The sequence below is a fragment of the Nothobranchius furzeri genome, chromosome 1, assembly GCF_043380555.1.
Source record: "Nothobranchius furzeri strain GRZ-AD chromosome 1, NfurGRZ-RIMD1, whole genome shotgun sequence".
NCBI lineage: Eukaryota > Metazoa > Chordata > Actinopteri > Cyprinodontiformes > Nothobranchiidae > Nothobranchius > Nothobranchius furzeri.
The window spans coordinates 73,396,662-73,457,609 of record NC_091741.1 but is presented as its reverse complement, the minus strand read 5'-3'; the positions used below and the strand labels follow the sequence as shown (position 1 = coordinate 73,457,609).

The 60,948-nt window shown below is 41.3% G+C and overlaps 1 protein-coding gene across 5 annotated transcripts; it reads right to left on the bottom strand.

Annotated features, from left to right (window-relative positions):
- Window positions 1-3,881: 3,881 nt before the first annotated feature.
- On the bottom strand, window positions 3,882-18,750 carry tlx2 (T cell leukemia homeobox 2). Of its 5 annotated transcripts, none has more exons than XM_054739357.2 (5): window positions 17,573-18,748; window positions 12,039-12,251; window positions 11,234-11,468; window positions 6,645-6,825; window positions 3,883-6,230 (listed from the first exon to the last, which is right to left on the bottom strand). In XM_054739357.2, exons 1-5 carry the CDS (start codon window positions 18,087-18,089, stop codon window positions 6,219-6,221), a joined length of 1,158 nt encoding a protein of 385 aa, XP_054595332.1. In that variant the 5' UTR covers window positions 18,090-18,748; the 3' UTR covers window positions 3,883-6,218. The 5 variants fall into 5 exon arrangements, with proteins under 5 accessions (XP_070410948.1, XP_054595332.1, XP_054595331.1 ...); XM_054739356.2 differs by having other exon boundaries at window positions 3,884-6,230; window positions 11,234-11,471; window positions 17,573-18,747; XM_070554847.1 differs by lacking the exon at window positions 12,039-12,251 and having other exon boundaries at window positions 3,882-6,230; window positions 17,573-18,747.
- Between the last annotated feature and the right edge of the window lie 42,198 nt (window positions 18,751-60,948).

Sequence of the window (60,948 nt, the reverse complement as noted above, 5' to 3'; positions counted from 1 at the left end):
TTCCCAGGGTCGCATCGCATCCATGTCCAGCGGTGGTCCCAGGGTCCGCACCACTTCCATGTCCAGCAGGGGTCCCACCTCCGTCTGTCCGAGAGGCTCCGTCTGTCCTGCTCCAGCAGTGGTCCCGAGGGTCGCTTCGCATCCTGTCCCAGTGGTGGTCCCGAGGGTCGCTTCGCATCCTGTCCCAGTGGTGGTCCCGGAGGTCGCAGCGCATCCTGTCCCAGCGGTGGTCCCAGAGGTCGCAGCGCATCCTGTCCCGGCGGTGGTCTCGGAGGTCGCAGCGCATCCTGTCCCGGCGGTGGTCCCGGAGGTCGCATCGCATCCTGCTTTGGCGGTGGTCCCGGAGGTCGCATCGCATCCTGCTTCGGCGGTGGTTCCGGAGGACGCATCGCATCCTGCTCTGGCGGTGGTCCAAGAGGACGCATCGTATCCTGCTTCGGCAGTGGTCCAAGAGGACGCATCGCATCCTGCTTCAGCGGCGGTCCCGGAGGACGCACAGACTCTGGTCCAGCCCGTCCAAGAGGCTCCGGTCCTTCCTGTTCCCAAGTCGGAGGTTCCTGTTCCAGAGTCGACGTCCACATCTCAAGTCTCGACGTCCCCAGTGTTCCTGTCTCCAGAGTCCCCACAAGTGCTCCAGTCTCAAGAGTCTCAAGTGTTCCAGTCTCAAGAGTTCCGGCCTCAAGTGTCTACGTCCCCAGCGTTCCAGTCTCAACAGTCCCCACCAGTCACAGAGTCTACGTCCCCTCAGTCTCTAGTGTCCCCTATTAGTCGTTGTCCTTTAGTGTCCCCTATTAGTCTAAGCCCAGAGTACCCTCTTAGTCAGACCTGGGCATTTTACGGCCCGCGGGCCACATACGGCCCTTTGGTTGACTTTGACCGGCCCGTAAGGTTAATTGGAAATTACAAAATAAATGTATTTTCTCATTTTACCTCATGCATGGGCTAAGGCTGCATTGCTTTTATTTTGAAGTTGTTTTTACGTGCACAATGACGCAATACGTATAGCAACAAGTGCCTGCAGTTGACATGGTGATTGTAGCCCCAGAAATGTCCGCTCATGCAAAAAAAAAAAAAAGAAAGAAAGAAAGATGCCAAATACAGGATTTTCAACAAAAATTGGACTGCTAAGTTTTTTTTTTTTACTGAAGTCGGAGGCAAAGCCGTGTGTTTGGTTTGCGGGGAGGAGATTGCCGTGTTTAAGGACTACAATTTGAGTCGGCATTACGACAAGAAACACTCGGAAAAATACAAGAACGTCTGATGCTGAGAGGGCACGGACATCCGAAGCTTTGCTAGCAAAGTTGCAAAAGCAGCAAGGCTGTTTTACTAAGCTTCACACATCCAGGGATGCAGCAACCAGGACCAGCTTTGTGATATCCCACAAAATAGCTAAAAACAGCAAGCCGTTTTCGGAGGGAGAGTTTGTCAAAGAGTGCATGGTGGACTCTGCCACACTAATATGCCCTGAAAAAAAAGGCGCATTTGAGCAAATCCCGCTGTCCAGGCGAACCGTGGGGAACCTGGAGCTTCAGCTGCAACGTGAAGTGGCAAGTTTTGACTTTTTCTCATTGGCCTTAGACGAGAGCTGTGATGTCCGGGGGATAACGGAGCTCACAGAGGAGCTGGCAGCAATGCGGTCGATGAAAGGGACAACGACAAGGAGTGATCTTTTTACAGAGGTAAATGTGTGCATGGACACTCTGGGATTGAAATGGGAGAGACTGTCAGGTGGCACAACAGACGGTTGTCCAAATCTTACAGGGAAAAATGTCGGACTTTTGAAACGCATGCAAGATAAAGTGACAGAAATCGATGCAGATCAAAAATAGGTGTTTTTGCATTGAATTATACACCAACATGTGTTGTGCACGTCAGTGCTAAAAATCAACCATGTTACTGATGTTGTTACTAAAATAATTAACTTCATCAGGGCACGGGCCATGAATCACAGACAGTTTGTGGCTCTTTTGGAGGACTCCACACAGCTGTCAGATGGCTCAGCCTGGGGAAAGTGCTGAAGAGGGTTTGGGACTTGAAAGCAGAGATTCAGGATCTCTGCTGGATTTCTACTCTTCTCTTAAGGAGGACTTTCCAAACCTGAGGAGACATGCTCAGAAGATGTTGGTTTTCTTCGGCTCTACCTACATTTGTGAACAAACATTTTCAATGATGAAGTTTACAAAATCCAGGTATAGATCCTCTCTCGCTGATGATCATTTGTCAGCTGTGCTTCGCATCTCCACCTCAGACATTCAACCTGACTTTGATGCACTTGTTAAAGCCCAGCAGAGACTAGATTTCTCTCATTGAATAAGAAAAAAATCGCTTAAAAACACAAAATAAGGTGTTTGGACCACAAATGTAGGCAACTAGCAGTGAACTGGGACACTTTTTTTTGAAACCTCTTTCTCAACCAGCTCAGTGACCTAGTGGTAGAGTGTCCGCCCTGAGACTGGGAGATCAGGATTCGATTCCTGGTCGGGTCATACCAAAGACTTTGAAAAAATGGGACCCAATGCCTCCCTGCTTGACTCTCAGCATTAAGGGGTTGGATTGGGGGGTTAAACCACCAAATGGTTCCCGAGCGCGGCTGTGTCTGCAGCTCACCGCTCCCCCAGGGGATGGGTCAAATGCGGAGAACAAATTTCGCGCACACACCAGTGTGTGTGACAACTAATGGGACTTTAACTTTAACTTTAACAAGATCACAGTTCAGTGATTTTATTTTACAGACAATACTGTGTGTCTGTAGAATGCTAAGGACCTCTTTCCAACAATATTTGAAACTCAAAATGTGTTTTGGAGTGAATGTGACTAAAACTGTTAACTAATATAAATCACAAATGTTTAACAAAAACCAAATGCGCACTTTGTTTACCATTGCCTTGGGAAATTTGAATAAATCACATTTTTGTAAGCCAACCTCACTTTTTCCTTTTTGCTCATTTATAACATATAGTCTACTCTTACCAGCTTGAAAAAACAATGGTATTTACTACTTTTTATAAAGAAATACCATTAATATTATGCATAATTGACTTCAGCCTTTTGGCCTGGCCCTCCACAATATTTTCTATTTCTCATGTGGCCCCATGGAAAAAATAATTGCCCACCCCTGCTCTTAGTCCTTGTCCTTTGGTGGTAACTCCACCAAAAATAAAGACTTTTTTTATATACTTTCATTGTGTTTGACGTCTTCACGGGTCTTCCTAGTTCAGCTCATGACAGAGTGATGTACTTTTTGACAGAGCCTTTCAATGTCTGTTTTTTCCTTTTGACGCCTAATGCAGGTATTAGAGGTAGAAGACTAATTTCACATTCAGCCTGCATGCAAAACTCAAAGTGAATGATCATATTTTAAAAATGACAAGTAAAAAGCAGTTTCTCAGTGAACATAATCTTTAAGGAGCCAATTAAGAACTTGTAAAGCAACATTCTGTGGAAATCAAATAATTATGTTGCCTGTTGTAGATATGAATGGCCTAAGTTAGGAGAAAACAAGATTGTTTCTGATCAAACAAGCTCTGAGCTAGCCACAAGAAGCCTTTTGTATTTTATTCAGAACTACATAATAGGATTTACATTTCATGATTATGTCTGCAGAATAATTTTAGTTTACCAGGCAGGCTAGCCCCAAGCTAATTACCTCTGCTTAGAACTGCAGACATGTATGTACATAACCATGAAATGTGAAACACCCATTTTTCAAAAATGAATGATCTGAAGTCTGCATGTACTGCTATGAATTTATTGTGATATGACTTTTTTTTTAATCCAGCCCAGTTAATCTCTGTTTCTCCAAACAATTCATAAAACTATCTATAACACAAACAGTATTAACAGACCTTTTCACAGAACCCACGCTCTAAGAAATGAAATGTTAAATTTAGTAAACCAAATTATATCAACTGATTCTGCAAAACCTAGTTTCTTAAATTTAAAGAGTAATATACATTGTAATGTGGTAAAGTAAAAGTAAATGTATACAACTCTTTACATGTAAAGTAGCTTTCCGGAGTTTTCCCCTTTCAGAAATGATGTATGATTTTTCAGAAATCCTTAAAGTCATTGTCTCATCATGTATTGTGATATAATGTGAGCAATACGCCCATTTTTTTTTTTGTTTGTTTGTTTTTTTGCTAAGCATGCCCCCTGCCCCGCATAGTTCTGTGCAATGGGAAACTGAACGCCGACCAGAACTAACCAATAGCTTTGGATTACCACCAGGGGTGGACTAGTCTATCTGGCATTCTGGCACTGTCCCGGTGGGCCGCTTAGCCAAATGGGTCACTTGCCCAGCTTTGTCCGACACAACCCCCACCCCACTCCACCCCCTGTTATCACATTCGGCCGCATAAAGACAAGTCCGCGAACAACACACACAACATTCGACAACCTCACCCCACCCCTCACTCTGATGGCCAACGGTTCGTAAAAATGCCAGGGCTGAATTTTGGTCCCAGTCCATCCCTGACTACCGTGTATGTGCTTCAAATTTAAGGAAGTATCTAGTTGATGCAGAGTTAATAAACTTTTCACAGACAAGTAATGATTTAAAATGTAAATATATGAAAACACAACATAACAGGAAAATAAAACTTGTAAAACAAGATGTTTTAGCTCTGTTTGCCGGCTACAGAAGCGCATTCATAAGCAAGAAACGTGACGTTTCCATCTTAATAAAATGGATTGAGACTATTTGTGTGATATGCTTGTGTGACTAGGTGGTGCCATCGGATAAGAGAAATACTCCGGAAAGACACTTTAAAGTAACACTAAATTGATCTCAGAGATTGTTGGGTTAGAAATTTCACCAGTTTCATTCGACACCACTCTGAAGTCGAGAGGTCCAGACTTCCCTCTCCCCAGCCACTTGGGCCAGCTCCTCCGGGGGAATCCCAAGGCGTTCCCTGGCCAGGTGAGAGACATAGTCCCTCCAACATGTCATGGGTCTACCTTTAGGCCTCCTCCTGGTTGGACGTGCCTGGAAAACCTCACCAAAGAGGCGTCCAGGAGGCATCCTGACCAGATGCACGAGCCACCTCAACTGGCTCCTCTCGATGTGGAGGAGCAGCGGGTCTACTCCAAGCCCCTCCCCGATGGCCGAGCTTCTCATCCTATCTCTAAGGGAGAGCCCAGCCACTCTACGGAGAAAACTCATTTATCTGCGATCTTGTTCTTTCTGTCACCACCCAAAGTTCATGACCATAGGTGAGGGTAGGAACGTAGATCGACCGGTAAATTGAGAGCTTCGTCTTCTGACTCAGCTCTCGTCACCACGACAGACTGGTACAACGCCCGCATCACTGCAGATGCAGCACCAATCCGCCTATCGATCTCACGCTCCAGTTTTCCCTCACTCGTGAACAGGACCCCGAGATACTTAAACTCCTCCACTTGGGGCAGGACCTCACCCCTTACCCGGAGAAGGCATTCTACTCTTTTCCGAATCAAGATAATATATAATATAATTTTATTTCCTGACCTGTTTCCTGAAAGTGTTATCATCCAACTACACACAAAAAGCAGAACAAAAATATAAAACCTGTTTTTCCCCATCTCTTTTCTTTCGGTTTGATTTAGAACCGATTTCTACCATCTGAGTGTGTTACCCGCTGCTCCACTCACATGGGAGCTGTAGTCATCAGTTTTTATGGTTAAAAAAGGTATTGCTGTCATCTTTTGATGCAGTTGCATTGCATCATACCTTTGGGTGGTTTGAAACTTTAATGTGTAATTATAGCTATGTCCCATGAGGATAACTCCGCCCTAAAAATCATAAACCATTATTGCACTGTTTCGTAATGATGACACAAAACAAACGGAGTCAGCACAGGAACCCGACAAAACAGAGACAAGGAAAAGGAGAGAGGTTTGTCATCTTCTCAAAAAGTCACAATATCTTTTAATATAAAACACTTCTGATTTTAACATAAGGAGGCATCCGTGATGGCTGCAGCTATAGGGAGGAGATCCGCCTCGACAGCAGCTGATTTCTGTGGTTCCTCCAAGTGCACACAGAAAAGGACTGAAACATGCATTTACTACATTGTACAAATTCAGAAGCAAAGTATTTTTTGTTATTAGCAGAAAGTCTCTGCCACCTTGCGAGTGGGATCCAGAGGCAAATGGGGGGGAGGGGGGGAGGGACAGTCTTGAGCATGTACAGAAGAGTCCATGTGTTTCCCGGCACTTAGGGGGAAGTGCCCTCTTCTCTTTTAGACCGACAGCTGAAGGGAAAGCGAAAACTTGGTGTAAGGCAGGATATGACTGAACAGACTTTAGATTTCTATGATAACACTCATAGACTTGATTAATTTTCATAAACAGAAAACTAAATGCAGCCCCTGTGACTGGAAGTCCGACTACTGATAGCTGTCTCTGTGTCTGTTGCTGGTAACGGTCAATGAGAGAGGAAACACAATGTCCATTCACGTTATTTCATCCAAAGCACAAAACCTCCTGAGTCTGTCCTAACATCAGATACTTGAGAAGATGTTAGAAAATGAGGAAATTCCTCTTTTCTTCTATTCAGTCTCACAAAATTCTAATCAAGGCTTTTTTTCACTTTCCCTCCCTGTCACCTTTAGACACATTCACACACACTATCACACTACAGATGCCATGGAGGTGACGGAGGTCACCTTATTGTCTTCTGCCCATGGCTGCAGGTTCTGCAGGGCGTAGAGGGAGGAGTTGTGCAGGCAGAGGGGGTCTGGCTGCAGCGGCTGGCTCAACGTCTTCTGGAAAGCCTCCTGCTGAAGCTGCAACATCAGCCGATTGGCCTGCTGCCTCTCAGCTTCTCGTTCCTCTGCAGTCTGTCTCCTGCAGGAAGAGAGAAAAAGAGAGCACAGGAGAATTTCAATGAATGTTAGGTTTTATATGAGCTCATACAACATGACCTCACTCGGTTTGCACACCTTTCACAAAGTCTAATTCAAGCATTTACATAAACGTTTGTTCTTTTTATGCAGCATGAGATGATATGTAACATATTCTGAAATCAGATTTAGTGCAAAGAAACAACCTTATATTTAATTATATTGAAGTGATGTTGCGATATGATTGGCAGCTGGTGGAGGTGATTGACAAGTGGTGTTGGTGATGGAATAAGGTGGTAGAGGTGATTGGCAGCTGGTGGAGGTGAATGGCAGCTGGTGGAGGGGATTGACAAGTGGTGTTGGTGATGGAATAAGGTGGTAGAGGTGATTGGCAGCTGGTGGAGGTGAATGGCAGCTGGTGGAGGGGATTGACAGGCAGTGTTGGTGATGGGAGAAGGTGGTGGAGGTGACTGGTAGCAGGTGGAGGTAACTGGCAGCTGGTGGTGGTGATGGAAGAAGGTGGTAGAGGTGATTGACAGCTGGTGGAGGTGAATAGCAGCTGGTGGTAGTGGTGATTGACAGGTATTGGTGGTGGTGGGAGAAGGTGGTGGAGGTAAGTGGTAGCTGATGGAGATGATTGGCAGGGAGAGTGAGAGAAGGTGATGGATGTGATTGGCAGCTGGTGGAGGTGATTGACAGGTGGTGGTGGTGACTGGCAGGGGGTGGAGGAAGAAGGTGGTGGAGGTGATTGGCAGCTGGTGGAGGTGATTGGAGGTGATTGACGTGATTGAACTTCCTTATATAGGAAACTTTTTTCTGATTGGCTTAATGAACTGACCTGTATTGGAATTTTAATTGTGTGAAGTGCCTTGAGACGACTCTTGTTGTGATTTGGCGCTATATAAATAAACTTGTATTAAATTGATTTAAACTGACTGCTGATGGAGCTGATTGGGCACTGGTGGAGGTGACTGGAAGTGATTGACTGTTGATGGAGATGATTGACAGCAGGTGGAGGTGATTGGAGGTGATTGATAGCGGATGGAGAGGATTGACAGCTGGTGGAGGTGATTGACTGCTGGTGGAGATGATTGGGCGCTGGTGGAGGTGATTGACTGCTGATGGAGCTGATTGGGCGCTGGTGGAGGTGATTTGAAGTGATTGACTGCTGATGGAGATGATTGACAGCAGGTGGAGGTGATTGGAGGTGATTGATAGCTGATGGAGATGATTGACAGCTGGTGGAGGTGATTGGAGGTGACTGACAGCTGATGGAGAGGACTGACAGCAGGTGGAGGTGATTGGAAGTGATTGACTGCTGATGGAGATGATTGATAGCTGGTGGAAGTGATTGGAGGTGACTGACAGCTGATGGAGAGGATTGACAGCTGGTGGAGGTGATTGGAAGTGAATGACTGCTGATGGAGATGATTGATAGCTGGTGGAAGTGATTGGAGGTGACTGACAGCTGATGGAGAGGATTGACAGCTGGTGGAAGTGATTGACAGCTGGTGGAGATGATTGACAGCTGATGGAGGTGATTGACAGCTGGTGGAAGTGATTGACAGCTGGTGGAAGTGATTGACAGCTGATGGAGATGATTGACAGCTGATGGAGGTGACTGACAGCTGATGGAGATGATTGACAGCTGAGGGAGGTGATTGACAGCTGGTGGAAGTGATTGACAGCTGATGGAGATGATTGACAGCTGATGGAGGTGATTGACAGCTGGTGAAGTGACTGACAGCTGATGGAGACGATTGACAGCTGAGGGAGGTGATTGACAGCTGATGGAGATGATTGACAGCTGGTGGAAGTGATTGACAGCTGATGGAGATTATTGACAGCTGATGGAGGTGACTGACAGCTGATGGAGATGATTGACAGCTGGTGGAAGTGATTGACAGCTGATGGAGATGATTGACAGCTGATGGAGGTGATTGACAGCTGGTGGAAGTGATTGGCAGCTGGTGGAGGTGACTGACAGCTGATGGAGATGATTGACAGCTGAGGGAGGTGATTGACAGCTGGTGGAAGTGATTGACAGCTGATGGAGTTGATTGACAGCTGATGGAGGTGATTGACAGCTGGTGGAAGTGATTGGCAGCTGATGGAGGTGACTGACAGTTGATGGAGATGATTGACAGCTGAGGGAGGTGATTGACAGCTGATGGAGATGATTGACAGCTGATGGAGATGATTGACAGCTGGTGGAAGTGATTGACAGCTGGTGGAAGTTATTGACAGCTGATGGAGATGACTGACAGCTGGTGGAAGTGATTGGCAGCTGGTGGAGGTGACTGACAGCTGATGGAGATGATTGACAGCTGAGGGAGGTGATTGACAGCTGGTGGAAGTGATTGACAGCTGATGGAGTTGATTGACAGCTGATGGAGGTGATTGACAGCTGGTGGAAGTGATTGGCAGCTGATGGAGGTGACTGACAGCTGATGGAGATGATTGACAGCTGGGGGAGGTGATTGACAGCTGATGTAGTTGATTGACAGCTGGTAGAGGTGATTGGAGGTGATTGACAGCTGGTAGAGATGACTGGAGGTGATTGACAGCTGGGGGAGGTGATTGACAGCTGATGTAGTTGATTGACAGCTGGTAGAGGTGATTGGAGGTGATTGACAGCTGGTAGAGATGATTGGAGGTGATTGACAGCTGATTGAGGTGATTGGAGGTGATTGACAGCTGATTGAGGTGATTGGAGGTGGTTGACAGCAGATGGAGGTGATTGGCAGGTGTTGGTAGGTGAAGGTGGTGGTTAGAGGGGATGAAGGGCCTCCTGCCTTAAAGTCAAATCTGTTTTTATTTTCTGTTTTTAGACTGCGAGCTGTTTAAAAACCTCACATCTGTGCAGCTTTAACAGTCATCTAACACGCAGATGTGTTTCTGGAAAAGTCAAATAAATTATTATTTTTGCGTTTATGTATCCAGTTGGTAAAATTTTGATGATAAGGTCATGCTCTATGTTCTTTATGTGTGTGCAAATCTTACCAGAACATGTTCTAAAAGTCCGGTATCACTTTACAGAAACACACACATTAAGCAACTGGCCTTCATTTTAGCATAAAATCCTAGCTTTTAAAAAGCTATAATATCATAGCCTTTAACAAACAAGCAACTAAAGCCAGCAGCCAGATCCGAATGGCAGCTATAGCAGAAACACACCTCTAGCCCTCTGTCATGCACACCAAGCTCCATCCATTAGCCACACATTATTGTTAACAGCATTATCATAATCTGATTCCCTGGCTGTTGATTTGATCATCCTCTTGTTACTAGCGTAGTCGTCACGCAAAGACATCCCTCACGCTCATCCTATCGGATGCACACAACAGGAGAACAGCATAAATCTTGGCAAAAGTAGGAAATCAGAATAACCAGTTAAAGCAATTCCCCCATTACTCGTGACGTGCCACTCAGGCAGGACACGGTTTGGTGGGTTTTATTAGAAACACCCCCATGATGTCACAAACAGCCAGAGAGCTGGGTGGAATCAGAAAACCTCATTTTTATTTATTCATTCATCGTTTCAAATTTGAAATAATGAGCTTTAGAATAGAATAGACAATTATTTTATTGTCCCTGAGTGTAGACATCTTGGTGTCACAGCAGCAGTTACAGTCACAAAAAAGTAAACAACAAGGAAACATAAATGCACAAACAATTAAAAAATTCAAAATACTCAAGAATTGAAATAGTTCTGGAATATTTCCAGAAGCCAGTAAATTTATTCCAACATGAAACAAAAAAGCTTAAAGCCTTTAACTGTTTCTGTGAGCAAGAAGAAAACATTTTAAAAAGCATTAGGGTCATTTAAACGTAAAAGCCCTTAAGGTAATGACTTCAGGTAATTTGCCTGCTTGTAATGTGCTTTTGAAATATACGTCCTGTCCCTTTAACAATGGGAAGGGCATCTTAATTTGGTTTCCTGCTCATTTACTTCCAAATGGCTATAAACAACAGTTAGAATGAAGTGAAGGAGTGTGTGTGTGCGTGTGTGTGTCCTCCTGTGAGTGAGTCAGTATTGCTTTGGACAGCAGGTTTCTAAAAGGCCTTTCAGGAGACTCAGGAGTAATTGTGCTTGGTCAAGTGAACTGGCCTGGACTGGCAGCTAAGCTAAGCAAAATAGGTGTTGTGTTTTACAACTCCTGGAACGCTCCAGCTGTGGGCAGCCAAGACACCGGTAAGCATTTTGGACAGGAGTAAAACAAAGACACAGTCAAGGCTGTCGGTTAGAGGGAAAAATATAAACTAAACTTGAGGAGGATCAATCACAGTCGGTCTGTTTTGCTCCAGGGGATCACGTTTAAATGAAAAAGGGGGTAAAAACAGACGTGTGTGAGATGTGTGGAGGAGGAATTCATCATGCTTTAGGGGAGATGAAACAGCAGCTCTCTTACCGCCATTTTGTCCTCCTGTTCTGGAACCAGGTCTTAACCTGGGCATCCGTCATCTTTAGGGCCTTTGCCAAAGTGGCACGCTCAGCTGATGCCAGGTACTTCTGTCGGTGAAAACGTTTTTCCAGCTCACAGATCTGCACTCGGCTGAAGGAAGTGCGAGGCTTTTTCCTTTTGGGCGGTGTCCGGTTCTGGTACGGGTGACCAATGCGACGGGTCACGGAGAAGGGTGAGAGGGCTGCTGAAGAAAGAGAAAATCTGTGAAGGTTTCTTATTTACATTTATATTCTTAATTATTCTTATTTTAAAGGTTTTTTTAGGTTTGAACTGACATTTCTGTAGGCTTTGCTTTGAAGACAGAAATTTACCAACATTCAAACACTCTAAAAAATGAACTGTCATGTCAACTGGTTCCACTAAACCTAGTTACTTAAATCTAAAGTGTAGCATACACTTACTTTCAAGATAACACTCTTCACTAAAGCAATTCGGTTTAATGGGCCCATTTGACATACTTTATTTGAGTTCTTCAATAATTTGTTTTTAGAGTGTAGATTCCATTGTTGTTTTTTTGGAGAGAAATTCATTTCGGATTCCATCTCAACTCTTTTAAAAACAAGTGGCTTGAAACTATTAAATTCAGGAGATAAAACGCAAACGGCGTTAAACAGAAGGCATGTCATTTCAAAACAGAGGAAGAGAATATTGTTAAATTTAGCTTTGCCTTTACGTCAGATCATCTCTAAAGGTCAGGTGTAACAGATGCAGGTGAAGTATCGGGTGGTTTAGTGGTGGAGCAGTGACTCACCTGGACAGGCCCCCTTTGGAAACGGATAGTCTGCTAGAAGGCCATTGCTGTCTCGCAGGTGAGCCAGCTCGGGGTAATAGCATTTGGCTAATGTCTCCACAGTGCTCCAGACAGGGACCCTGCCGATGTCTCCCTTGGGGAGAGGGCAGAGGGGCGCAGCAGCCTCTGGCCCCCCTGCGGCCTCCTCGGCCCGGCTCTCCTCTGCCTCCTCCCCTAAAGGAAAGGGAGACACAGTAAGGTCCCACTTCTGGAGGACAGCAGCAGGCACCGGCGGACAGTAACCATAATCACATGAAGGAGGCCTGAATGATGACCAGAGTCTGCTCTAACATTATTTGCTGCTGCTCTTTGGACATGATTCACCATCAAATGAGATATTTGCCATTCAAGAAAACTAAGTGACAGTTTACTGGGTTAGAGGGATTAATCAAATGTCTGCAGAAAATCTGAATAAGGTTCTGTAGAGGTACATAAGATTTTACAACATCAGAGCTGACAATTGTCTGTAAAATGGCACAAAAACAGAAGAATTTATCACACATTTAAACACTTTTGTAATATTTAAGTCACCTTAACACAGTAAAAAAAAGGCTTTGATTTAGAGGTTTTTTGTCCCTTGTATTAAACTGAAAAATCACGGTTTTCTTCAGTTCTTTGCCTCAGAGCCTCTTGCTTCCCTCCCCATGTTGGGTATTAATAACAACTTATCCTTCACATCATAAAATATCTATGATTCCTGTCTATTTTGTCAGCCACGAGTAAACAGATGATCAATAATGAAATGAGATCTTTGGTCATAGATCCACTCTGCAGCCACATTCTCATTTAGAAGCTGAATGAAAATCAACAGCTTTAAAACAGCAAAATCTTCCTGTCTCCCTCTCTCTGCCTGTGTCACTCCACCCCAGCAGGCTGTTTTGCCTGCTGTCTAACAGGGTGTTTATTTGTTTTTGTTTTGTCAGGAAAGCTCACCAGGAGCACAAATGAATATGAAAACATCTGCGTGTGCCCCTTGGGGCTCTGTGCTGCTGCTGCTCTACAGAGTTTCAGCCACCTGAAAATTCATTTGCTGCACACATGATGACAATTTGGATGGAAAATGGAACATGAAGCTATTATGAATCTGCCAGAGTCCCCCGATGGTGCTGAACGCGAGCGGCAAATTGAAGGCGAGGCAAATGATTTGTAAAGAAAAGAGATGATTCTGCTGTAGCAGGTCACATAAAGTTTATGTCACCTCTGTGTAGCAACACAGATTCATGGTGTGTCGTGAGAACCTGTCCATCTCAACATCCATTCCTCTGGATTTTGCAGTAAGCTCAACTTTGACCTTTTATTTTCTCCTCTTATTGTTATTTTTAATCGTCACTGATATTTTTACAGCATTATAATACTACCTTGTGTTATGTGTTTGCTCTGATGCTCAATAAAAGGGTAATTATACGCCGCTAACGCTCCTACTGGGGCTCTGACTGCCGTCTCTATGAGCTGTGATTTTACACAAACAAACATTACTGTGCTGTTGCAATAATTGTAAAAAATGAACACTTTTGTGTTATTTATTGCTGAATTACGGCGGAATTGTCAGACTTTGTAAATGATCTGTGATTTAAAGACGTATAATACTGATTTTTGTTACTATTTGTTTAAAAGTGTTATATGAAGCCACACAGATCACAAAGATTGAGGAGGGTGTGTGTGTGTGTGTGTGTGTGTGTGTGTGTGTGTGTGTGTGTGTGTGTGTGTGTGTGTGTGTGTGTGTGTGTGTGTGTGTGTGTGTGTGTGTGTGTGTGTGTGTGTGTGTGTGTGTGTGTGTGTGTGCGTGTGTGTGCGTGTGTGTGAGTGTGTGTGTGTGCGCGCGCTCCTGCAGCGGCAGGCCTGGCTAAATAATACTGCATTAGAAGGCTATTTCAAACCATCTGTGACCCGATGGGCCAGGCACACATGAGCACGTTCAGAGGCAACAAGGAGCAGCAGAATCTTCTGGAGAAGCATTGGCTTACAGAGCTCGAAATGCAGAGGGATACATTAATTATCCATCTGTGCTAGCAGATCCTGCACAAGTCACCATGATAGAAAAGGTGTAAAATAATATTTAAAATGAGCCCTGGTGCTATTTTGTGTCAGAAATTAATATTGTCAGTTATCTAAATATTACACACTTACTCTAGCTGATCTAATGAAAATGTAGATGTGATCATTCTCTGTTGTGTCTTTAATTGGGCATTTATTTGGCTGATTTGGGCTGCAGTGGAACGTTAGTTTTTATTTAAGCTTGCAGGGTGTAATAATTAAAAACAAATCAAGAAAGTAAAAGAAAAGCATAGGAATGATCAGGATATATTTGTACTGCTAATAAAAATAATCTCAAGTTTCAGTTATTAATGAAAATAGCATATATATATTTTTTCTAATAACAGTTTTTCTCCTGAACAAAAGTCACCAAATAAAGCTTAAGAAGAGAATGAAATCATAAAAATGCACCTTGTTTTCTCATGAAGAAAAATATTATTTGATAATATTTTATCACATATTTGATAAATGTATAAAAATAAAAGTTTTTTTCCTTAAAAATAAAATTAGAAACTATTTGACTTTCATCTCCTTTTTCAGCAAATAAAAAAAAGAAACGGGTGAAAGTATAAAATCTGCTGCCTCGATAACACAATTTAGCATAAGCATTATCAGAAAATAAAATGCCACCGTGGAGAATATGTTTCCCATAATAAAACCACTTATACTTAATAACACTTCTCGGTGACAGCGCCTCCCTTCCCCACTGCGGATATTACCTCGGTAGCAATCTAATAAATATATCCGTGAAGGATTCTAAAGGGGATATTGAAATATAACGTGAACATACATTGCTATTTATTACACAACACGGAACAAAAGGAGGGGACTGTTTTCTGTCGCAATGACACGAGCGGGGAGGAAGTGATTTGTGTCTGCAGCCAAAGAGAAAAGAGCCTAATTATAGTTTTTATTGGTGCTGGGCTCTGATGTATTATCACGCCGGTAATTGTCTAATTATTATCATTACATGTAATCATTTTTACTTCATACAAATTATTATTATTATTATTATTATTATTATTATTATTATTATTATTATTATTATTATTATTATTATTATTACTTTTTAAAGCTTTTAAAAATATTTTATGTTAGATACTGTTTAATATTCCTAAGTATATATTTTGTGATCAAAACTGAGCTGTGAACATGGGAGTTACCAATACCGATAACATTTAAAACCCGTGTTAAAAGTGAATTCTTTTAATCTTTCTTTGTAGATTTTCTTCTTTGGGACATTAAGGATTATAAAGTAAAAAGGTAACATGTAAAAATGATAATATTAACAAATATTTGATTCGCTAATTATTATTGGAGCTTTCTGATTTCCTGCTGGAATGAATAAAGGGTTTTGAACAGAATTGAAATAACCCTGGTGTTAGTTTTGTTGAAACATCCTGTTTGTGATTTACTTTTTAATCATTTTGTTTTGTTTATTTATTTATTTATTTGTTATGACATTTTTGCCTGCTTGAGTGAGCTAAATGGGGAACCGAAACGCTGTAAACAGAGCTTCAGATGGTGGAACTGATCTGAGTTTTGACATTTAAACCATGCGCGCATTAGGATAAAATAAAGCCACGTCTCCACAGGCTCTGATTTAATGCAGACCGGTTTAATAGCCAGTGAATGAATTAGAATCCACTGCATGGTTCTTTTGTTCTGATTCTGAGCTGCAGCCGTGATGCATGATCGTGAATTTGCACCTGCAGCGTAAAAAACGAGAATCTGCAGAGCAATTTCGCAGGTTTTTGTTTACAATTTGTGTTCGTGTGAGAGCTGGAAGCCTTCGGCTCCGTGTGCAGACAGGAGCTGAACACCTCCGGTTTCATGTTGGAGGACGAGCAGAAAAACAAGAAACAGGGAGAAACATTCAAACTGGGAGCTCTGCCAGAAGGATCGAGTTTATAAGATAGCTGATAGAGCCTTTTAAGCGCGTGCGTGTGCGTGTGCGTGTGTGTGTGTGCGTGCGTGTGTGTGTGTGTGTGTGTGTGTGTGTGTGTGTGTGTGTGTGTGTGTGTGTGTGTGTGTGTGTGTGTGTGTGTGTGTGTGTGTGTGTGTGTGTGCCTGCTTTGGATCTTTGGCTGATCAATACATGGGAAAGAAATAAGCAGCGAAATAATTACAGAAAGCTGGGAGAAATTAAACGAGAGGCCCTCGGTGACTATGAGTAAAATTGATAAGTCTATTTACACTGTATCTTTTTGCAGATGACATATCGTCCCCCAGTAATTAATAATTAATCATGTAGAGAAAGAACTGAAATATGAATATTTAATGTGTGGAGAGGGAGCGTGTCCGAGGAGCTTCAGGATGTCTGGTTCTTTTTTATTCTTAAAGAGAGAGAAACGAGTATGGGTGCTCCTTAAACAGTTTAGTCCTTCAAACGAGCGTTATCTAATCTATAATAATTATAATAATAATAATAATAATAATTATTATTATTATTATTATTAAGTATTTATCAAAATAACTCAGAAATATTTATTTATTTATGTATTTATTGCTTTTTACAAAAAGTCAACATTTCTGTAAAATATTGAATCTTTTTTTAAGTGCCACACGTTTTTTTGTTTTGTTTGTTTTTCTTTTCTTTTTTTCTGTTTTTTATGTTGGTTGTTATTGAAATAAAAACCACAGCGAGCGAAAATGAATGTCTTACCTCAAGATGCAAATAACTGCAGGGACTTGGATAAATGCGCAATTTTTCACTTTTGTGCTTTTTATGTGCAATCATGGATTAAAAGATGTAGAGCTCAATTATAAATAAATGCACATCAAGGCAGACGTTTGTTTTCAGTGGAAATCGATAAAAAATATCTTTTGTGATTTTTGTGTGCTGCTTTTGACATGGAAATAAGTTTATTGTAGACAAAATAGTTTCAAATTTTCAAATAGAAACGAAAAAGATTAACATAATCTGCCTGAACCCTGGCTTCTAAGTTAATCTTGATGCATTTTTATTAGGCTATTTTATTTCATTATTATTATTATTATTATTATTATTATTATTATTATTATTATTATTATTACTACTACTACTACTACTTCATTGTTTCATTGCAACCCTGACTCATCATCCAACTTTCATCAACTGGCTCAAGGAAGAGAAAGAAATCATTCATCCTCATGAAGGACCCGGGAACGTGGTTATCCGTCATCTGCTGTAAATGGAGAGTGATTGTCCAATACTGATTCATCAGCATGTCCGCGTCAATTTCTCCGCTCGTTTATCAGGCTGCCCTTCCAGCATAATAAAAGCCACTCAGCGCGCGCCTATATGACTCGTTATAGATTACAACCAAAATATTAAACCATCATCCGCACTTTGGTGATAAAGGCCCAGAGCTCTACACCGTCCAGAACCGGTTAAACACACACACACACACACACACACACACACACACACACACACACACACGAGTGAACTATTCTCAATCTGTGAATTTGTTCTTTACCTGTCAGTCTGTCCTTTGCGAACCTCCTACTGCTCTCCATCCATGGAAAGGTGAAGTTCGCGGGGTTCCCCATCCCCATCCCGGCCACCGAGGGGATTCCGGGTCCGATCCCCGGCGGATGCGTAGAAGGGGGCGGGTGAGGAGCGGCGGCGGCGGGCGGCGGTGGCGGAGGCGGCATGGGTCTGTGCGCAGGTACCCGAATCACCCCGCTGGAACTCCCGGAGTTCACGTTAACGTTCATGTTCATGTTCATGCTGACATTCATGTTCATGTTGACGTTGTAGGAGCCGGCCAAGCCCGCCGCCGCCGCCATGGAGCAGGCTGGGTTGTACACGCTGTTGTAGCCGTTGCTGTAGACGTTGGAGGCCAGCGCGTAATCCGGGTCGCTGGTCCGGTTGGGCAGCATGCAGCCGCTAGACTGATCCGAGCTGTTCAGGATCTGGTCGATCCCAAAGCTGATGGGTTCATGCTGCTGCTGGTGTGTCTGGCTGACTTCCTCGATCCCAGTGTGCTCCATGATTTACTGACGATGCTCACTGCGTTTTATGAGAATATGGATTAATTATCTTCATATATCTAATCTAAAGAAAGGGAGATATTTGAGTTTGTGCTGCAGAACGGAGCTATTTTCTGGTGTTCAAGCATCGACACATGCAGCCAACTCCCAGGGAACCAATAACGTGTCGGGTGCGATCCAAAATCATGCCATTGCTTCAGTTTTCTCCAGCGGTGGATGCTTCCTAAATTAAACCACTATCCGCTTGGCGAAGAAAAAGCTTAGCCTATCCATCTTTAATAGAGCGATCTGTGATCCAAGCGAATTAGACACGAGGTAGCCTATAGGATGCCCCGCCGACGATGCCAAACGATTATCCTGCGAAGTTTACTTACAGTCAAAAATCCGTGGTTTAGAGAGAAGGCAGCTCTGTGGAGAGACTTGATGCGCTTTGTTCGCCCACTCTGGCAGAGGCGACCCATACGCGGGGGACAGAGCAAAAACAACCTAGCCCTCTGGATCAAAACAAAAGCAAAGCCGAGAAAAAAATGGAAGCGCTGACCTCGCAGGCTCGGATATTAATTGGAGGTGAGCGCGAGAGAATGGCTCTGTTGTGCTGAATGGTGAAGTGCGTTTCAGCAGGTGAGACTGCCCTCTGCGTAAAAGCTGCCATTCGGTCCTCCAGCCCTCACCCCCTCCCATTTCTCACTCTCATCCTCCCTCCTCCACGAGAGGACAGTTGTTTTGCTTGGATGTCTTAAAGAGGCCGCAGCCTTTTGTCTTTTGCACGGATTTTCTGGTCTTTAAGGGACGTTTTGCGCATTTTAGCGCGTTATTTCTTTCATATTTCATAAAATAGTTATAAAAAATTCAAACTTAAAAAAAATTAAGAAATATTTAACATTTTCAACAGTTTCATTTAATGCTAAGGATTTCCATAAATGGAATAAGGAGACGACGTGTTCTATAAAGGCGCGTTTGTCCGCGCGCCAAACAGACGCACCTAATTAAAAAGCCTTATAATGTAGCAAATAACGTTTAACTCAGCAATGATGCATTTGCTTTGGATATTTTATTGCAGTTTGTTGTTAATCATTCCTCATTATGTGTATTATTATTATTGTGTTTTGCATCAACGAACCCCTGCAAGAGGAGATTTGGACACCTGAGAGGTCATTTGGACTATTTGGCAACTCCTCAGCAAAACAGTCTTTGGTTGTCTGCACCAAGCAGGTCACGTGCTGTATTGCAACATTCACAACACTCCTCAGATAACTATTTGTTTAAACAACATTCATTTTTATTCTGACCCGTGAACTCTCATTGAGAAGAAACAGGATCTGCATAAGCTTTGATGGTGTTAAAAAGCGGGTTGCGTCATCAGATATGTGAAAATGCCACCGTCAGATATCAGGAAGGACAGATCTGCAGAATGAAGCCTGTGCAGGAAAGGAGTAAAACATGGGTAAAAAGGCGATAGATAGATAGATAGATAGATAGATGGATAGATAGATAGATAGATAGATAGATAGATAGATAGATAGATAGATAGATAGATAGATAGATAGATAGATAGATAGATAGATAGATAGATAGATAGATAGATAGATAGATAGATAGATGATAGATAGATAATTAAACAAATAAATAACAAGGGAAGCTCGATTGGAGAGTGGCGCGCGGCTGATTTGCACAAATTATTTAACCTTTCTCCGCCCGGAGCGACGTTGATCGCCGAGGTCTCAATTCAATAAAAATGAAAAATGACTCATAATAAAAGCGCGACACGGGGAAAAACGAATTTAATATATCACCGTTTTATTACGCACTTATTTCACTTTCCGTGCGAATAAAGATATCTCTCCACTACACAAGGTGGCTAGAGGGAAGCATAAAAATCAATTGTGTGAATTCAAGGCCATATCAATAACGGAGCGGGGACGGGATCGGCGCGAGCGCATCTGCCATTAGGCCTGTTTATGTTTGCGCGTCACATTCAAATGAATTGGGACGAGATCGGGCCGAGCCTCAGATCGGTGGTAGTTGTGCGTTTATGCAAAATGAGCATGAAAGTGGAAAACAATGTTGAGAAGCCTCACTGGACTGGAAGACAGCTCATGGAGCAGCTGCAGAGATGATTGTGCGTCACTGTCAGTGCACTAATTGTTGACGAGTGCACGGCACGAGTGGTTTTTATTTAAAATTCTAAAAGCTGTTGTAAATGTTAAGTTTTGATATTTAAATAGGTTTCATTTGCACTCTGCATGTGACAGGGTACTCTGCTGTTTGGGTTTGCGTCAAATTGTGCAACCATGAAGTTCTGCGCATTTGTTCACAAATCAGTTAAAATTCCGACATCTCTTTTCAGAGACTGACAGTCCAGCCCCACTCCTCACGACACCAAGTGCCTCTTTTCATTATTCTCACCTCTTCAGGCTGCTCGCCTGATTGGCTCCCAGGCTGCTGTTAGAGTCAAACACCAGGGAATTATGGGGGATTTTTAAAAAACGTCTCATTTCTAATGTGCAATTTGGGACTCCTGGTGAAAGATGGAGGAGATATTGTCAATGTGTTTGTATTGATTTGACATTTTTAATTTGGATTTTTATTTAATCATTTCCAAATAAACTGGTTCAATAGGGAACTCTCCAAAACCAGCAGCAGAGTCCAAAAGCTCTGGTTGTCAAACTGGTGAGCGGTGGTCTCTGATCTTTGGGCCACCATCCTGCATGTTTAGGTGTTTGTCTGCTCCAGTGAATCAGAAGTGCGAGTCATTGTGATCAGGTGTTTCTGCAGAAGAAAAACAATTTGGATCGACTGCATCCTAACATCAAAAACATGCATCAAAATGGCCAAATAAACAAACAAATAAATGCATTTTAACATTATTGTCATATTTTTTTCTTTTGACCCAAACGAATAAAGAAAATGAAAAGAAAATATCATTTCATTTGATATGTGAACCCCAGATAGTTCAGTTAAAACGTTTTGTACATCACTAATGCATTTGAGGAAATCACATTTTTGAGTGTTTTCTGTTCAGAAGCGATTTTGCGCAAAACCATCATCGAGCTGCTTGCACCACATTTTGTCCCTTGCTGCTGCATAGATTTTCCACATGATCACCAAATGACCGTTTAATAATCCATATTGGCCGAACATACGGGGACTTCACACTGTTTGAATAAACACTAACAGGCCAATCATGATTGTTTATGGTGGTAAAGAGTAACGCGGTGCAAAAGAAACGATCCCCAATAAAACCCTGTAGCCTATTAAGATATAACACCCCCACCCCCTCACGCACACGCGTATGCACTCCTGTAGCCAGGCGCGCGTGCATGCCCTCTCCAAATGAAAACCCCTCGCTGGCGTAGCCCAGAGGCGCTGTCTATGGTTGCCGGCTGTGCGTGATGAATCGTTATCTCCAGGCGCTGCTGCTCGCCTGGGTAATAAAGTACCAGCAAAGCGGAGACAAAAGGAATTTGTCACAGTTGGCCCCCACCAGCCCGATATATTAGTGACCTGCCGGTACATTTAGCTTTTATTTGGTCCTTTTTGGGTGGTGAGGTTGGTGGAGCTGAGCGCGCGCCAAATGAATATGAAAGCATAGAAATGAGAAGAAGTTATTGGCAAACCCAAAGAAGTCCCTCCTCCAGCTGTTAATTAATGAAATAAGCACCTCCATCTGGTCCAAAACCGCCACAGAGCACCACGTGACCTGCGCTCAAAGAATCCGCGCTGAGTGACGCAAATTCGCAGGTGTCCGCGCGCTTCTGAAAGACACCTCAATTAAAATTTTAACAGCCTGATGAGGATTTACTCATTTATGTTTGTGCCTGCTCATAACAGAGAGACTAACGGGAAAAAGTGCAAAGCATGACGATTTGGCGTAAAATTAAAGTCGAAGCGCAGTTCATGTATTTTATAAATTGGTTTATTCTGAAATGCATCCAGTTATTGGTCAAATATAAGGGGTTTAAAAAGTAGATGAAAGCCTCGCTTACTTCACAAAACAAACTTTCTAAGACCATAAATAAAACGGTTGTTTTGCAGCAACTTTTAACAACAATTTCAATGTTTTTTATTGTGTGAAATTAATTGTTTGATAAAACCCTTTAGAAAATTAAACGATATGTTCACAGTTCACTGATCAACAAACACCACCTGCTATGAGGAAACCTTTCATTACATTTTATTTTAAGACTATTCAATGGGCCAAGCCTCTTCCTCTGAAACAGACCATTTATTGTAAGCATTGTTTTCCTTTGAACCAGAAATAAACTCTGACTGGAGCTTCACTCATTTGGGTAAATAATTGGACACATAATTAAAACTCGTGTTAAGACAAGAATCTGGACATTCTAGAAGTCCAAAGATCTAAAGATAGCCAAAGAAAGTCAAGCTGGCCCAGACAGACAGAAGACACGTCCCGGTAATGGATGTCCACTTACTGAGTTGTCCGATAACGGACTCATTTAAATTGACAGCTGAAATGATCCCAGACCTGAGAAAAAAGGCTCTGCAGTCGAGGATGTCAGAGATTAGTGAGACGAAGGCTGTCATCCTCTTCTCTCCCCGGTCCTATTGCTGCTGCTTGGATTTCACAGCAGGAGGACGAGAAAGGTCCAGAAAGAGAAAAAAAACACGTTTGACTAACTAACTAACTAACTAACTAACTAACTAACTAACTAACTAACTAACTAACATGAATTATAATCATGTTGTTTCAAAAATAATTGTAGGGATCCTATTCTAGAGTGATCACGTGGGTGATTTGCAGTATCAATAAATCAAATCCTCTCTTTTTTCTGGATAAAAATGAACTTTTTTGGCTTTCATTTCATTTTTGGCTCAGGTTTTTTTTAAATTAACCATGTTGAAGCTGTCGTTGAACAGAGAACTTATGGAGGCAGAAGAACAGCAAGATGCTTTTAGAACAACAATAAAAGTTTTTAAATATCACGTTTTTGTTTAAAATCAGAGTAAATACCCTTTTCTTACATGTCTGAATGGATTTAACTGAAATGCAAAATCAAGTTTGAGAGGAAAGTTCATAGAAAAATGTTTAAATCTGTGATCAAATGACAGGTAACCTGCATGCTAATCATTAACTATTCCATAAAATCTCTATAGCCCATTGTCATTCTATTGAATTATGCAACAGTTTAACTTGGACCAAAGTAGTTGTTTTATATTTTTTTCATAAATTTTTTTTATTCTGATCTTTTTCTGTCTTGCAGCAAATAAACAAACTTTAAAATGAAACTTTAGCTACTCATTTTATGATTACAGTTATTTTCACACCATTGCAAGTCGTGATCAAGGTCATGCTTTCATATTTTAACCCTCAATCAAGACATTTCAGCATGGTTTATTTTTGAGGGGTGCAACGATGTTTACGTCCATCTATAATCCACTAACGATGCCAACTTCTCACTTTGACTTTGAAATCAGTGTTGTTTCTGTTGTTTAGTGACATGACATCACTCATTATTGCTGCACGTGCAGCTGTTTTGAGATTTTACACTGTTGTGTGATTCAGGATGATTCGCTAATATGCAGCTCTCAGAGCCGCCAGAGTCCTGCAACAAATTATGAAACCCATAAAGAACCATCCTGCGCCGTGAAACCCTTTTTATTGAGAGTGTAGAATTACATTATTCTGCATTTGGAGGGTTCAGTCCTTGACTCTTCGCCTCCCTCAGGGGAAAACCTGGCGCCTCCTGCCCGTATCAGACGACTCGAAACTGGACAGGGGGGGGGGGGGGGGGGGGGGGGGGGGGGCTGTGAAAAAAAGAGAACAGAAAGCGCTGAAATGCAGCCTTGGGACTAAGAGGATGCAGGGATGTCTCTGGGCTGAACGTCACGAGGTCCTAAAAGTCAGGTTATAATTATTATTAATATTAATTATTATTATTATTATTATTATTATTACTATGCTTCTTTTCGTGTTTTTCTCGTAAGTTATGCAAAAAAAAAGCGACTCCAAAGCCAAACTTAAGTCCTCATTTCATTACGGCACGTCAGATTTTTGCTCTTTATCTTTTCTTCTTTTCTTTTAAATTCAACCCGATTCATTTGGCGCTTCTCGGCTGTTTGCTTCGGATAAACGTATCGATTAGACATCAGTTAGATTCCTAGCCGGGCTTTATTGAGTAAGTTGGTGAACCTTAAAGTGGATTACAGGAACTGCTCTGCCCCTCCGGTGAACTATTTAGGTGAATCCAATTTACTTTGATAAAGACCATCTATTTTATTTACTCTGATCGCCATTTTCATCGCAGCTTTGCTCTGAAAGTCTGTGTGTGTGTGTGTGTGTGTGTGTGTGTGTGTGTGGGGGGGGGGGGGGTTGGGGGGGGCGCTCTTGTTTAATTTAGTCCTTTTTATTGTCTTTAATTTATTGACTTTAGTTATCGACTTCTTCTTAAATAATAATAATAATAATAATAATAATTTTTGTTTTATTGATGAAAATGTTGTGGATAAATAAACACATGGTTTTGAAAACAAAGTTTCTTTTCAGCTAGCAGGTTATTATACTTATTATTTGTTTTGTTTTGATTTTGTTTTGTTTGTGCATAAATCTGAATCTTTTTCTAAAACAGCTTCAGACAAAACGTCCAGCACCAGAGCACCTCTAGCTTGGCTGATATTGATGTTTTTAAATTATTTGAACACAACATAATCTATTGCAAAGGGTGATATGTAATTTATTATACAAAACACATAAAATGAAAACATTAAGAAAACATTAATTAACATTTTAATATTTAAAAACAGGTATTTGATCAATTCATCAATTAAATGACCTAAATATTTTTGATTTATCAGTTTATTTATCATTAGTAATATTTTTTTTACATTTTTCTACATTATTTGTTTTACCTATCTTTTAAATGTTTAATTCTTTTTTAAATATTTATGTTTATGTTTTTATACAATCCATAATCACACCATGATCGCAAACATCTCTTCCTTGATCCTGCCCTAATCCTGCTGCCTGACTGAGCTGGACACCTGATGTACGCAGGAGTTGTATCTAAGTGTAATTGGCCGTATCATTGGCTTTGTCTTGTTTACAGAGAAGAACAACAGGAGCGGTAATTTAATTTCCTCTGCTGCAGTGAAGCACCACCAGCAGACTCGCTTACCCCGGGCAGAGGGCAGGAGAGGCCCGGGGCCCTTCTGCAGGAGGAGGGGTGTGGGCGGAGGAGAGTGACATCTGCCTCCAAATAAAAGCCAACTACACCAACTTACAACGGGTCAGGCTTCAGTAAAACCAGTAAGCAAGTGGACTGATTTTAAATGTGCATTTAAAAAAATTAAACATAAACTGAGCATTTGTCCAAAATCCATCCAAATATCTGCTTTGTTTTCTATTGAACTCTATTATTAAATTAACAAACCGGTTCATTTATTGGGACAATTGTAAATTTGATCTACATTTTCATTAAGAGATGCTTATTATAAACAAAACAAAATATTACTATGAAGAAAGTGAGTTGCCCATGAAGAAAATGTGATAAAAAATAAAAATATATCATGTTGAAAGCCTTGGGAACAAAAAAACACAAGATTTATGAGATTCATTTCAACACAAATGTTTGGATTTTCCCTGTTTTTGATCATCCTCACCTTTGTCTCTCTCTCTCTCTCTCTCTCTCTCTCTCTCTCTCTCTCTCTCTCTCTCTCTCTCTCTCTCTCTCTCTCTCTCTCTCTCTCTGTGTGTGTTTATTTTATGTTAAAATCAGCAAATAAACAACACAAAAAAGAAATATGTCTAGTCTAAAGGGTCAGAGCACTAATGGGCTTACAGATTTCTCCTGTTCTGTTGCTGAATCCATTCTACTTCAGAAAGCCAATAACAGATAAAAAGACCATTTATTTATATTTATTTGTAAAAGGCTTTTATGAATTAACTACTTGTTCAGATCAAAATGGACTGAGGAAGCGTGAATATTTGTGTACTTGTGGTGTGTGCTTGTTTTTGAGAGAGAGAGAGAGAGAGAGAGAGAGAGAGAGAGAGAGAGAGAGAGAGAGAGAGAGAGAGAGAGAGAGAGAGAGAGAGAGAGAGAGAGAGAGAGCACATTAGGCCTGAGGGCACATCATTATTAGAGATCCTGGCTCCCCTCCCTCCTTTCTCTCTGACTCCACCTTTACCCCCCCCCCCCCCCCCCCACACACACACACACATACACACGCAAACACACACACACACACTCATGGGGCGGTCAAAGGCCAGCCAGAGTCGGCCACCACGCAGAAGCTTCCGTACGGTGCAGCACTCTTCCTGTTCTCTAATTACGCCATGATACAATGCAATATTCCTCTGCAACTATTCCCACATAAATTCATTTCATGAGCCATTAGAATACAGCGGGTGAGATCATTTACATCACAGTGTCCCAGCACAATACAGCATGATGCCGGCTTCTGCATCGCCGCCAAGTGTGCCAAGTCCCCCCGGTTGAGCAGCAACCTGGTAGGCATTAACTCAACATAATGTCTCACAAATTAAAGTATTGCTGGGGCTACCACCACGGCGTCAGATAAATGTGCTCTATTAGGAGGCCCCAAGCTGTGAGCAAAACAATTGATTGCTTGTTTGTGTTTTCATATGGCAACAGCGCACACGCAGAGTGATGGATGGGATGCCGCCATCTCAGGTTGCTGTTAGTCGATTGCTGCTTGTGTTTTTCTTCTCCTCTAACTGGAGACTTGGCCAGACCCTTGCACATGCACCTTAAATTTGTTTTATTAATGCTAGGAAGGAGAGACCGTGCATGACGGTGGAAAGCTGAACCTAGGCCGGTGACGGTATGCAGCTGCAGAGCAATCACTGTAATCACTTCAGTAAACACTTCAGGTTTCTGATTGCTGCTTGAGCCAGATTTTATTTTTACTTTGCTGTTTCTTAACACATTGCATTTATTTTGGGATGCAATTTGACTCTGTCCCTAATTCTAGCTGGCAGGAGGTCTAAAGGTCAACATGTCAAATTTAGTTTAGCTACAGAAGCATTTCTTAGACTGATACAGTGAGCAGTTTGAATCAAGCATCTTCCCAACAACAGTATGTGTTCGATATCAAACAGGTGACACACAAATGCTTTCCCCACTGAGGGACAATAAAGACATTTTCTATTTATTTTATTTTTCTGAATGACATGACTGCAAATGAAACACAAATAATGGCAGCATCATAATAAAGTGAATTTTTGCATTTTGTAGAGCATTTTTCATTGTTGTGTGCAGAGCTCCAAGTGTCTGGTGTAGGGCATGCATGCAGGACTCATAGCCCACTCCTAAACTGACACAGATATTCCTGTAAAATGTGTGTGTGTGGTTTTTAAACTGATGCAGGTTTAAAGATTGTTTATGTGTAAAAGTTATAGCAAAAATATTATCACATCATCGGTGTAGCTTTGTAAATTCACCAGAATTTCATAAAAATTGAATGATGACACCTATTGATTTTATCTCATGTAAATATGTATGGGTGAGTGCAGGTACCATACCAGAGGCTGAAGGTTTTTTTTTTATGTTTTTTCAGGTATTTTTACCTTCTTCAGCTGGTTCACCCAAATACATTTTAGTCATTTGCTACTGTGTGGCTGCAAGGCAGCTCCTAAAGCTGTTGCTGTTGTTTCAAGCTTAAATAGCGATTCATGCGAACTTTATTTGATAGACCTTTACATCAAAATTGATTTTACAGCCAAGTAAACCCATTGGTACATCCGAGGATCCAGCATAAACCTCTTTACATTTGGCTGAAACAATCATGTCATGAATAGTATTTTTAACATGGTAGCAAAACACTTAGGTATTGTCTGCAAACAAACTAGTGGTTAGCTCCTCAGTCCTTCAAAATGGCAGACTTTTTTAAAAGTTAATTCCTTGAATTTTTTTTATTTGATTAAATTTTGTTTCTTAAGTTATAATAGTTCTGTGGTTGACATAAAACATGTTGATGACATTGTCTGGACAAAATTTCCTATCACATAAAGCAGTTACAGCAGTTTTTTTCTTGTCAATTTCAGTACCTTCCAGAATGAGCCGTTTCAGGGCTCTGTCACTTTAAGAAAAGAAGCTGGCCATGCCGATCCATCCCCGCTCAGGCTGCTTTAGGCTGAGAAGCTCCAATATCTGAGAAGAACTGAGTCAAGCCGTTGCTCCTCCAGCCCCTCTTGCATTTGAGAGGTGATTCTATTCAAAATTTCCTGTTTGTGGGGCCTTTTTGAAACAACATATTTTTGGAAAATACATTAAAAAATCAACAGAAAATTGACGTATTTGTTTTTTTCTCCACATCTGAAGTGTTTATAGAGGCAGTATGGCAGCACAAGGATGCAAAAAGTCTGTTTTGCATAATAATAGGTCCCCTTTAAAGCATCTTCATTATACGTCAACCAATCAGATCAACAGCGAGAAGCCAGGTGATACAGTTCTGACAGCGTTTAAAACAAAATAAATACAGAAACCTTTTCCCCGGTAAAACCCGTCCTGCTGCAGTTAGTGAACTTTGACTCTAACACTATCTAGCTAAAGTGTCGACGGCACCAGTCACTGGTCCACTTGTGTTGATGGTGAGATGTAAAAATTCTATAAAATCTGTTAAATAGAGCTCGTGTCAACACTGAGTCAAGTAACTCATAGAAGGACAAAAAAAAAAAAAAAAAAAAGATTTTCCTGAAAAGTGATGTTTTTGTAAATTTGTCTAAAATAAAATTTGCATTTTAATTTCTGTTTTTGAACAAATAGATGAGTTGTTGGCATATTTGTTTAACAGATAAATGTCCTTTTACTGCAGCTGCAGCTTTGATGTATTGAAAACAGCTGGATTCTGTCTGAATAAGAGCAAAAACACCCTCTATCAGCATTGTACTGCAGCCAGGAGTCCCTTCTGTGAGTCCAGGTGAATGTGGGTCTCTAAGTGAATATTGCTGCATTAATTGATGTTTAGCACAACCAGTCTCTCAGATGCTGACAGCAGCTGCACTGACTGAGACAACGAGCCAAGCTGCTTCCACCAGATCCAGTTTTCACTCACATAAAGGAAAATCAATAAAACAATGCACTGCTTCTTTAAAGGATACTTTTAGGAGATGCATTGCCTAATAGAATAAAAGATAAACATCCTAAACGCGCGTATTAATGACAGGCAGAAATTCATCAAGCATTTAAACTCATAAGATGCTCTGTGAGCACGCACCCTACTGATGTGATGCATGAGTAGCTGCAGGTTTTCATGCAGGAAAAGGTGAATCTGGTTGTGTAAACAAGGTGTTTTACCTTCTGAGAGGTAGCAGGCCAGAGGAGGCCAAGCTGCAGCAGTAGCCAAGGCAGCTAATTACATTTTCCATCTCGACAAGAATGGAGGATACCTTCTTTGTTATTAATCATAATGAGGGGAATATTATAAGCTACCATAAATCATGCTGTTGACAGTCACAGTTTGCCATTTGCAAGCCCAAGCACTCTTTTGCTTTTAATGGCTGTAAATGAAATTAATGTATGCTGCAATCAATTGTGGAGGAGATTTAGGACCTTTTAGCTTCCTCCTTCTACATGTTGGATTCAAATCCATAATTAGACTTTTCAGGGAACCACTTTTTGCACCACCATCTCAAGGGGATGCAAGCTTCAGTTTTCTAAATTTACCATCATGTCTACTTATTTATTTTCATTTGGAGAAAAAAAGAATTCCATTGTTTAGTTCAGCGACGTCGAGTTCATTACAGCACAAATGATGCTTTAAGAACGCCTGCCTCACCATTAGACTTGTACCATGGTAAAGAAAACATATTAATGTGTGACTGTTAAAGGTGTAAACATTTGGAATTGTTGTCCAGGAAATATTAGATCTCATTAGTTGGTTTTACGAGAGTTTATAAAAAAGTATATATTTTTTGTATCTGGAGTGTGTGTCGCTCTAGTGTTTTTTATCGTGGTGTAGAAATAATTTAAGTTCACCGACTGAAACTGGTAGATGTGCTTTAAAAGTTTACTTCTACTTAGTAAGTAAATGTAACTTACATAGCACTCATCACAGACAGAGAAATCACAAAGTGCTTCACATAGATAAAAAAAATTACTAAATCATACAATCGTAATGATCTTGAAGCAGAAATAAATAAAAATCTGAAAAACAAAGTCATGCAATTATAAAACATTATAAAACGAATGAAAGATGGTTACAACTTGAGTTAAAAATAAGAAAACTAACAATTTAATTAAAAGCAGCTTTAAGTAAAACGGTCTTCAGCTGCTTTTTAAAAGTGTCCAGACTGTCATTCCTGCATAAGGATAAAGGAAGATCATTGCAAAGTCCGGGTGCAACAGTCTCTCAACACCCTTTCAGATACATACATCAGTTTTGTACCGACATAAATTCATTCAAGCAAACAAAAATTCTGCATAGGGTTTCCAGTAAAAAGCAATGCAACACAAAATCTGTTTAAACAGCTGTGCACACCATCTGATTGTAGCTCATGTGTTTCTTTTACATTCTTCACTGTCTCAAACTTTTATGTTACCAGCACATAATCTACATATACAATAAACGGTTGAATGTGTGAAGACTTTTGTGTATGCAAACATAAATACGAGCACAAACTGAGGACTCATGTGCTCATTGGTATTTGGACAGGAGGAAATTCTTCAGACTCATGAACTGCTGCTGATTAAATACGGTACCAAATCCCGGTACCTACGAATCGATACCGGTACTTAACAGTACAAATCTTCCATACTTTTGAGCGTTTAATAATTATATGAATTGCTTTTTGTAAAATATATATTATTTCCCAAATATATAACCATATTTAATCAATATCATGATAATAACACACAACTGTTTGTATTTTATCATCGTAGTGTTGTACAAAATTCTTCAATATGAAAAACTTTAACAACTGTTTCTAAATGACGCAAAAACAAACCCAGCTCCATGTACTCCTAATCCTTTTCTATGCCCTCTGGAATAACTCTGATGAGGAGACCATGTATTAAACTACAAATGAAACTAAAGCCAACTTTGATACCATACAACAGTTTATATTATAATATTGTGGTGTTTTACAAACTAAACCCAGCTCCATGTACTCCTAGTCCTCTTCTTTCTCCTCTGGACAAACAGTGTGACGGTGGGTCCTTGTAGTTTAATACACTGCAAATTACACTGAAGCAAACGTCTTTGGTGTGAACCAAGTTTACTGTGTATTTTCATTCTTTTTGCCAATCATTTTCAAAGCGAACGCACCATTAGCTGAACAGAAGCTAACATATCAAGCTAACGTTATCTTAAACATTTTATTTACCTACCGGAGCAGATTAAGATGATGATGCCTCACGTAGATCGTTGTTGCTGGTTTCATCATCACCCAGTCACCCATCACATTTAGTGAAGTGGACCCAAACTTCAGAACGCTTCCTCTCTGCCGTGCTGCTTTGTTTACAGCTCGCCCACAGTGACTGACAACATTACACTCTTGCGCCGGCGCGCGGCTCGGGTACCGAAACAAGGCACCATTTCTTATGACATGAATCGGTACTCAGTCGGTACTATGAAATTCGGTCTGTGCCTTAAAAGTACTGAATTCGGTACCCATCCCTATTGTAACACTTCCCTGGATTCTCCATTCATAACACACTTGTGTATTTAGCTACAGAACTTCACTGGTGTGAGAGGTTCTCTACTCAATAATATCAGAGTAGGAGAAACAGCCGGCTGCTACCACTTTAACTTTAGGACAAACTACTACAGTCTCAAAAAGAAAAAACACAATTTGAAGTCACAGACAACAATAGACATTTGGACCTAGAAAATGGCAACTGATGTTTAGCACCATCTCGTTACCGCTGGTATTGCGAGTTTCAGTTCCAGTGAACGCAGATCCAGGGAAGATACCCTAGGGGAGGGGTGAGCTTTTGTGACCATGTTTCTATTCGAAACCTAGCTTGTTCTGGAGATTTGCTATAGCAGCTTTAATCTAATAAACAGGAAAACTAAACTCTTTTTACTTGTTTTGTCTTCTACTTTTTCAATAAGACATCTTTGTTTTAATCATGTTTTTATCATTCTATGTGTACATTTTCCATAATTATCTTTTGGTGAAATTGTAAAGGGGAAACCAGTTTGTGCTCTTTGCAGGAGTGAGAAAACCTTGGCATCATGGAATGATTAAGCAGCCATCATTATTACTTCAATTCAATTCAATTCAAGTTTATTTATATAGCGCCAAATCATGACAAGAGTTGTCTCAAGGCACTTCATATAATAAACATTCCAATTCAGGTCAGTTCATTGAGCCAATCAGAAATGATGTTTCTATAAGGAACCCAGCAAATTGCATCAAATCACTGACTAGTGTCAGTGACTTTACAGTAATCCTCATACTAAGCAAGCATAAAGCGACAGTGGAGAGGAAAACTCCCTTTTAACAGGAAGAAATCTCCAGAGGATCCTGGCTCAGTATAAGCAGCCATCCTCCACGACTCACTGGGGATGGAGAAGACAGAGCAGACACACACACACACACACACACACACACGCACACACGCACGCACACACACACACACAAAGACTAGTAATGTGTCTATAGTTATATTGTGATGTCTTAGTAAATATTCTATTTGGTGAAAGATAAACTTTATTGTATTTATTCTAGTGGATCTATAATTAAACGGGTAAACCAGCAGTAACACATCCAACGTCAAGGAAAGTAAAAAGTTATTATCAGGAGAGGGAGAATGTTTAAGTGGTTAGCAGCAGTGTGCTAGTCGATGGCCCCCTCCATGAGGCCACCACAGCTCAGCAGAACGTCATTGTCGCATCTTCTGGGGAGAAAAACACTTACAGAGAAAATAAAGTTAACAGCTGAAATTGCAGAAAATAGTACAGTTTAAGAGCAGATTGCAGAAGAAAGCAGTAGAGTGTGAAAAGTGGTCAGTGTATCCTCCAGCAGTCTAAGCCTATAGCAGCATAACTACAGAGATAACTCAGGATAATCTATCCTATTTAGATGTAGGCATGTTGGAGGCAGGGCAAGGGAGAGCCGTCTTTACCAACTGTACACTCCACCTCCCTCTACTCCCCCACTTGTCCAGATTTAGGCTAACATCAGATTTTAACCATAGGCCCTATCAAATAAAAATGTTTTAAGCCTAGTTTTAAAAGCAGACAAAGTGTCTGCCTCACGGACTAAAGCTGTGTCATGTTCTGTGTCCCTTTGTTTCCCAACCCCTCCAGTTCCCACTCCAGGTCATCCTCTTGTGTCCCATTATTATCTCCAGCCCTCTGTAGACTTCCCTCAGGTGTCCTTCTAATCATTCCTCATTCCTAATCAATCTTTATTTAGTCCTCCTAATCCATCTAGTTATTAGTTGTTTGTTTTTGGCCTTCAGTCTTTAGGTTTAGTTTTGTGTTTATAGGTTAATGTTTATCTGCCCTCTGGCCAAGCTCCTTCCCTTCCCATTTTGTTAATTGATTCCACCAGTTTCTCTTCAGCTCACACTCCTCACACCTGTCACCTGTTTCCCTGATTACCTCCCTCCTGTTTATAAGCCTTGTCTTGTCACTCTGTCTTTGTCAGTCCATTGTTGCTGTCAGTGTGTTTGTAGTTCCCGTGTAAAATCTGAGACTCCTGCTTGTTTTTGTGACTCAAATAAAGCATTCTACTTTTTTTCCCCAATTACTCCTGCCTCATATCATCTGGTACTCTGCATACTGGGTCCTACTTCTCCTATTCAGAACGTGACAGGCTGGGAACTGGTTCCACAGGAGAGGAGCCTGATAACTAAAAGATCTGCCTCCCATCCTAATTTTAGATATTCTAGGAACCACCAGTAAACCTGCAGTCTGAGAGCGAAGTGCTCGGTTAGGAACATATGGAACAATCAGATCACTGATGTATGATGGAGCTTGATTATTAAGAGCTTTAAATGTTACGTGTTTTATAGTGGCCTCATCTGAACATCTCATCTAAAACACAGTCTCTGTTTGCTCGTGTGCTGTGGTGTTTGGTTTGGCCGCCGCATGTTTGTTGTCATTGACATGATGTTGAAGGTGACAGTGAAGTGCAAACAGCAAACCCACATTTCTTCCTCTCCTGTTGTCAGCCTTCTGAATCAACAGGGAGACGCCGATTCTATCACTATGTTTAATAACAGCTGGAAAAATGAAAAGATCCTGAAGGTAGCTCTACCTCCTGAATGGCCAACTGGAGAGAGAAACAGCACTGCAATGTAATTTATAGTGTCTGGGCTCGCAGGCCTCAGGGTTCTCCTTTTGAAGAAAAATCCAGACAACGAACAAATAGGAAATAAAAGTATTTCTCCTCTTAATCTGCCGCACCTCAGAGGTGAAAGACATAAGTTAAATGCTTCTTAGCCCTATACGAGTGAGATAAGGTCTGAGTCAGTCTGGTCAGTGCTTCTAAAACATAATCAATCCTGGAAAATGCAATCAGATACAGTCCAATTGGAAGCCATGCTGCCCTTTGGGAGGCTGGGAAAGACATTCATTTTGGTGAGGAGGGCACACAATCTCCCTTTTGTAATTAAGAGTACCCAAATAAACTGTGTGTGTTACCCCTGAAGTGGAACGGTTAGAAACAAATAAAAGGCTAATGAAGAAATGATTGCTCCTTTACAGGAGGAAGAAGGAGAAGGACTTTTACGGCAGTGGACTGAGTGGATGCAGTGCTTTGAACCGGCTTTGTTCGATGCTGGAGTCGGCTCAAACAGATGACTGAGCCCTTTAATGGTCACAGATCTACTGCTTTAACCATGAAGATGATTTTAAGGTGGAAACATTTTAAAAGGTTATGTGAGGGAATATAAGATATTCTACTGATTAGCTGTGATGACTCTTCGTAGATTTAAAAAAACTAATTCTGTTAATTTGCCTGCATGACAATAGAGTAAGCAGCTTAAATAAATGTACCTCTGTGGCTGTAAAATGAGTTCAATATAATGCCTGAGTGACACAGTAGAGCTTCTGTGAATCTTTTTCCATGTTTTTGGGTTCAGGTTTGACTACATGCAGAGTTAAACCATGTGAACACTTTTATTTTCACAGCCTAATGTTGCTTAATCTGATAATTATTGATCAAAACAAAAAGATTTCAGCAAATCGACCTTTCATGCATTCCCGTGTGTTTGTGTTGTCATGACAAAATGTGGTCCAAACAAGCAGAGTTGTGACAGGTCTGTCTGTCTGTGGACTGTGTCATAGTGATAACACGGAGTTGTGTAAGATGTGATAACTGCTCCACGGATGTGTTCCTGACAGCGACGTTTGAGAAAGGATATTTTCTGGCAACTATGATTTGTTTCTTCAAGAGGTGATTTGCCCCTTTGGTAAATAAAAGTTTCCATGTCTTCCAGTTGTGAGGAAATAACTGGTGTGTGTATATATATATATATATATATATATATATATATATATATATATATATGTATATATATATATATATATATATGTATATATATATATATATATATATATATATATATATATATATATATATATATATATATGTATATATATATATATATATATATATATATATATATATATATATATATATATATATATATATACACACACATAATATTATATCCTCACAACTGGAAGACATGGAAACTTTTATTTACCAAAGGGGCAAATCACCTCTTGAAGAAACAAATCATAGTTGCCAGAAAATATCCTTTCTCAAAGAGGTGAAAACTAAAAAAAAATTTAAATATGGTGCAAATTTATTTCAGTAATTCAGCTTTGACGGAGTGAACATCTAAAGGCTCAGGAACCCTTTGCAGGTGTTTGGGACTCATTAGCTGATTAGAGTGTGACCTTTTAAGTCTAAAATATTGAACCTTTTCAAGATATTCTAATTGTCTGAGATTTTGAATGCAAGGTTTTCATAAGCTGTAAGCCATAATCAATACAATTATAACACAGAATGGCTCAAATAACTGGATTTGCAAGTAATGAGGCTGTGTCATATATTAGTGTGATCTTTTGAAAGTTTGTTCATTTATTTATTTTGAACATGCATTTTCACATTTTCCATATATATTTATATACACACATAAAAAAGACCAGTTTTCAATATCTCTACATATATCTGGGGAAAAAAAGAAAAAAAAGTCTCAGCATGTTCAAAAAAGGAGAAGGAAGAAGGTAACTTATGATTACCTTCCCCTTTTACACAATACAATGAATTACCTTAAATAAATTTGGCTACTATTTACCATTTCATGCTTCTCTCATTTCTTCAAATAAGAAAACTTTGTCGTCTAAGTAAACTATTTCTCTTAAAAATAAAACAAAACCAAAACAATTAAACAAACAAAAAGCTGCCTACCATTGATAAAAAATACTTTGATAGTTTCATCTGCTCATCAATCTCTATATATTAAGAAAATTTTGAACTTTCTTTGAAATTGCTGGCTATTTTTACTTTCTTATAATGTCACAGGCAAGCTATTCCAAAGCCTCACCCCATGAAGTGATGTAAACATACTTATTAGTGTAGTGCTCCTGATTGTAAAAAGTTTTCTCTTTTTCTAAAGTTGTAACTACTTTCTCTTTCTCTAAACCATTTTTGTATATTTTTTTCGGAGTAATCTGTTTTTTGCCTTGAACATTATTTGTGCAGTTTTAATGTTTGTCATTTTAAAAATTTATTTTGGTGTGAGCTTTATAACCAGCATTACAATTAATCATATTGCCTTTTTTGGCATAATAGTTATGACTTTTAAAGTAGATTTATAGGTATTACCCCACACCTCAGCACAATAAGACAGATAGGGAAGAAAAAATTAACAATATAAGAGATATAATATTCTCTGGGTCAATATTTGTCTAACTGTACAAAAAATACCAATAACCTTTGTCAATTTAGAACTTATATATTTAACATGTGGTTTCCAGCTTAAATTATGGTCTATTATTACACCCAGAAAAGTATTTACATAGACTCTTTCTCATCTCATATTTTGACACCATACTTCAATTGTTAACTCTTCAGGTATTCTACATTTTCCAAATATCATAAATTGTTTTCTTAATATTTAATGACAGTTTGTTTAGATCAAACCACAATTTTAAGTTTGCTAGTTCTTCAGAACCAACTGTCATCAAATGTTGAGATTTTCTCCTATACAAAAAAAATTTGTGTCATCTGCAAAAATTATGAATTTCAAGATTTTTTAGGCTTTGATGATGTCATTTATATACAGATTGAATAACTTTGGGCCCAATATTGAACCTTGAGGTACTCTTCATCTAATTTTTAAAAGCTTTGATTTTTCCTCTCCCATGTGCACAAACTGTTGTCTCTGTTCTAATTAGCTCTTTATCCAGTTTAACCCAATTCCTCTGACTCCATACCTTTCTAATTTCAATAGCAAGATGTTATTGTTTATTGTGTTATATGTCTACTGTATCAAATGCCTTTTTAAGATCAATAAATACACCTATTGAAAATTTCTTGTCATTAATACTTGTTGTTATTTCCTCTTCGAAGTCAGTGATGTGGACTAATTTATTCTAAAGCCATATTGAGTAAAAATGTTCATATTTATCAATAAAACTGTCCAGTCTAGTGGAAAATATCTTCTCTAATGTTTTAGAAAATTGTGACAACGACGAAATTGGTCCATAATTGTATAAACATTCTGGTCATCAGCTTTATGGGTACAACTGTGGCTATTTTCATCTGAGCAGGAAAACAACCCTATTTCAATGATAAATTAAATATATGTACTAATGGATCTGTTATATTTATATTACTTGTTTAACCAAAAACATGTCAATATCATCACAATCTATCAAAGTTTTGTTTTTAAATTCATCAACAATGCCAATTATTTCAGATCTTTCTGTGGCTTTCAAAAATATTGTGGCTGAATTTCTCTCTCCCAGATATTGTGAGGGTTCACCCCCATGTGTGTGTGTGTGTGTGTGTGTGTGTGTGGGGGGGGGGGGGGGTCTCCTGCCAATTTTGGCCCAATGATTACAAAAAAAACTATTAAAACCTGATGCTATTTCTTATCAAATTTTAACTGATTTCCCGTTGTCTTTTATTTCAATAGGGAAACACGCATTTGTTTTTATTATTAAAATTAAGGCATTCCGTTTACCTTTTATATCATTTTTTGGTGCTTTCCAGTAATTTACTGTAATATTCTTTCTTACCATTTCTTATGATTGCTGTTAATTTATTTTTATATATCTTATGTTTGATTTCTTTTTGCTCCATTCTGTGCTTAAAGTCTCAATATAAATTATTTTATTTTTGATAGCATTCAACAGACCCCTTCGTAACCCTTTTATGTTGAATTACTGACATAAAGGAAAATATTTGCATGTCATTAATCTATCTATCTATTGCTCTCTCTCTCTCTCTCTCTCTCTCTCCCCCTATATATATATATATATATATATATATATATATATATATATATATATGTATGTATAAATGTGTGTGTGTGTGTGTGTGTGTGTGTGTGTGTGTGTATTATTCTTAGGCCATATGAGAGAGATTTCTAGCTGTTAAGCGTAGGTAATTCATGATTATCAACTCAGTTAGACCTCTGGATGCATTATATTTATCATCAATTATCTTTGCTGTTGTAAATTCTGCGTCATAATTATTAATAAGAAAAAAGTCAATAAATAAAGAAAATTGTTGTCAACTGCCTTGTAATTGTCACAGAAAAATAGGACCTGTGAAATGTTCACAAAATGTGTATTTTAAGCATTCTGCCAGTTCTATAAAGCCACAGCCAGCTGTTCATTCTTTTTATTGCAACACTCTTCTAATATGTCTCTACTTCCAGACTAAATGAAACTCAGAGAAGGTGAACTTTTAGGATCTGGGACATGTCTCACAGGTTGTGAATCACTTGAGATGGTTAAGCGTTCATGAGCTGCACATAATTAAAATGTTTCTCAGTGTCTCTGTTACTTTATATTTCTTTAAGTGTGGACCTTTTGCTCCATGTTTACTTTCTTTGGCAGATAACTGACGGCACATCAAGACGCTGAGGCATTTGCGATGAAAGGTTTTGACTGCGGAGATGAAAGTTTGTGAATTCCGAACTACAACTAGGTCTCTGGTTACAAAGCAAGGTCAATCCACTTGCAGCGGCTGGATTTTAGTGTTTAGGGCGCCGTAGGTGAAGGAAAACATGCAGCCACAGCCGACAGGTCGACTATTTCAAGACTTCAGCTGTCTCCTCAGTTTCTTTGCAGAAGGACCTGAAAAGGATTGACGAAATCTGCCCGTGTGTCATCAGAAGCTTGGTCACCCGTAGAAAGTGTGAGATGCACTTTTGTGCAGAGTTTTTGCAGAGGCTTGTTGGAGTTGCCAGTGTGTCAGCGACTATCTGAAACGTGATCTTCCACATCTGTGTGTTTTCCACCATTGCTAAAATCCAGGCTACTGTAACTAAGAGGGCTGTTGAGTTCCACAGCAGTGCAACTTCTCCTCTCCTTTGACTGTCCACCCATAAAAGTGTCAAGGCTGAAGTGTGTGGATTAGGAATGAGTGAAGCGGCTGCCATTTTCAGCAGTTTGTGTAAAACTCCTCTGTCGTCGAAGTCACGGCCATCCAGCAGGAGGAAAACACATTAGACCAAACAGATCGCAGCCCCCGCTCCTCAGAAACCAGATAGGCTGTTTTTATTAAGAAGGACACAAGTTAATTTATGTAGGAGCTTAAAATGAGCCTGTTGCTGTTTCTTGTGTTAATGATGAAGCAGGTGTGTGAGGGTTAACCTCAGCACAGCAACTGGCCCATTCTCAAGATTCTGTCTGCATGTTTGTGTTTCCAAACATTATTGGCAGTTTGTAAAGTGGATATCAGTCAAAGTAATGGTGTTTTATTGAAATCCACCCTGAGGATCCATAGGTAAGCAAATACAGGAACGTGCTGCCACAAGTTTTACAGCTTAAAAGTTACTTAAGAGGCTCAGAGGAGGAACACATACACAAACGATGCATGGCAGCAGAGTCAGACACAGAGCGTGACACTGTTGAACTCTGTGTGACAAGTCCAAGCACGCTGGAAGCCGCTGCTAAAATCGAAGCATTCCCATCTGCCATTGTCTTGCAAAAGCACAAGCCTGGAGATCATAACTTGTAAAAAAGAAAAGGAGAAGAAACGCAAGCCTCTCGCTCACAATCAACACACTAAACATATGGAATGAGCACTTCAAACTCAGGTGGAAGCGAGGCATCTGGATTGCCTCTCTTGCCTGGATCTTCTGAACTATTGAGCCTCTTGAAACGTTTTGTCGCCATGCTGTCCAGGCTGTGCCATTTTCATTCCAGTGTAGGCGCTCTGCTCTTCCACCTGTCATCTGCACTCTGAGCTTCCTGCAGCCGTTGTGCTGACAACCTCTAAACGTGAGGGGAGTAACAACACCAGCGTCCCAGGCAGAACTATACTGATGGAGCCTAAGTAGCATATTTAAAGCAAACTGGGCTCCGCTGCAAACCGAGTGCACCCAATACCTGCACCGCCGAGCAGTAAAATGATTTAATACACAAAAGGGAAGCTTTATGTGTGCAGTTGTCTGCACGTTTCAGAGGGATTTTATTAACACAAACTTTAATTTGCAGAAATACTTTTCCCTATTTTTGCTGTAGGACCTGCACTTTTTTTTTAGTTTGTCCTTCTTTGCCCTTGACTTTATTCTAGTTCCATTGGCTTTTCTAAATGGTGTTGAATCAGAAAGAAACATAAAAAAAAGCTTAAAAAAGGACATAAATGTTCTGAATTTCCTCACGAGTTGCAGGGCCTCAGTCGTAATGTTTGAGTTCAAACATCATACTCAAAATATAATTTAATCTTATAATTTTCATAGTCATCCTGAACTCATCTGGAGCTGTGAAAACAAATTTTAAGTTAAACACTTTCTGACTAAATAGCAATAAGTTCATTTGCATGACTGCATTACAATTGTCACAATTTGTTTGCTATCTTGTAATAAAGAAAACTGTCACCCAAACCAAGTTTGTGAGATTCCAACGACTAAATTGCATATTTTTCCCTACAGCTACTGTCATGGTCCGTGGTGAGCTGCCTGTCAGTAATCTTGTCCTCTGAGCCTTGTCTGCAGGTGGGCGTGTCTGAGAGCAACCAGCTGCAGCTGATCCTGTCATCAAGGCCCAGGGGATTTAAGGAGCAGTGTGACACTACACAACGCCAGATTAGCCACTAACCCCCCAAACCCACCCCCGTGCCTGCAATCCTGCTACCAGCTCACAACATCATCAGTTCCCGTTGCTCCTTTTTAAAAATAAATCATTTTACACTTACATGTTTCCTGTGTGTGATTCTGCATGTCGTGGGTCAAGAAACTGCCACCCAACATGACAGAATCATCCGGCCATAACGTTGACTCCAATGCAGAATCCAATCCGCCCTTTACCATGCCGCCTGTCGTCTCCGATACTCAAGCTCGTTACGAACACGCTATCCAAAGTCTGTTAGAACAACTCTCTGATTCCAACCAATGCTTACTCCAGATGGTCGCCATGTTGCGCAACCTCACCATAAAATTAACACCCCCGGAACCTTTGGATGATCGCCTGAATCATTTTCCCTAGATTCTGTAAAGATGTCTTACATTATCGGTCTGCTCAGAGGCAAGGCCTTGGATTGGGCTGAGGTGAGGAGCCATGATGCCAGCTTTCTGCAAGGTCCCCTCTCACGTTTCCTAGCCAAATTTAATCAAACATTTGACAGTTCCAAGACTCCAGCCGAGATAGCTAAACGGTTGTGGAACCTCCGCCAAGGCAAGCAAACTGTGGCAGAGTTTGCCATCGAGTTCCGCACGCTGGCTGCCATCTCAACTCTTGATCGTAATTCTCTCCAAGGACCCGTCACCCAAGCTTTGAATGATCGCCTCCACAATCAGTTGGCGTTATGTCAGGAACCTGACGATCTGGAGGCACTCATATCTTTGGCCATAAAAATAGAAAAAAGACTCAAGGAATGTTCCAGGGGTTCTCACATGCCCAACACTCCGCTAAACCAGACCAGAGTTTCACAGTCACCTGTCATGTGACCTGTCTGGGGACGAACCTATGCAGATTGGTGGAACCTGGTTAACCCAGGAGGAACGACAATGCCGGTTTGCTGCAAATCTCTGCCTCTATTGTGGTCAACCCGGTCACAGAGTCACCAGTTGCGGGTTTCGTTTAAAAGGGCAAGCCCACCAGTAGTGCGGGATTACTGGTGGGTGGTAACTGTGACTCAAACTCCCCATGTTCTCTTCCTTGCTCATTTATGTTTAACAAAATAAACTGTGTTTTGAAGGCCCTGCTGGATTCCGGATGCGAAGGTAACATGCTGGATCAATCAGTCGTTCAGAGACTGGACATCCCCACTATTCCTCTCCCAACTCCGTTGAGAGCATCATCCTTGGATGGGAATACCCTCACCGCAATAACCCTCCAGACTGTGCCAGTTAACCTACTAGTTTTGGGTAATCATCAGGAAAGTATCTCATTTTTTGTGTTTCCTTCTCCCCACTCCCCAGTTGTTTTGGGCATGACTGGCTGGTAACCCACAACCCCCAAATTGACTGGAAGACATCCCAAGTCACAGTCCGGAGTCCTTATTGTCTGTCTAACTGCCTTTGATCTGCCTCATTAACCGTTTCAACACCAACCTCCGACCCACCGGCTCCTCCTGACCTGTCAGAAATACCAGAGGAATAGCACGACCTCCACATAGTGTTCAGCAAGGACCGAGCCTCCTCGCTGCCTCCTCACCGACCGTACGACTGTGCCATTGACCTCCTGCCAGGTGCCACCCTACCGTCAAGCAGGTTGTATAGCCTCTCCAAACCCGAACAAACCAGCATGTCCACCTACATAACTGATTCCTTAGCCTCCGGTATCATCAGACCATCCACTTCACCCCTTGGCGCAGGTTTTTTCTTTGTTTCCAAGAAGGATGGATCACTAAGGCCATGCATAGATTACAGGGGTCTCAACCAAATAACCATTTAAAACAAGTATCCTCTCCCGTTACTCTCCTCCACGTTCGAACTAGTACAGGCTGCCACCCTCTTCACGATACTGGATTTACACAACGCACACCATCTCGTCCACATCAGAGAGGGCCATGAATGGAAGACCGCCTTTAAGGCACCTTTAGGTCACTTCGAATATTTGGTTGTGCCTTTCAGTCTCACAAATGTCTGTACTGTTTTTCAGTCCTTGGTCAATTCTGTTCTCGGCTACTACCTCAACAAATTTGTGACTGTTTACTTGAATGACATTCTCATTTTTTACAGATCCCCTGCAGAACACAGACACCATGTCAGAGCCATCCTTCAACGCCTCCTGGAGAACCGTCTTTATGTGAAGGCAGAGAAATGTGAGTTCCACATCACCTCTGTAAAGCTCCTTAGATTCATTCTAGAGAGTGGGCGGTTGAAGACGGATCCAGACAAGATCAACTCTGTTCTCTCCTGGCCAACCCCCACCACATGTAAGCAACTCCAACGCTTTCTGGGTTTTGCAAATTTCTACCACCGTTGCATTAAAGATTACAATCAGACTGCCACTCCACTCTCGCAAATCACTTCTGTCAAGAAACCCTTTATCTGGTCCCCCAAGGCCGAAGAGTCTTTCCAGGCCCTCAAAACTAAGTTCACACAAGCACCTGTCCTTACCCGTCCCAACACATCTGCCCAGTTTACCTTGGAAGTAGACACCTCTGACTCTGGTGTAGGTGCTGTGTTGTCCCAAGTCTCTCCCTCAGATCATCGTCTCCACCCATGTGCCTTCTTCTCCCGGCGCCTCTTGTCAGCCAAACAGAATTACGATGTTGGGGATTATGAACTGCTGGCCACTAAATTGGCCCTGGAGGAGTGGCGACACTGGCTGGAGGGAGCAGAACACCCTATCATCATCTGGACTGACCACAAAAACCTGGCATACCTAAAGGAGGCAAAAAGATTGAACCCTCACCAGTCCCGTTGGTCATTATTTTTCTCCCGCTTTAATTTCATCATCTCTTTCAGACCCGAATCCAAGAATACAAAGCCCGATGCCCTGTCCAGACTATACTCCCCTGACAAGGACCCTGAGTTTCCCCCGATCCTGCCGCCATCCTGCATCGTGGGTTCTGTCACTTGGGGCATCACCAATAAGGTCATGGAAGCCCAACAAGTTGAACCTGACCCAGGTATTGGTCTGCCACACAAGACCTACGTTCCTACCCGAGTTCGAGTTACCCTGATTGGACCCATACAGCCAAGTTTTCCATTCATCCTGAAGTTGGTCGCACACTGGCTCTCATCCATAGGACCTTCTGGTGGCCGTCCATGATCAGAGACGTCAGAGAATACATCAATGCCTGTTCCATCTGTGCCCGCAACAAGAGCAGTAACCAACCCCCTTCTGGTCTTCTCCATCCACTCCCTGTACCCACTCGTCCTTGGTCCCACATCGCTCTGGACTTCGTCACTGGTTTGCCCCCCTCTAATGGTTTTTCTGTCATTCTCACTGTGGTTAATCACTTTTCTAAGTCCTGTCACCTGGTTCCCCTCAAGTCACTCCCCTCCTCTGCTGAAATGGCCAATTTACTCATTAAACACGTTTTCTGTCTCCATGGCATACCCACAGAGATCTTGTCTGACCGTGGCCTCCAGTTCGCCAACCACCTGGGAGCTCGTGTCACTCTGAGTTCTGGGTTTCATCCACAAACCAATGGACAGTGCGAAAGGATGAACCAGGAACTCGAGGCCATACTTAGGTGCGTGTGTTCTTCCAACCCCTCTGGATGGAGTTCCCAACTTCCCTGGGTCGAGTATGCCCACAACGCTCACACCTCTGCTTCCACAGGTCTGTCCCCGTTCGAAACTGCCATTGGCTACCAACCTCCTCTATATCCATTGGATCAGAATCCACCAGCCACTGCTCCACAATTCATTTGCCGCGCCAGGCGCACTTGGGTTCAGACCACGGCGGCCCTGTAAAGAACCGCTGACCGCAACCACTGCCTGGCAGATCACCACAGGCGACCCTCTCCGCTGTGTGCCCCGTGGCAGAAGGTCTGGCTCTCCACCAGGGACATCCGCTTAAAAGACACCTGCAAGAAGTTGGCTCCACGGTTCATCGGTCCTTACCCCATCGTCAACGTCATCAGTCCCTCTGCTGTTGGCTTGGCTCTGCCCCCGTCCATGAAGGTCCATCCAGTGTTCCACATCTCCTTGCTCAAACCAGTCCTCTCCAGCCCCCTGTGTCCGGCTCCAGCTCCTCCTCCGCCTGCCCAGCTTGTCGGTGGTGGACTGATTTATCCGGTTCGCCGTCTCCTCGATGTCTGCCCCCGGGGCCGGGGTTTCCAGTACCTGGTGGATTGGGAGGGTTATGGGCCTGATGATTGCTCCTGGGTGCCTCGGTTCTTCATCACGGATCCTGCTCTCATCAGGGATTTTGAGGCCTCTCGAGCTTCCTCCTCCTCCGCCTACTCCTCCTCTGCTTGGCCGGCAGGTGGTGTCCGTTGGGGGGGGGGGGTTACTGTCATGGTCCGTGGTGAGCTGCCTGTCAGTAATGTTGTTGTCCTCTGAGCCTTGTCTGCATGTGGGCGTGTCTGACAGCAACCAGCTGCAGCTGATCCTGCCATCAAGGCCCAGGGGATTTAAGGAGCAGTGTGACACTACACCATGCCGGATGATTACTCTGTTTGGGTAGCTCTAGCCACTAACCTGCTTTGAACTTGTATCTTGTTAGAAAACCTGCCACCTGAATAATCCCAGACGACTCTTCCCTGCTCTCCTCCAGGATTCCACTCCATGTTCCCTCGTCTCCATAACCAGCCTAGACTCCTGCACTCCAGAACACACTGCCGTTCCCCTGGCCGCCCGCTCTCAGCCGCTCACCTGCCCTCTTCAACATCCGCTCCAGCCTCACCTGTGGATAAACAGTTTGTCGCCTTCTGGATCTCCTCAGTCCTCCCGGACCACCACATCCCTGCCACGTGGACCTCAAGGGAAAATTTATCAAACCTTCTCAATGGTCAGCTTTCATAGCGGGGTCACCCATGAGGACAGTGGGAGGGTTAAATGTTCTTTTCTATGCATTTTAACATAATGAATGGGAAAGGACAGACATGTTGGTGGCTTTCTAAAGATTTCTCTAAAGGTGTAGGACACGAGAAAAACAAGCAGTTTTTACACATTCTGAGTCCATCAGAGATATTTTTCCTCCAATAAATATAAATGATGAATAAATAAGTAGAAAACCTGTAGGCAACCAAACAATACTTCAGCAGCAAATAGCAAAATGCAAATTTTTGGAACCAGGATCAGATTCACCTTTATTGTCATTGTTGAGCAAAAAGATTTGAGCAACTAGTCCTTAAACTCCTTAAACATATAGTAGCGTACAATCAAATTGTACATAGAATAGAATATGAAAAATTTGCAGTAACAATACAAATAGTAAAATAATAATACTATACATTAATATAATACCATGGTAAAAATTATTATAATACAATCAGAATGCAATGAAACAGTGCAAATGTGCAAGAATGAAAACATAAACTACTTATTACACAATATTTCAGTGGTTATTCCTTATGAAGTTTACTTGTTAGAGTAGAGATATCAATCCTGCACAGTCGTGTAAGGTGCGGTGATGAGTGTGTTAGTCCTGTCAATTAAACAAAGCCGCTAATAACACAAAGGAATGAGGTTTGTTAAGTCTCTTTACTAAATAACACAGTTATTTGGTTTAGGTCACAGCTTTAATAAAAGTTGCTTTTGATGAGGCTGAAGTCTTTATTTTGTTCAGACTTTATGCCTGTCTTTGTGTGTTACAGCAAGGGTCGCAACTTTAGGTTTGCAGCAGTAAGTAACCAGTTGTTTCAGCCTGATCATATTGTCTGGTAGCTACCAGCTGTTCCAGGTCTTGTGAGTATTGTAAGCACTTACTCACTGCTGGAGACAGTTTGCATTCCACTCTTAAATTTCAATTTGTTTCTCACTGTTTCCTCTTGTGCCCACCTTTGATGCTATAATTGCATTTGGGCAATGGGGTCTACAGTGTTTCAATTACTGGAGAACGGGGCGCATTCTTTGCTTGTAGTCCCCCCCCCCACCCCCCCACCCCCACACACACACACACACTGTGATTCAGGCTGCGGCGAGTGCAGTGCTGTCAAGTGATTGCGTGATATGGCCGACCAAGCAGGACACCCAGCTGGGTGTAATATTACAGGAAAAATATTGCCTAGTTAAAGGTACTACAGCAGCAATATTTACCTTGGTGCAAAACTTTAGTAATGATTAAACTACATTACATGGCAGTCTTTTTCCAAATGTTCCATGAAGGAATAATTAGAAATAGAATAAGCAAAATTTTAATGCCTGTCTCTCTGCAGGTGACACTAAATTGTCTTTGCCATGGTTCCTCTGTGGAAACAATAAGACACAGAACAAGTGCATTAACGCATCTGTTTAAACTCTCCAAGACCATCAAAAACACATAAACCTACAGGAGTGGAACATTATTCAACAATTTCATAAGATTATTTTGACACTTCATGAGCAGGACAAGATTTGCTGCCTTTAACGTTTGCTTTGATCATCGGGGAAATCAGTTTGACCCATGCAGTTTTGTTATTTTCATCCAGTCCTGATGTAGATCTGATGTCTCAGGATGTCTTCTTCACAGCGTGCAAGGACACCCTCAGCCTCCATCGCTGAACAGGTGAAGGAGGAGGCCCAAACGATTGATGTGGGTAATAATCTGGGCAAAGCTGAGTGAACACAAACACTACCCTCATCGCTGTGCTTTCAACTGCGGCGGGCCAGATTCATTCATTCATTCATTCATCCATGATCACCTGCTTAAGTTGCATTACCCTCACCTGGATAGACATGTAGGTGATCAGCTTAATGGCCATTAACAGAGAGGATGGTGGTGCAGATAAGTTTAAATCTTTGTTGGTATTGGACTCAAGCTTTTTCATCACTGACAATGAAAATTTAACAATGTAAACAAAAAATAAAAATTTTCATTTGCCTTTGACAAAAAAAGAGAGATGTGAGGTATGAACCCCAAGATAAAATTAAAATAAAACATCCTTTTACCGTCTCAACCTCCTTTTCTAGTGAGAATTGTGGTTAGCGGTCACCTGTAGAGAGCAGGGGGACATCCTGGACTCATTATCAGTCCATCTCAGGGACACACAAAAACCCATTCACACACACAAACCTAGACACAATATACAACTGCAGCCAGGTGTTGAACCTGCAACCTTTTTGCAACATTGCAGCAGTGCTACCAATTGCACCACTTAAAAATTAAAAATAAATGAATTAAAACTGTTTGAAAAAGCAATAAACCTGTCTAATTTTCTAAATATGACCACATTCCATTCTTGACTGAAAGAACCTGTTTTTACCAGGCATGTAAATGCTGTGTCCTCTTTTCAAAAAGTCTTCGTCTTCATCTTCCTCCGCTTATCCGGGTCCGGGTCGCGGGGGCAGCATCCCAGTTAGGGAGCTCCAGGCCGTCCTCTCCCCGGCCTTGTCCACCAGCTCCTCCGGCAGGACCCCAAGGCGTGCCCGGACCAGATTGGAGATGTAACCTCTCCAACGTGTCCTGGGTCGACCCGGGGGCCTTCTGCCGGCAGGACATGCCCGAAACACCTCCCCGGGGAGGCGTCCAGGAGGCATCCTGACCAGATGCCCAAACCACCTCAACTGGCTCCTTTCGATCCGGAGGAGCAGCGGTTCTACTCCGAGTCCCTCCCGAATGTCCGAGCTCCTCACCCTATCTCTAAGGCTGAGCCCGGCCACCCTACGGAGGAAACTCATTTCGGCCGCTTGTATCCGCAATCTCGTTCTTTCGGTCATTACCCAAAGCTCATGACCATAGGTGAGGATTGGGACGTAGATCGACCAGTAAATCGAGAGCCTGGCTTTCTGGCTCAGCTCCCTCTTCCCCACGACAGATCGGCTCAGCGTCCGCATCACTGCAGACGCCGAACCAATCCGCCTGTCGATCTCCCGATCCCTCCTACCCTCACTCGTGAACAAGACCCCGAGATACTTAAACTCCTCCACTTGAGGTAGGACCTCTCCCCCGACCCGGAGGTGGCAAGCCACCCTTTTCCGGTCGAGAACCATGGTCAACTTCAACCGGCTTCAGTGATTTGAAAATGGGGGGGTGTCTACCACTGCCTCAGTGCTGCTCTCTTGGTCCGCCAGACAACGCCTCTTTCAGAAGCATTATTCTATCAGGAAGTGTGGATGAAATGTCTCCACCCATGCCTTAACCCTCACTTTAAATATAGTGTAACAGCAAAGTCACCTTCTTTTCACCCAGGTTTCAAATTCTTATTTCCATTTGTTCACACAAATCATCAGATTTCCTTTTCGCCAAAGAACCGCTAACCAATAAAAGTTGTGACATAACTCTGTGAATCTTTGATGGCAATTCAAACAGGAAAAAGAAAAAATGTGACAACAAGCTTCTGAAACATTTGGACTGTTGAGGTAGTTCATTTCATTCTTCCTGAGAAGTGAAGCTGAGTAGCAGAAAAGCTCGTCTATCCAAACAAATATCAGAAAGCGATGACGTTTCAGCACCCTTCAGGTTTAACAACCAAAACAAAATATAGTCTAACTGTAAAAGCATGTCATAAATGTTAATAGGTAAACTGATGTTACTGACAAATTCCAGTCATTTTTCGTAGTTGAGCCAGTTTGGCTTTCAGTCTTTTTTTATTTTTTTATTTTTGGCCTCCTAGCTCTTGTTAATAGCTAAAAGTGTTTAATCTGGAGGATCAAGATAAGGTGGAAATCAATACTTAGGAAGGAAGAGCCCCCATGTGATGATGAAGTCAAGCAGCCTGCATGCACTGGCTCTCACATCTCCAACCATTGCACATCTAAAGAACCAAGAAGCTATGGGGGCAGGAGGAAGGCATGTGGAGTCATACATTTGACTCATGACTTGAGTTCGTGCAACCTAATACACGCACAATGGTGGTTAATGAGGTGTGAACGGTAGCTTCTAGCTAAGTGCCATCATTCATATATTGCAAGCCTCGGTGGTTTTGCTTCAACTGTCAGAAATGAAATGCATAATTGAAAAATGATTCACAGTTTTGAGCAGCATGAAGAAGGATCCTGAGGATGATCCGAAGGGTCCTTAAAGCATTTTCAGTCCAATTTGAAAAAGTCATTAAAGTTAAAAAAAAAAAGCCCCCAGCAGCAGGGTTGCTGCTATGAATGCATGCATTCATGCTGGTAATGAAACATTTACTCGTACATTAAGTACCTCAGGACACGTTTATTCAACTGGTTTAGTCTCTTTGTAAACCTTAGGAAGAGTTTATCAGCTAAACCGGAGTTCTGATCATGAAAACTGGAGGTTTATGAAGATTCTCATGAAGAGCATGGCAAAGAAAATCCCAACATTGTAGTCACAGTTTAGATTTCTGTCCTGGTGACATTTAGATAATTAATTAAATTAAAAAGTTTACAATTCACTATAGGAGGTGTGATATCATCGATCAATATCTGCACTAAACTCTGATAATGCAGTTGATCAGTATCAGTTTTTACTATTTCAATGATACAGATTTTACACTCCATGCACATACTTGCACATATTATACATCAAACTCCTCAGCTACCTCTCCTCTCACTCCAAATGTCAGAACATGACAGATCCAAGGTTTAGTATTTGAAATATCTTGGTTTTGCACAGGTAATGTAGTTTAAATATGATTGACAGGAGATACAGTAATACAGTATGATGTTGGCCACCATAATTATTTGTCATGACTTCCGATCCTTCACCCTCCTCAGCCTTCATGCAGCACACCTGGTCTCATCATTAAGCCCCAGCCAAGCCCTGTTTCCCTGACTACCACAATCAGCTTCATCCACTTCACCTGCTCCTGATTCCTCAGCTCATCTCACACACCTGCTTCCCCTACTATATGTTCACCAGTAAACCACCAGTTCCCTGCCAGGTTATTCACAGCCCTGCCAGTAAATTCTCCAGTGATTCACCCTGCCTGATCTCTGCCTCCGGACCTTGCTTTTCTCCTGACCCCTGCCTTTCACGCTGCCTGCCATTTCGACCTTCGCCTGTCCCCGACTGTCTCCAGCCTTGCCCTCCTGGTAACTCTGCTGCAAATAAAGACTTTTTTTTTTTATCTATTTTTACTGTGTTTGGCGTCTTCACGGGTCTTCCTAGTTCTGCTCATGACATTATTTAGTTTTTCTATTTTTGGATACCTTTGTTTTAAAGCAGCTTGTGCATCTCACCAAAGGTTTTTTTTTTTTTTTGTCATTCATCCAGACCAAGAATCGACTTTAACAATGATCTTCTTCAATAAATATTCACCGTGTAGAGTGCTATGCATTGCTGAATGTATTGCAAATGTTTAAAATGTGTTCACTTCAGTAAACCACGGGAAATTTAACAAAAGTCACATTTGGCCAAACACTCTGATAGTTCAAATAGCAGACAATCCCTTTAACACAAAGAACCATGCAGTAAATCTTCATTTAATTTTCTTTTGGGTGACAGAATCATTCAGTAATGATCTCTGACATTTGTGTGAATCATGATCGTGTTCAACACAGAGATTCTTGTAACAAGATAAGTAAAAGCAGCCATCTCCGCCCTCAGCAGCTCCAGTTCCACCTAAACTTACTTTTTTGCCAATGTCAGCATCATCAAAACAATTGCATCCAATCAGTTTAATTTGCATCGGCCTCTGATGGTGTACTCAAGCTGAGAGTGGCGTCCTAAATGAACTCTTAACTTTGTAGGCTCCTCCATCTGAAGCTAAAGAGCTCTGCTGCTCAGAAGATGCACTGCAAGAAATGAAGGACTGATGACATCTTCTATTCCTCCCAGCACTCCTGTTAACCTTTAAACAACAGGAATAATAATGAGCTGGAAAACAACCAATAACAAAGAGTTAAATACATCACATGTTCAGGGTTAGATTTGCTTGTGTCATGAGTTAAACAAATATGTACAATTGTTTCAAACAGCTTTTTAATTTACAAATCATAAAAATGAATCGTTTGGATTATTTTTTGCAGTGTTGTTGGAGACGAACAGTTGCTGCCTAAGCAAGCGGATCCTCTAATGAACCAGCGGGTATCAGCAGATGTGGGTCTATAACTTAATTTGCCCCCTCAGCTGTAGAGCAGATCCTATGGCGTGTAAGTGGTCTTGATGGATGAGCGCTACAGCTCATCATACCTCTACTAACATCAGCACCAGCCCCCTCTCATCTAGCACCCTTCAGCTCCCAAAGAATCCATCCTGCTCTTTCCTTATTTATCTTCATTGTGTCTGTTGTAAAAATTTAAGACCGCAGTTAACCAGTTTTGGGATCTCTTCAAACGCACAATTAAGGTGACTTGGTGTCTGGACATTTGTTCGTATCTGGTTTATATTTTAGTGTGAGATAATAAAACAAAGACAAGGGTTTATTCATTAAAGAGCAGGTTTCTGAGAAACCATTGTTACTTGTTCTTTTTAAAAAACAATTGTGACTTTGAGTTTCCTCTGAATGCTGATTGTGGAAGTTGTCTTCTACCCCAATTTCGTGCGCTGATCGCCGATAGAAAATAGACACAACACTAACGTTAGAAAAAAAAACCAAGGCTGTTGTTGCTTTGGCGCTCAGGAGAGAGCAGAGCGTTTTTCGGCTAGTACAAGTGTTCGGTTGAAAAGACAGAATGTCTGATCATTGCCCCTTAGAGCATGGTTCCCCTGATTAGTTTAAAACTTGGTCATTTATCCTCTGCCGTTAAGACAAACTTAAGGAATTTGGGTGTTGTTTTTGACCAATCAATGTCTCTTGAAGGCCACTCAAAAACGTTGGTCCTAAACTGTTTTTATCATTTAAGAAATATCTTCAAACTGCGAAGGTTGGTGTCAAAACATGAACTTGAAATGGTTCTCCATGCCTTTATCTCCTCCCGTCTAGATTACTGTAACACACTCTTCACATGTTTTAACAAAAACGCCCTTGACCGCCTTCAGTTGGTCCAGAGCTCTGCAGTGAGGCTCCTAACTGGAGCAAACAGAAGAGCACACATCACTCCTGTTCTAATGTCTCTGCACTGGTTATCCGTTAACTATAGAGTTCATTTTATAAAACTGACTATAACGTTCAATGCTCTACATGGTCAAGCTCCTCCCTATATTACTAAACTGTTGAAGCCTAAGGCCCTGTCCACACGTAGCTGGGGATCTGCCAAAACGTAGATATTTTCCTACATTTTGGCCTGTCATCCACACGAAAACTGAGTTTTTTCACACGAAAACAGATCTTTTTAAAAACTCCGGCCAAAGTGAAGATCTGAGTTTTCTCCGTTTTAGGTGTCTGCGTGTGGACAGACAAAACCGGAGTTTTAAGGTCCGCAACGTCACTTTCCGCAACAAAAAAATGCTGACATCACGTGTGCGACCTGTGTTTACACTAGCCGGCATCATGGAAGCCCTCAGAGCTGCGCTCTGTCTCTACCCGATCCATCAATTGTCCAAGTGCTTTCTGCTTGTTTGTTTTTGCAAGCGGAATTACTGCTCCTTGCAGAAGACCACAGACGAAGGACGAGGTTAAGAACGGGGGAAGTACTGCCGCCTACAGGTCTGGCATGTCCTTAACAACGTATTTATCCGGGTACGTGTGGACAGAGTTTGTTTTTAAAACGCGGTGGTGTGGATGCAAGTTTTTGGAGGGGCGGATATTCGTTTTTAAAAAACCCCGGCTACGTGTGGACTAGGCCTTATTCTCCAACCCGAGCCTTCAAGTCCACCCATCAAAACCTTCTGTCATGAGCCGGGGTGAGTACTCCTGTTCCCTTAACCATCTGTGAGTCTCTTGCCAGGAGAGGGAGTGGCCCAGCTGTTCCTGATCAGCAATCAGCGGGGTGCTTTCCTATTTAAGGTGGATGGTGGCCATAATTTGATGCCGGAAGATTGCCTCAGTTTTGGTAGTAACCAGCCACTCGTGTTACCTCTAGTGTTCCTAGGATTAATGTTATTTCGTAGTGTTTTTGCTCTTATATTGGATTTACCATTCTTCAGGATTCCTGTCGACCTCATTGGATACTGACCTCTACTCCAGGATTCGGATACTCAGCACACGGACCAGGATTTGGATATTCAGCACACGGACCTTATCACCACCCTCCATAACCCACCTCTCATCTCATCCAGTGCCCCATCCACCAGGACGCCCCGCTTCTCTCCACCTCTGCTCCCTCTCCTGCGCTTCCCCTGGCTCTCTACCTCTCCCTCCTCCAGCCAACACATACACGCCCCACAGTAAGTCTGCTGAACACCTCTGCCTGCCTACTATGGATTTTGAAACCAGAACCTATGCTCACCTGTGTTCTCCCTCCTCCAGACGCTGAGCTGTTGTTGCAGTTCCAACCACAGACTTATCTGTGCATCTTAAGTTCCTCCTTATAAATAAATCATTTTTTCCATCCATTTTTGGTCAGTGTTGTATTCTGCATGTCTTGGGTTAAGTAGCTTCCTCCAAACATGACACCTTCTAGAAGTTCCAAAGACCAGATTTAAAAGTCGAGGTGATCGCTCCTTCCAGACTGTTGCACCCTGGCTTTGGAATGATCTTCCTTTATCCTTACGCAGCATTGACAGTCTGAACACTTTTGAAAATCAGCTAAAGACCCTTTTATTTAAAGCTGCTTTTGCCTAAACTTTTTATTTTCTTATTTTTAACTAAAATTTTTAATCTTTCAGCTGTTTATGAAAATTTATAATGTTAGGACTTTATTTTTTCTGATGTTTATCTAATTCTGTTTTGAGAGCATTTTGATTTTATGATATTAATCTAATTATGATTTAATGACTTTGTTTTATTTTGTTTTGTTCTATGTGAAGCACTTTGTGATTCTAGGTCTGTGATAAAAGGTATATAAATAAAATGTACTTCCTTACTTACTTACAAGCTAACCGTTAGCATTGGTGACTTCACAATATGAACTCCTTCAGGCTTGTGTTATTTGTAGGGTTGGGCATCGAGCATCGATTGGAACCAGTTCCAACTGTTTTCCCCGGAATCGTTCAAAGTTTTTTTTATTTTGATTCCTAGTTTCGATTGCTAGAATGCCGACTGGAAGAGGAATCCGCGGCCGATCTCCGTGAAAAATAAACGTGATCTGCAAATTGTGATCAACGATTTTCAGAGCTGATCACACCAGCTGTCTGTGTGCAGCACCGAGTCCCCCCTCCCCCCCCACCCGTCACGCGGCGGCCAAATATAAACAAATTCTTCTGCTGAACTTTTACTCCGTAATGTAAACTTGAACTCCTGCAGCGTAGAGGAAACTTGTTAAAATACGTCAACATGGTGGATTTAATAAAAGCTTTAAAGAACAAACTCTGGACGGTGAGAGGGGAGTTTGTCTCACTGCAGAAATAAAAACACACACGGAGCGTCAGCAGTCAGATGCAGCCACTCACCAACACTCGTGTGTGTGTGTGTGTGTGTGTGTGTGTGTGTGTGTGTGTGTGTGTGTGTGTGTGTGTGTGTGTGTGAGCGTGAGCATCAGAAGGCTGAACAATAACCTGTAGAATAATTAAAGTCATCACGCTAGAACCGCTTCTCTGTGGTGGACCACACCAGCTTCTGCCACAATAAATAATAAGAAGAAATCACACACAAAGCTGTGAACATTTTAATTTCCTTTCTGAACTATTTCTGTTGAGTTTTCATGTTTAAAATCTGTTAGATTGTTACTGACAGCAGTTCCATTTAAGTGTCACTTCCTGTTCTGACTGAATGCTGCTGCAGCATGGAGGTGTAGTTCTCAGTCATCCTGGACATGAACATCCTGAGAGTTTTAGCTGAAAACAGCTGGATGTTTCTGGATATGTTGGAGACATTTAGCCTCTCATCCCAGAGGCTTCTTCCAGACTTTGGTTGTGGTCAGAAACAAACACACTGGTTGTGCTGCAAGTCTTTTGCTTTTTTTCTCCAAAACATGTTTTTGTCTAAAGGAAGGTGATGTTGTTGTACATAGGGTTAAAATTCATGTTGAAATTAAGATATTTTCATCAAGTAGGGCATGTGGTTAGCTGGCTCATGTAAAACATGTCATGTCTTGAAAGAATCGGAATCGGGAATCGATAGGAACTGGAATCAAAACAAGGAACTGGAATTGGAATCATTCAAAATCAAACGATGCCCAACCCTATTTGTGAAGATAAAACATAAACATTGCTGAGCGAATGGAGGCAGTAGAAGAGTTGAGTTGCTTTTAGCCAATCAGGGGCTAGATGTCCAAAAATCACCGATATTAATGAATAAGACTACAAATAATGCTGCTTTCTGTCCCCGCTCTCTTCCAGCTAATGTTTACTTCCTGAAACAAGAGTACCAGAGCATTGTTTCCATTTAGAATGACTATACCTTGAGTCTAAACTAAATGTGGAAAAAACAAGTGAATGAGAACTTTAAGAAAAAGAGTATTGTTGTCCTAATACTCGGTGTGTCGTACTTGTGAACAGATGTGTTCCCTATTAAAACAGACTAAAGTGAAGGATGCTGAGCTGGAAATGTTTAAAGTTTTAGGTCAATAAATAAGATTTTATGTGGAGATGAGCAAATGAGCTTGAAACAAAATCTGCTCTGAAATTGGATCTAAATTTCTCACATTGTGACTGATTGCACCTGTGGAAATGTAATTTTAAGGAATAATAATTTTGCTAATTAGAGCAGCAGCTTCAAACATTTGTTGCATCACTACTTGTCCTTCGTGTTGACTAGTCCAATGTGGTTTCACAAAATGTAATAAACAAGTTATGTGGGGTTGTTTAGCGTGTCTGTGAAATGAAAAGGATTACAGCCATAACTGTTTGAAACATCCTTTCAAAAGTGGGAATTTTTTTTTCTAAAATATTAAAGTTCTTACTAGTAAAACATGTGTCCTGTGTTTGCAATCTACATATCAAACCAGAAAGCACAAGCAGAGGCCCAACAAGACAAAACAAGCGCCCCTCATGACCAGTTCTAGTTTTATGTCCCAACAGTGCATACTAATAAAACCCTAAGTAATGTTTCAATGTACACATTCCCTATACAATTTCTGTAATGACACAATAATCCACTTTATAACGTTACTGCACTTTAAAAGTGAGTAAGAATAGATAAGACCAAAATCTAATAAAGACAATGGAAATTATTCAATTCAACAATCTGTGGCCAGTAAATGTTGATATTCATTCATCCTAAACAGAGAACTTTAATACTGTACATTTTTCATGCTGTCTAATCAGCCCCCTTGATAAGCCACACCTGTGAGGTGGGATGGATGAAGCAAAAGTGCTCACTAACGCATGTGTAGGCACACTTCAGAACAATATTTGAGAGGCATGGGTGTTTTGTGCATGTAGAAAATGTCGTGTTCTGGGGGAGATGTCTATCCCAGGACATGCAGAATCAACCTCAGAAGGGAAAAAAAATAAGATTTTTTTTTTTTTGGATAACGATAACTAAAAGCGCACTGGGAATTCCAGTGGTGAGGAGCTGGGAATGCAGCGTCTGGAGGGGAAAGAGCAGAATGAGGTGAGTCCTGATGAGTAAGTCACTATCAGAAGGTGCAGAGTAGAGACTTACTGAGTTGTGTGGGATTAAGGTCAAGGTCAAAGTCACATTTATTTCTAAAGCACACTTATTAATGCTTCCGCAACCCAATGTGCTGTACAACACAGTAGATAAAATCGCAAAAAAGTATAACTCAAAAACATAAAACCATAAAAATCAGCAAGTTAGGATAAAAACAGCATTACATCTACACAATTATAAAATCAATAAAAATGAGAAAGAATGACAATGACAACATCAAATCATTCTACATAAAAGCCAGGTTGAATAAATGAGTTTTAAGCAAGGACTTAAAGACATCCAGACTTTGTGAGGTCCTGATCTGCAGAGGAAGATTGTTCCAGAGTGTAGGACTGGTGTTGGTACAGGATCTGCTCGGGTGCAGGATCAGCTCGGGGTCCTTCGACTGCCGATGACGTCACATTACTGCGAATCTACTCGGCTTTCACACATACATTTTGGAAAGACATCAGCAGTTTTGTTAATCATTTCTTGTTTGTTAACACCTAAATGTTTTCTTTATAATTGCATTTTGTTAATAAAACATCATAATTATCTTTGTTTTGTAAAGAATGTGAAACTGTATAAAAACCAACATCGAACTGACCAAAAATAGAACAGTTCTTATATGTGAAGCCATATCTGTTTGTATTAATGTGGAGTTCGTCTGTATATTTCCTTAGTTGTTACCTAAATACATTCTTTGACTCAAAATATTGCTCGGTGTCTTTCAATTAAGTTATTTTATTTTATTTTGCCCCATTTCATCAACATCAAGAGCTTTTAAGGGTCACAGTTGATCATTTGCTTATATTTTACATTTTCTTTAGCAATTCAAACATATTTTCTCCAAAAAGTGTTGATTTTTGGACTATAGGACTACAACCGCTAAGACTGCAGCCGCAAAATTGTTCTGACCAATCAAAATCATAACGTGATAACGTAACTTCCGTAAGCTTCGTGTTCAGCCAATGAACTACTTTGACGTCATCGGCATTCGAAGGACCCCGAGCAGATCCTGTACAGACACCGGCCACAGAAAAAGCCCTATCTCCTCTCGTCTTTAGGCGAGCCTTTGGAACTGACAATAAAAACTGTGAGCCTAGCGATGGGTACCAAATTCTGTACTTTTTAAGGTACCGACCGAATTCCATAGTACCGACTGAGCACCGGTTCACGTCATTTGAAACGGTGCCTCATTTCGGTACCCGTCCTTCATAATGAGAACTTGCCTAGACAGCTGCGCATGTGCAAGAGCGTTATGTCGTCTGTTGCTGTGAGCCAGTTGTAAACAGAGCAGCATGGGTAGAAAGAACGCACGCTAACGCTTGGATCTACTTCACTAAATGTGATGAGTAACTGGGTGATGATGAAGCCAGCGACAATGATCTAAGTGAGACATCCTCATCTTAATCTGCTCCGTTAGGTAAATAAAATGTTTAAGATAACATTAGCTTGATATGTTAGCTTCCGTTCCTCTAATGGTGCGTTCGCTTTCTCCTCGGAACTCCAAATTTCCGAATAGAGGAACATGAACGTGCTCTAAAGTTTGGCTTCACTTTACTAAATGTGACGGGTGATTGGGTGAAGATGAAACCAGCAACAACGATCTAAGTGTGAGGCATCATTGTTTTAATCTGCTCCAGCAGCTAAATAAACTGTTTACGATAACGTTAGCTTGATAAATTAGCTTCCATTGCCACCATTATTATCAGCTAATGGTGCGTTCACTTTCACATCGGAAATTCTTACATCCCAGTAGGAAAAAAATCAAATGAAAAAAGACGGCAAAAGGAATGAAGATACACAGTAAATTTAGTTCACAGTAAAGATGTTTGCTTTAGTTTAATTATCAGCTTATAAAACTACAAGGACAATGTTAAAATACAAACAGTTGTATGCCATTTATCATGATATTTATCAAATATGGTTATATATTGAAAAATATATATATTTAATTGTAAAAGAGAATTAAAATATTAAACACTCAAAAGTATCTAAAATTGGTACCATTTAGTACCGGTATCGATTCCTAGATACCGGGAATTAGTACCGAATCGATTCAAATGTCAAAGGTACCCATCCCTATGTGAGCCCGACCGCAAATTCCTGGCAGGAGTCTAGGGTGACAATAAATCATCTATATAAGGAGGGGCCAGATCATAAAGTGATCTATAAACAAAAAGCAACAACTTAAACTGAATCCTGTAATGCACTGGCAGCCAGTGAAGGGACGCAAGCACTGGAGAGATGTGATCATGCTTCCTTGTGCCTGTTAAAAGGCGGGCTGCTGCATTTTGCAACAGTTGCAAGCGGTTTAAGGAGGAATGCCCTAATCCATAGTACAGTGAATTGCAGTAATCTAGTCTACAGGAGACAAAGAGATGAATAACATGTTCAAAGACAGTTTCTGGAAAATAGCACTTAACCGTTGCAAGTTGACTCAAGTGAAAAAAAAAACCCAGACTGGACCACTGCACTTATCTGTCTGTCCAATTTAAACGAACCATCCATAAAAAAAAGTTTTTTCACGTAAGGCTTTTACAAAATCCGAAAGGTAGCCAAGTGGGCTCACCACACCCTTTAACAGGTCTCCACTGCCAAAAACTAAAATCTCTGTTTTCAGGTCATTCAATTTCATAAAATTAATTGGCATCCATTGCTTCAAATCAGCTAAGCAGGCCATTAAAGAAACAGCTGAATCCGGGATGAGTGGGAGATATATCTGAAGGTCATCAGCAAAGCAATGAAAACTAATGTTGTGTTTGGCAAAGATAGAGGATAATGGTAAAATATACAGTGAGAAAAGTGTTGGCCCTAAAATGGAATCTTGTGGAACACCACAAGTCACAGGTGCTGGTGGTGATGTAAAAGTTCCCAAGCTCACAGAAAAAGACCTGTCCTGTAGATAAGACTGAAACCAATCAAGCACTGTGCCCCTTATACCAACACAAGACTCTAATCGAGACAACAGAATACCATGATCAGTGGTGTCAAAAGCAGCAGACAAGTCTAGCAGCATTAAAGCAGCTGAGTTGCCAGAATCAGTGATCATTAATAAGTCATTCACCACTCTTAGAAGTGCACTTTCAGTGCTATGCCGTGCTTTAAACCCTGACTGAAATTTGTCTGAAATGTGATGTATGGGCAGATAATCCTGTAGCTGTGCATGAACAATTTTCTCCAGAACTTTTGATAAGAAACTAATTTTGGAAATAG

What these genes read in the sequence shown, in the direction of transcription:
- tlx2 (XM_054739355.2), bottom strand. Translation starts at nt 18,089, where the DNA reads ATGGAGCACACTGGGATCGAGGAAGTCAGCCAGACACACCAGCAGCAG. An exon ending in TCCAAAGGGGGCCTGTCCAG is followed by an intron (nt 11,472 to 12,038) that starts GTGAGTCACTGC and finishes CTCTTTCTTCAG; the next exon opens with CAGCCCTCTCACCCTTCTCC. An exon ending in AACAGGAGGACAAAATGGCG is followed by an intron (nt 6,826 to 11,233) that starts GTAAGAGAGCTG and finishes CTCTTCCTGCAG; the next exon opens with GAGACAGACTGCAGAGGAAC.